Here is a 71,535-nt window from a genome sequence, read left to right on the forward strand (position 1 = left end):
TGAATCAATGTTGATACACTATCATTAACGGAGGTCTGTAGTTTACATTAGGGTTCACTTTTTGGGTTGTGCGATTTTATTAGTTTTGAAAAATACATAATATCATGTGCAGTTTCAAAATAGTTTCACTGCCCTAAAAATCCCCCTTTCTACCTGTTCCTCCCACCTTCCCTCAGTCCCTGGTGATCACTGATCTTACTTCTGCCTTTCCCACAATGTCCAGGAGATCATATAGTGAAAAAATCAAACAATATTATCATTTGCAGGCTGGCTCCTTTCAGTCCTTAAGTTTCCTTCATGTGTTTTCCTGACTTGACTATTTTCTTTCTTTTTTTTTTTTTTTTGAGAGAGAATCTTAATATTTATTTCTTAGTTTTCGGCGGACACAACATCTTTGTTTGTATGTGGTGCTGAGGATCGAACCCGGGCCGCACGCATGCCAGGCGAGCGCGCTACCGCTTGAGCCACATCCCCAGCCCAACTTGACTCTTTTCTTTCTTCCCTCTTTTTCTTTTCTTTTCTTTTCTTTCTTTCTTTCCTTCCCTCCCTCCTTCCCTCCCTCCCTCCTTCCTTCCTTCCTTTCTTTCTTTCTTTCTTCTTTTGCACTGGGGTTGAACCCAGTTTAACCACTGAGCCACATCCCCAGTCCCTTTTTTAAATATAGATTTTATTTAGAGTCAGGGTCTCACTGAGTTGCTAAGTGCCTCACTGAGTTGCTAAGTGCCTCACTAAGTTGCTGAGGCTGGCTTTGAACTCAGATCCTCCTGTCTCAGCCTCCCAAGCTTCTGGAATTACAGGCGTGCACCATCAAACCTGGCTCTCCCTGCCACCCTTTTATTTTAAATATTTTTTTAAATGTGGAGCTGAGGATCAAACCCAGTGCCTCACACACGATAGGCAAGTGCTCTACCACTGAGCTACAACCCTAGCCCTCCCTTTTGTTTTAGTTGTAAAATATACTTAACCTAAAATTTACCATTTTAACTTTTTTTTAAAATAATCACTTTGTTATCTTTTGTTTTTACAATGCTGGGAATCAAACTCAGGGCTTCACACATACCAGGCAAGCACTCTAGCCCTGAGCCACATCCCAACACCCCCTCCTTTTCCTTTTTTGAGACAGTGTTATGTTGTTCAGACTGTCCTCAGACTCCTGGGCTTGACTGATCCTTGAACCACAGCCGCCTGCTAGCTGTAACTACAGGTGCACACCACCATGCTCAGTCTTAACTTTTTTTTTTTTTTTAAATTTTGTAGCTTTAGATGGACAGCATGCCTTTTTTTTATTTGTTTATTTTTATGTGATGCTGAGGATTGAACCCCAGTGCCCCACATGTGCAAGGCAAGTATCCTGCCACTGAGCTACAGCCCCAGCCCAGTCTTGACCATTTTTAAGGGTAGAGTTCAGTGGTATTAAACACATGGTACCATTCAAAAATCTTTTCCTTTGGTAAAAGCTTAAAGTCTATTCTCATTAAATAATAACTTCCATCTCCCTTTTCCCCAACTCCTGGCAACCATCATCTACTTTCTCTTTAATGACTCCTCTGAGTTCCTGTGAGTTAGAGCCACAGTTTGCTCAACCCTGGTCTTATGGACATTCAGCTTGCTTTCACATTTTAGTTACTGTGAATTGTGCTGTTAGTGAACATGGGTATGCAAACATCTCTTCAAAACTCTGCTTTCAATTATTTGGGGGCTATCCCCAGAAGTGGAATTGTTGAGTCATATGGTGATTCTATTTTTAAATTTTTGAGGAACCTCTATTGTACTTTCCACAGTGGCTGCACCACGTTACATTTCCACCAACCCTGCACAGGGTTCCCATTTCTTTCTCTCCTTACTAACAACGGTTATTTCTCTCTCTCTCTCTCTCTCTCTCTCTCTCTCTCTCTCTCTCTCTCTCCCCCCCCCCCCCCCCGTATGTTTATGTAATATTCAGTCTCATGGGTCTGTGGTGGTACCTCATGTATTTCCCTCATGACTGGTGAGGTTGAACATCTTTTCCTGTGTTTATGTCTTCTTTGGAGAAATGTCTACTCAAATCCTTTGTCCTTTTTGTGTGTGTATGTGTGTGTGGGGGGTGCCAGGGATTGAACTCAGGGGCACTCAACCACTGAGCCACCTCCCCAGCCCTATTTTTGTATTCTATTTAGAGACAGGGTCTCACTGAGTTGCTTAGCACCTCACTTTTGCTGAGGCTGGCTTTGAACTCATGATGCTCCTGCCTCAGTATCCAAGCTGCTGGGATTACAGGCGTGCATCCCCAAGCCTGGCTCTTTGTCCATTTTTGAGTTAGGTTATTTGTTGTTGAGTTTTAGAAGTTCTCCAGAAAAATCTGGATATTCTGGATGTGAACTCTTTTTTAATATACGACTTGTAATTGTTTGTTGTTTTCTTTTCTTTTCTTTTTTGTCGTTGGAGACCAAACACAGGGCCTCATGCTAGGCTGTGCTCTATACCACTGAGCCACATCCCCAGGCCAACACATTTCTTGAAGTCCAATGTGTTTATTTTTTTCTTTTTTGACTATACCTTTGGTGTCATACCTCAAAATAAAAAATAAAAAGGGCTGGAGATGTAGTCAATGGTAGAGTGCTTCAGGACTTAATCCTAGTACTACAAAAATAATGATAAATAAATAAATAAATTATTAGGAGTCCTTTATCTAGTAGCAGCCTGTCTCTCCCACCCCATCTCCACTGAGAGAAGAAGGGTGCTTTCTCTGGGCCCTAAAGCACACCTCAACCCCGTGTGAATCTGGCTGTCATCCAGGTAACCACCTGGCCAAGTGCAGATCAGAACATGATCATGGGCTTAGGGCATCTAGAGGGCCAGTACTTCAGAAAGCAAAGTTCTACCTTGACTAGAGCAGCACTGGATAGAACCAGCTCGAAATCCCCCAAAGAGCCCTGGCCATGTGGGAATCCTCTTCCCATCCCACCTTCACCCCCCGCAGGCCATCCCACAGACAAAATCTGATTCTGAATCCCTCCCATGTATTTCCAGTGGAGGCGTCACAGAAGCAAAGAGAGCTCACCACCCCCTAAAATTCCTCTTTGCTTGTCAGAGTTCTGAAAGGAGCCCATTAAAGCTTTGTTAATGGGAGGTATCACAGGAGTGAGCTTCCTTCAGGCTTCTGACGGAGGCTGCTCCGGCTTGGTGGAGATCTGGGTGGCTGTTGTTACAGTGAGAATCAAGTTTCATTCCTCAGCAGCCCTTTCAGCAACAGGAAAACCCCACTTGTTCAGACAAGTTGTATCAAATGGCAAGATGATCTAGCAAGCTCTGTCCTCCTCCGTTTACTTGGGATGCAACACACACTGAGGACTAACAGTCAGACCAGGCTCAGTGGTGCACGCCTATATCCCAGGGGCTCCGGAGGCTGAGGCAGGAGGATAGCGAGTTCAAAACCAGCTTCAGCAAAAGTGAGGTGCTAAGCAATGTGGAGAGCCACAGTTTAGTCAGAATGACACCTGGCATTTTTGCCAGAGGGAATGGTTGAAAGGTGACCGGGCTCCAGGATGAGGGCGGATCCTGCTGCCTCGGGCACCCACTACTTTGGAGTTCCATTGAGTTCTCGCGGGGTTCTGAGAGAATTGGCATGCCGATCGCAGTGGAGGCAGTGTGTTCCCGGGAAGTGTGTGTAGAGTGCCAGTGAGAGTTCGGGAATAAAAAGTTGCTGTTTGAACCTACAAGGCGGTGTGGCGGCTCGGTTATTTTGTGCCCGGCCAGACTGCGGCAAAGCAATTCAGTGAGACCCTGTCTCTAAATAAAATACAAAATAGGGCTGGGGATTGTTAGAGTCTGTAAACAAGTCAAGATGGCACCTGGCATTTTGCAGAGGGAGTGGTTTGTGAAGTAACGCCAGCGAGCCATTAAGTGTGGAGATTCCTTATTGGTTGACTGCTGTATCTAGTTTATGTTAATTAAGATAAGCTGTGTGGAATGTATATATACCCCTCCGGTCCTACAATAAACGGCTCCCACTCCTGCTGGCTCCCACTCCTGCTGTATCAATCTACACAAGTTGTTCGTCACCCCCCCACCCCACCCCTGTTATTTTGTTGCAGCCAGACTGCGGCAGGGGATGTGGCTCAGTGGTCGAGTGCCCCTGGGTTCAATCCCTGGTGCTAATAAACAAACAAACAAAGAACTAAAGCCAGGCTGCAAATCACCTGTGTGGAAGAGGGCCCAGACCTGTAAGATTTAATATCTGTGAGTCTTTGAAAATGCCCTTCACTTGCCATCACAGGATGCCTGCACCTGGCAAATAGTTTCCCACTCAACACAATAGTTCTTGTTGAGATTTTATTTATTGTGAGATATGACATACACAGAATAATAAGTGAGATGTGTGTGTGTAGTTTAAAGTATCGCTATAAATTGAACACCCATATACTCGCCACCAGGTCTAGAACAGCATGCAACTCCCCAGAACCCCCTGTATTCCCCTTTCATATCCCATTCCCTCTGAGGAGGCCACTCTCCTAACTTAGGGAAATCACTTTCTTGCTTTTTTCTTTGCTGTTATGCTGTATGTACCCCACCAAACCAGCACCTGCTTCTGAACTTCATGTAAATGGAACCCGTTGGGTACCTACTCCTTGTGACTTATTTTTTTTCTCTTTTTATTTATTTATTTTAAATATTTATTCTTAAGTCTTAGGTGGACATAATATTTTTATTTTACATTTATGTGTGCTGAGGATCGAACCCAGTGCCTTGTGCATGCTAGGTGAGCGCTCTACCACTGAGCCACAACCCCAGCCCCTTTTTCTCTTTTTAGACAAGGTGTTGAGGAGGCTTCTTGAGTGCCTCGTGATGTTTTCCAGGCTTATGGATTCAGGAGTATGCTGTCTTCACAAAAATGACCGGCCTTGAGCCATACAGGCCAGCTTTCAGCCTCTTAGCTCAGCCATTTGGGGCAAGACCTTTCTTTTCATTATACCACTGGACATGAGCACTTCAAGAATAAGAAGCGTGGCCTGGGGCTGGGGCTCAATGGTGGAGCGCTTGCCTAGCTGGCCAGTGAGGCACTGGGTTCAATCCTCAGCACCACATAAAAGTAACAAATAAAATAAAGGCATTCTGTCCATCTACAACTAAAAAAATTTTAAAAATAAAAATAAAAAAGAATAAGAAGTGCGCTTCATTTGTTATTCTGTCCTTAGAAGCTCACAGGCTGGAGGTGTGTGGAATCCCAAGCATATGAAGAAGTTGTGGTAGGATGAAGTGAGGCTCACAGCAAGCACTCAATACATGGTAGCTAGTCTTATCACTGTCACCAGTGCTGTTTATTTGAAGATGTGCCTACCCCTCATAGGGCTGCCAATGTTCCCCACCTCCTGGTATTTGTGTGTGTGTGTGTAAGCAGGGGATTGAATTCAGGGGCACTCAATCACTGAGCCCCTACCCCAGCCCTATTTTGTATTTCATTTAGAGACAGGGTCTCACCGAGTTGCTTAGCGCCTCACTTTTGCTGAGGCTGCCTTTGAACTTGTGATCCTCCTGTCTCAGTCTCCCGAGCTGCTGGGATTACAGGTGTGCACCACCGTTTCAGCTCAGCTTGGTTTTTGAGCTGAGTCCATGTTCCTCATGGAGGCAAGCCAAGTACCGAGCAAGGTAATGACATAGGCCTCACCACCTCTGCCCCAGCTGGACCCTCTGAAGGGCAGCCTTTGCTTCAGAGCTCCCCGTTGGGCTGGCAACAACTTTGACACGTCTTTATTGGGGTCTGCCCCTTCCAGGGGGTTGCTCTCCGATAAGCCTTTCCCATTTCCACTTCATGACAGCCCCTGCTTGTCAGAGAACCTATTCTGCAACCAAAGACAACACAGCTCTTCAGAGGAAACCCAAGCTTTCTAGTCAGCCCAGATATGGGAACAAATACAGACTCCACTCCTTGCTGGCTCTGTGACCCTGAGCAAGTTACTTAACTTCTCTGAACCTTGCTTTTCTCACGTGTAAATAAACTGGATAACAAATAATGTGGGGGTTGAATTGGGATATTTATAGAATATGTAATAGAATGCCCAGCAGGAAGTAAGTGCTAGGACAGGATGGCCATTGTCTATCCATAAACTGCACACCTACTCTCCCCTTCACATTTTACATAAGGTTTTATTGGAAATTAGTTCAATATATTGTCTGTTATATTGATAGTAGACTTTTTTTTTTGGTACCATGGATTGAACCCAGGGTCATTTAACCACTGAGCCACATCCCAAGCCTTTTTTTGTACTTTTTGCATTTTATTTAGAGGCAGGGTCTCACTGAGTTGCTCAGGGCCTCGCTAAATTGCTGAGGCTGGCTTTGGACTTGCAATCCTCCTGCCTCAGCCTCCCAAGCTGCTGGTATTATAGGCATGTGCCACTGCCCCCAGCTATAGTAGACTTTTAACATTTATGAGGCTTATTCCCATTACCTTCCTGAAATTCCCAATACTACCACAGCATATATTCACCCATGAAATAAAGTACAACTCAAAATTATATGACTCTGGGGCTGGGGTTGTAGCTCAATGGTGGAGCGCTTGCCTAGCATGTGGGAGGTACGGGTTCGATCCTCAGCATCACATAAAAATAAATGAATAAAATTAAGGTATTGTGTTCATCTACAACTAAAAAAATTTTTTTTAATTATATGATTCCTTAAACCCTTAACAGTTTAATAAATAAGAAACACAAACTTTATAAAGCTGTTAAAATAAGTATGGCTGAGCCAGGTGCCATGGAACACATCTGTAATCCCAGTGATTTGGGAGGCTGAGGCAGGAGGATTGCAAGTTTGAGGCCAGTCTCAGCCACTTAGTGAGACACTGTCTTGAAATAAAAGATAAAAAGAGCTGGAGATGTGGCTCAGAGTGTCTCTGGGCTCAATCCTAGTACAAAGAAAATAAAAGAAAGTATGGCTGGACTAAAGCCAAAGCAATTTCATGGTTGTTTCTCTTGTTTGCATTGTACTCAATCACATTAGAAGGCTGAGCCATGCTGAGTATCACCCTTTTAATAAACCTGGACGTTTGCAAGTTAAGAGGTCCGAACCTGTTCCTCCCACTATCTGCCCTACCTTGATAGCTAATTTCAAGCCAGAAAATGGAAAGCCACCTGAGGTTGCTCCCTCTCTCTCATTCCCCACCTCCAAGCCAACACTGTTTCAGAAAGATCCTTGTAGCCTTAATGTAGAGGCTGTCTGCAGGGTTGGGTGGGGAGAAGATAAGAGGTAGAGCCATTTGCTACCCTGTGGATCAAAAGAAAAGGACAGGGTTGGAGGACACAATAGGAAAAATAATTAAGCTTCTCTTGTTAGAAATATTGAATTAGTGGTGCCTCTGAGCTATCCGAGAGAGAGATTTTTCACAGGCAATGAAAATGTCTCAAAAAAAAAAAAAAAAAAAAAAAGCGGGGGGGGGGGGGTCGGTGTGGAATGTAGCTGAGTTGGTAGAGTGCTTGCCTTGCATGCATAAGGCCCTGGGTTCAATCCCCAGCAACATACACACACACACAAGTAATGACTGTCAACATATAATGCTGCTATCCATTGTTAATAAAACTCTTAGTCCATTCTATTGCTATAACAGATTTTTGGAGACTAGGTAATTAATAAATAAAAGAGGTTTATTCTGGCTCACAGTTCTAGATGCTGGGAAGCCCAAGAGTGTGCAATCGGCATCTGTTCAGTTTCTGCTGAGGGCCGCATACTGCTTCACCCCATGTGGGAAATTGAAAGGTCGAGGTCAAGTGTAAAAACTCATTCTCAACAGAAAGACCTTAATCCATTCATGGATGCTATCTCCATGAACCAAACACCTCCCCCTGGTCCCCATCTTCCAACACTGTCACATAGAGGAATTAAGATTCCAAGATATGAACGTTTGGAGACACACTCAAAATAGTAAAATCATTTACTCCAAGCTGGGTGTGGTGGTGCATGCCTGTAATCCAAGGAGCTCTGGGGGCTGAGGCATGAGGCTCAGGAGCTCGAAGCTAGCCTCAGCAAAGGCGAGGCCCTAAGCAACTCAGTGAGACCCTGTCTCTAAATAAAATACAAAACAGGGCTGAGGATGTGGTTTAGTGGTTGAGTGTCCCTGAGTTCAATCCCTGGTACCCAAAATTAAAAAAAAAAAAAAAAGGACATATACTCCAATCTCTATTTTCAGAGCATTTTACACTTTTTAATGTCATCGCATGTGGTTCTATGCAGTATTTTCTGGTTAAAAGTGTGGGCCCTGACCACAGACTGGGTTCAGATCTCACAGCTGCCACTTTTTAACTGTGTCATCTTAGGGAAGTTATCTAAACTTGCATTGCTTTAAGTTCCCCAGGTGTAAAATGAGTAGAATAAACAGCCCCAGCTCAGGTTGATGATTAAATAAATCAACAGCTATAAAGCCCTTACAACAGGGATCCCCTCAATCAGGATGGCTATTATTCTTACTACTGCAGCGAGCCACGCTGTCCTCCCACTTCTGAGACTTCCCGGTGGAGGCGGCATGTCTACACGGTCTTCTGTAGAGCCCCCTTCTTGTCACTGTCTTATGGATGGTTTTTACCTGTCTTATGGATGAGCTGGAATGCGAACTCAACTGGGGCCTCTGGAGACATCGCAGAAGGAGTGAACATCACAAATGGCAGTCTTGGGTGACAAAAGCCTTTAAGGAATGTCTGGGGGAGGGGGACTGCTCACATGGAGACCTGCCCCATATGGAGGAAAAAACCTGTTTGATTCATGGCAAATGAGTTTGGCTTAAGCTGGGTACAGGGGCATATGCCTGTAAACCCAGTGACTCTGGAGGCAGAGAGGATCCCAAGTTTGAGGCCAGCCTCAGCAACCATAAGATCCCATCTCAAAATAAAGAGGGGGTGCTGTGGATGTAGTTCATCGGTCGAGTCCCCCTGTCTTCAATCCCCACTATCAAACAAATGAACAAAGAAACCCACACAAACAAATGAGTTTGACATGATTTGTTCCATTTTGGCCAATCTAGGTTTCCCAGCAACTCTCAAAACCACTTCCACTGCTGACCCAACAGTGTGGCTCTGGTGGTGTTTCAGCCAAACCACGCAGCAAGACACCAAGGTGAGGCCACCCGGGCTTTCACTAACCCCCTGTAAGTAACCTTTCCAAGAAAGTCTCATCATTGTCTTGCTTTTGCAGCTGAGACTGAGGTACAGAGAATCTGAATAAGTTGTTCAAGGTCATACACTAGTAAACAGAGCCAAACCCAGAGAGCCTGCTCCAACCTCATGTATTTAGGGCTCTTGCCAAGTTCCTCCTACCAAAAACAGGGGCCAGCCACTCGTGGGCACTAATTCCAGATGTTCCAGAGCCCTGACCAGGGGCAGGAGGAGGGACACGCCTGTCCAGATAATTAAGACACGTGCTTGAGAGACAGGCAGCCCTGCCTTCACCCCCAGCCTGGGAGCCCTCTTAAGGGCTGCCCTTCAGCTTGGCTTTGAGCGCCACTTCTCCGCTGGAGACACCTGTGGCTGTCCTCTCCCTTCTGCCTTTCTCCAGGACTGGGAAACAGCGGGACCACGCCCACTGGGGGCTCCTCTCCCCCCTCCTGTTCCCCACCTACCATCCACAGGCCACTACATCTGCCTCTTCCCAGAAAGAATGCATGCCCCACGTTCAAGGCTACAGCGAGCAGCAGGACTGTACTGAAGGTTCCAGAACAGAGCCGGTGTGTGTGTGTGTGTGGGGGGGGGGGGTGCAGAAAACTACAATTCAGTTTGATGCTTTCCTGCTGCTTGTCAGCCTGCCACCCATTTGCTTGGCACCCTCGTCCCTTGCCAGGGTGGGAGGAGGTGACTCAGAGGTCTGCCTTCTCTCTTCTCCGTTGTTCCTTGCTCTCCCCAACTCCCCACCCCAGACACACATGGCCTCTTCTTGGAGCCCCCCATCCCCCAGACCAGGACAGGAGGCTTGCTCACGAATGGCTGGCACAGGCCTATGCCGCTCTCCCTTTGAGGGGGCTCCTCAATAAGCCCCCAAGCCAGAGCTCTTTAGAGACTGGGAGGAATGGGAACAGCCAGTGAGGCCAAGCTGTTGCCTTGCTGGGGAGGGAAATGTCAGCTGCCTTTGCCTGCCCTGGCCTTTCCTCTACTTGCTCTTCTCTGAAGGTCACTGGTTTCAAAGGTCTCAGCAAATCTGTTTTCCCTCCATCGCTGGGTTTCCAGCTCCTCCTAACAGGGAGAGGGGTTTGTCCCTGAAGATTGCCAAAGGCAGTGGCGAGAAACTCACCCAGCAATTACCTTGAAGAGCCTTCCCTGGTGAATAGGCTCTTTCTCTTCCAAGTTGGAAAATTCTCACCTTGTGCCAGTTAGTCCAGAGGGCACTTGGAACTCTGCCAGCTGAAACACTAAGCCCTTAAAGGGAAAGTGAGCAAGGAACAAAAGCAGCCTTCCAGGGGTTTGTGGCAGCAGCCTGGTGGCTTTAACACACACACACACACACACACACACACACACACACACGGTAACAAAGAGCTGTTACCCTGGTAGAACACACTGGAACATAATGTTAAATCCATTTTCAGAACAGCCATCCCTGATTAAATATACGACTTTTCTCCCAAGGGAATGTGGATTTTATTGCCAAGTTCTACAACCTACCTACCCTCTCACTCTAAAGAGGAAGTGCCCATGCTGAAAAAGACTTACGAAATCAGAAACTTCCTGAAGTGTGTACATACATGGATCATTTGACCAGCAGAAGGTTCATCATTTATGATACTAACAGAATGGCCCAGAATGGCTGTATGTATCTTTTTTTTTTTTTATTAGCTACACCTGACATTACAATGATCTTGGCAATTCATACATTTGAATCAATTGGGGTATAATTTCTCATTTTTCTGATTGTACAGATTGCAGAATCACACTGGTCATACAGTCACCTATATACGGCTGTATGCATCTTACCAAGTACATTGGCCTTGGAGGCACTGTATGATTTTTTTTTTCCTTTTTAAATTTTATTTTTGAGACAGGGTCTGGCAAAGTTGCTGAGGCTGGCTTCAAATTTATGATCCTCTGGGCTGGGGATGTGGCTCAAGCGGTAGCGCGCTCGCCTGGCATGCGTGCGGCCCGGGTTCGATCCTCAGCACCACATACAAACAAAGATGTTGTGTCCGCCAAAAAAACTAAAAAATAAATATTAAAAAAAATTCTCTCTCTCTCTCTTTAAAGAAAAAAAAATTTATGATCATCCTGCATCAGTCTACTGAGTTGTTGGGACTACAACTGTGTGCTACTGTGCCCCTGTGAACATGTGGGAAACAATAGGGCCACACCCTCTGGGCTCCCCTCCCTTGTGTTCAGCCAGGCTCCCTCCTATTCCCCACTCATCATCAATAGCCCTGATGTTGACGCACTAGATACTGATGCTGATTTTTACTACCAACAAACTCTGTGTGTGTGTGTGTCTGAGTGTATGTGTGTGTGTGTGAGTGTGTGTGTGTGTGTTGGGGTTGATCCCAGGGCCTCACACATGGTAAGAATTTGTTGTGACGTTTCCATTCACCCCTGGCATGTGATCTCTCCTGATCATGAGAATTTGTACAACCCCAGTCTCTGCTGACAAATTCTCATGGTCAGGAGAGATCACATGCCAGGAGTGAATGGAAATGTCACAGCAAAATACTGCACCCCCTTCACTGCCCCCACAAGTGACCACATTTTTTTTAAGGAACAAAAAAAACTTGATTTCCCCATCCTGACTTTTAGTAGATCCAAGCCCCAAAGCATCTGTGTTTTCCCTAGACTCTGTTCAGTTGTGCCTCAGTACACCCTAACACAACTTCCTTTTGGTTTGGGCTTTCTTGCCTTTAGATTCACATTTATATTTTAAAATATTTTTTCTCAGAGGTTTCCATTTCCTAGTCTATATAAAAACAGGGCTTGACTTGACTTGAGCAAATTAAAACAGGTTCCGCTCCTAGGAGTGGTATTAAATGGGCTCCCTGATAGATGCCAGTGCCACTTTATTTTTGGTGTCTCTTAAAAGGACCTTTTAATAGCTCTGAGTAGGGGCAGTAATCCTTGGAAACAAGATAAATGGGGAGAAGTCTGCTTCCCTACCCCTAACTCTCTGTGATTCCCTTTATAATTGAGGCAACTAAATTGGAGAGTGAATGCTGTGGATCCTATAATTTTACTTGGAATTTCCTACTGTGGACACTGACTTTTTTTTTTTTTTTTTAACGTTGAACACGTACAAAGTCAAACCTCCTCCCAACCCGGTCTCAAAGTACACTTGAAAGACTTTTTCCTGTGGCAGTCATTCTCAATTTCTCCAGGTTTATGAAGAAGAGTGGAACCATGCCTTTCTCAATTTCTAAATCCACACTATATTTAGTTAAATGCAAGGAGCTGTGGATGTAACCCAGTGGTAGAAGGTATGCTTAGCATGTACGGGGCACAGAGTTCAATCCCCAGCACACACACACAAATTATTTAGTAATATTTAGGCTTAGCTATAAGTGGTATAAAATTTATATTAAAAATTGCTCAAGACAAAAATTTATTTCTGTCCCATGTACAAAGAGGAAAGTGGTACAAAGTGGAAAGGTAAGTCTACCCCTCAAAATCCTCAGGAACTTGGATTCTTCTAGCAAATTCCCACAATACCTGATAGGGTCCTTATGTTCATGATCCCAAAGGGTTGCATCTATATGTTACCTAGAAAAGAGGTTGAAAGAGTTAAAAGTTTTCCAGTATTGCTGGAGAATACTCTGTTAAATATCTAATTGGCCAGAACCTAGTCACATGGCCATACAACAGCAAGGGAGGCTGGGAAATGTAGTTTTCTTCTGAATAGTAGTATGCCCAGTTAAAAAATCTTTCTCCTCCCTCCCATCCTTCCTTTCTTCCTTCTTCTTCTCCTCCCTCCCTCCCTCCCTCCCTTCCTTCCTTCCTTCTTTCCTTCTTTGTGGTACTGGGGATCAAGCCCAGTTCCTTGTACATGCTAGGCCAAGTACTCTATCCCTAAGCAACACTCCCAGTCCCACCCACCCTTTTTTGAGACAGGGTCTCACTATTTCCCAGGCTGGTTTCAAAACTTCTGGGCTCAAGCAATCCTGCCTCAGCCTCCCATGTAGCAGTTACTGCAGGTATGTGCCACTGTACCCACTTGGATGCAATTTTTAAGAGTTTTGCTTATATCTATCCGATTTGCAAAGTTGGACCAGAAGTCAGGTAGGTCTCCTGAGAAGCTTAAAACATTCCCATGAGCACGTTCCTTACCAATGTGGAAGAATAAGTGAGGAGAGCCTGAAAAGCCACATAGGACCATGCTTTTTCCTCTGACCTTGCTCCTGATAAGAAGAGTTCTGAGGTGAGGGAAGTAGGAAAGAGTATGGGATGGGCCACTGTAGGAGGCAGCTTTAAAAGAGCTCCTGGAAATGCCCACCTCCTGCTCCAGCCCTGTGTAATCTCCATTGTGGACTGGACGTATTGACTTATCCTTAAAGAATAGAATAGGTGATGGGTTTGGTGGCGCACACCTGTAATCCCAGCAGCTTGGGAGGCTGAGACAGGAGGATCATGAGTTCAAAGCCAGCCTCAGCAAAAGTGAGTCACTAAGCAACTCAGTGAGACCCTGTCTCTAAATAAAATACAAAATAGGGCTGGGGATGTGGCTCAGTGGTTGAATGCCCCTGAGTTCAATCCCCATACCAAAAACAAACAGACAAAAAAAAAAAAAAGCCACAAATAGGTTACTGATGAGACATAACTTCTGAGGTTTGGTTAGACAGTGACTTCTGTCTTTCTTTACTCTACTTTCTCCCTCTGACTCACATTCCTTGCTCAGAGGAAGCCAGCTGCCTTGTTGTGAGCTGCCCTGTGGAAAGGTTTGCATGACAAGGGGTTAAGGGAGGCCTTCAGTTCAACAGCTCTGTAAGGAAATGAATCTTCCCAATAACCTTGTGGATGAGGGTGGAAGCAGATTCTATCCCAGTTGAGTCTGAGACAACTGTGATTCTGGCCAACATCTTGATTGCAGCTCTGTGTGAGAGAGGATAGAAGACCCAGGTTAGCCACACCTGACCCCATAGAAGCTGTCAAATAAAAATGTTCTGGGAAGGGCTAGAGCTGTGGCTCAGTGGTGGAGCATTTGCCTAGCATGTGTGAGGCATTGGGTTTGAGCCTCAGCACCACCTAAAAGAGTAAAATAAATTAAATAAAGGTATTGTGTACATCTACAATTGATATACTTTATTAAAATATATCACATATATATTTTAATGTTAAGCCACTCTGTTACTGGATAATTTAACACATAGCAATAGATAACTAACATACCCATCAAATAGGAAGTTCTCAAGTTTCTTTTGACTTTGTTTCTTATCAGGTTCATCTTGAATCAAAAGAACAAAAATTGTGAGCATTTTTGCCATTAGGTAGCAAACACTCCCCAAGTGGGTCACAGGGAATAAATTCCCAATATTTATTGTCCAAGATCCCAGCATTCACCTTCCTTGGTGAAAGATTAAACAGACCGTAGAGATCCATCCTATCCAATCTTCCTGAACAAAAGCCAAGGAGAGAAACCAAAACATAACCAGATGAATGGGATGGGTAATTAGATTATATAACTGCCTTCTCTCAAAGACATAAGTGAATAAAAAAACAAACACAGGAGACCAGGCACAGAGGTGTAAGCCTGTAGTCCCAGCTACTGGGGAGGCTGAGGCAGTAGATTGATGAGTTCAAGGTCATCCTGGGTAACACAGGCAACATAGACAGCAAGACCCTGTCTCAAAAACCAAAACCAAACAAATAAGCCAAACAGCAAATAATATATAAACATAGAGGGGAAAACCCTGTAACTGAAATGGAGGAAATTAACACAAAGTACAAAAGATAGGTGAGGAACTTTCCTTTGAAGATTCGCACTAGGGAATTATAAATACTTTGCCTCCTTTCAGGGAAATTAAAGTTATTGTGGAGTCTATGAAATAAAAAATTAAAAAGGAGATAAAAAGACAAGAGTAATATGGTGAAATAGCAGCTGGCATAATTAGGGAAGATGAATTAAGGAGAAAGATAATTGTAGAACGGTGAAAATGAAGTAGTGATGTTGAGAGTAGTCATGAGAAAAGGCACTTAGAATAAAGGGTAAAGGACAAAAAAAGTGGGGAAACAGATCCTTAAAATATTCAAATATACAATGGAAAATGTTGTCAAACTGAAGATCTGAACCTGTGGAAGAGAAAGCTCACACGGTGTCAGGCAAAATTAAAAACTAGCAACATCACCAGGTGCAGCAGTGCACACCTGTAATTCCAAATACTCAGGAGGCTGAAGCAGGAGGATGGCAGATTTGAGGCCAGCCTCAGCAACTAGCAAGATTCTGTCTCAAACTAAAAAATAATAATAATAATAAAAATGGGGCTGGGGTGTAGCTCAGTGGCAAAATGCCACTGGGTTCAATCCCCAGGATCAAAACAACAACAACATAAATAGAAACATGAATGTAAATATCTGAAATTACCAATTTGCATGATTAAACAAAGATGTTAACAGCATCTGGGTATTAAGAGAAACTGTTTCCAAGACTGAAGAAGAAAAGGCAAGTTGGTTTTAAATTTGTCTGCAACATTAGATGCCAAGGAGAAGGGGAAGTTATTGCTCAAGTTCTCTACCTGATCAAGCTATTGATCCCCTGTACAGGTCGCAGAAAGACATCATCAAATATGCAGATCCCAGTCGTGGGCAAGTTTTAGTGCATTAAAATAATCAAGTTGAAACAACTCTATTAGTCAGAATTCATTTGGAGAAGCAGAGACGCGCATGCAGGTGTGTTACTGGGGACTGGACTTCTGCAGTGTGGGGCTGCTGGTCAGGCAGTCTTCCTGAGGCTGTAGTGGTCAACGGCCTGTGTGGAGGTAGCTGGGGCCAGCAGAGGGGAAAGCAGAGTGGGTGGGAAATGGAGACCAGGAAAATCCAAGCATGAAGTGGAGGCCACAAGGGCAATGCACGGGATGGAATCACCCAGGTTTTGGGCACAACTTTGCATCACTAAATGCATTCATCTGGCTCAGGAATCCTTGCCTCATGGAATGACTCCAATTTTTTTTTTATTGGTGCATTATAATAATACTGGATAGTAGGATTGATTATTGCCATAATTGTGCAAGCACATAATCCGATCAATCTCATTCCCCAGTCTCTTCCCTTTCCCTCTGCACCTCCTTCCCCTGACCTGTTTGCTCTCTTCTGAGCTCCCTCCTATTATTATTCTTATTTATTTATTTTGGTACTGGGGATTGAACCCAGGGCCACTTTACCACGGAGACACATCCCCAGCCCTTTTAATGTTTTTATTTTATTCTATTTTTAATTTAATTTAATTCTTTTTGTGGTGCTGAGGATTGAAACCAGGTCCTTATGCATGTGAGGCAAGCACTCTACCAACTGAGCTATATCCCCAGCCCTGCCAGCCCTTTTTATTTACCTATTTTATTTTGAGAAAGAATCTCACTAAGATGCTTAGAGCCTCACTAACTTGCTGAGGCTGGCTTTGAACTTTCAATCCACCTGCTTCAGCCTCCCAAGCCACTGGGATCATAGGCATGTGCCACTGCACCCTGCTATTATGAATTAGTGTATTATAATTATGCACATAAGTGGAATCTATTGTGGTATTTTTTTTTTCAACATTTACGTTTTAGTTGTAGGTGGACACAATACCTTTATTTTATTTTTATGGGGTGCTAAGGATCGAACTCAGTGCCTCAAGCAAGCTAGGCGAGCCCTCTACTTATGTATGAGCCCCAGTCCCTCCTTGTGGTATATTAGAACATGGACTTAGCATCATTTTGTAGATTTGTTCCCTAATACTTCCTCCTCCTTCCTTCTCCATCCCCCTCCTCTACTCTGCTGGTCTCCCTTCTATCTTCACATCTTTTTCCACAAAGGGTCTGGGCCATTAGAAATCTAAATCAGATTTCATAGTCTTCCATTGACCTTCATCCGAGGACATTGGGGCTCTAAGGGGTGGACCAGAGGGTCTCCTGCATTCTTCCTCCTGGCTGCCGTTGTAGACCAGCAACCCAATTTCCCCTGAGAGCCAGGCCAGTCAGAATCCTCACCTCAGCCAGTACTTTGCCAGTTGATTCAGTGCCCAAAGAGGCCAGATGGTGTCTTCAAGTTCCAGTTCAGTGGCGGTCTGCCTTGCTGGCAGACCAGAGGGTGTAAGTGTCCAACCAACAGCACCACCTCTACAGGAGACTGCTACTAACACCTTTCTATCACCAGAGGGCGTAAGTGTCCAACCAACAGCGCCACCTCCATATGCTGGGAGGCCCCCAACCCCCGCAGTTGATAGTTGGGATCCTGAGACAAGATCTCAAATATTAACATGCCCTGTATTTGAGGCAGGAGGGCAGCGATTTTACCAAGTTTTAAATTTCAAAACAGTGAAGCAGCTAAAAGAGGCTGTAACAACCTATGGTCCTCAAGCACCCTTCACTGTAAGCATGGTCGAATCCATTAACAACTTGAACATGACGCCAGCAGATTGGGCTAATATGTGTAAAGCTGTGCTAAATGGAGGACAATACCTGTTATGGAAGGTTGCCAATGAGGAATTTTGCAAGGAGACGGCTAGGCGAAATGCAGCAGCTGGTTATCCTCAGAGAAATCTAGATATGTTGTTAGGAAAGGGACCTTATGAGGATCAGCAGCAACAAATTGCATATGATCCTGGTGTATATGCACAAATTGCTGCAGATGCAATTAAGGCATGGAAGACTTTACAAGGACATGGAGGTTTACAAGGTCAATTATCTAAGGTAATACAAGGAGCTAATGAACCTTATGCTGAATTTGTAGATAGGCTTATTCAAACAGCTACCAGAGTTTTTGGGAATACAGAACAAGCAATGCCATTACTAAAACACCTGGCTTATGAGCAAGTGAATCGTTGGTGCAGAGATATCATTAGACCATGGAAACATGAAGATTTAAACACATATATTAAATTATGTAGAGACATTAATGAACAAGAGCAAGTCGTGGCAGCTGCAGTAAAATAGGCTTTAGATGCCAGAGACATTAATGAACAAGGGCAAATTGTGGCAGCTGCAGTAAAACAGGCTTTAGATGCCAGGCCAAGAACATGCTACAATTGTGAACAAACAGGACATTTTAAAAGGAATTGCCCCATTGGAGGAGGGTTTAACAAAACTAGGTATCAAAGGAGTAGAATACCAGGTATTTGCCCACGATGCCGTAGAGGGAGACATTGGGCTAATGAATGCCGTTCTCAAACCACCATAGAGGGTACTCCATTATCAAAAAACGAACAAGGACCAGGTGTTTATCCACGATATCATGGAGAAAGGCATCGGGCTCCATTGCCAAAAAATGGACAGGGGGGCCCAATGCTCCAGGGCCCAAAACCACAAATATACGGAGCACTGGAGGAACCCAGCAACCCCATCAGGGTAGTGCCCAGGACACATTGTCCATCAGATCCCTCATCAGACAAACCAGAGGGAGCGCAGGGTTGGACATCTGCGCCTCCGCCAGAGCAGTACTAACTCCAGAGATGGGAGTTCAAATCATTCCCACAGGGGTGAAAGGACCTCTTCCCAAAGGAACAGTAGGCTTATTATTGGGACGCAGCTCTTCTACTCTAAAAGGACTTATGATAAGTCCTGGGGTAATTGATCCCGATTATGAAGGTGAAATAAAAATTATAGCCAGTTCTCCAAAGGGTATATCAGTAATTTCACCAGGAGATAGAATAGCACAGTTACTAATAATACCCAGCCTACATGATAAATTTTCCAGTCGTACTGTAGAAAGAGGTTCCAAGGGATTAGGCTCCACAGGTGTAGATTGGGCTATGCTTTCTTTAAATTTAGATTCTCGCCCCATGCTAAAACTAAATATTCAAGGATATGAATTTAATGGGCTACTGGATACAGGTGCAGACCTTAGCATCATCTCTCGTCAAGAATGGCCAAAACATTGGCCATTACAACAAGCCACTCAAACGCTTCGAGGCCTAGGAGTGGCGACTAATCCCCATAGAAGTGCAATGGTATTAGATTGGAAGGATCCTGAAGGATGTGAAGGAACTATACAGCCATATGTATTGGATCATCTTCCCGTAAATTTATGGGGACGAGATGTCCTAGATCAATTAGGTTTGACATTAACAAATAACATCAACCAAAATGCACCCACTATTATGACTAGACAAGGTTTTAGGAAAGGAAAAAGATTAGAAAAACAAGAACAAGGTATAGCAGCACCAATACAAATAGATCAAGGAACAGAAAGACATGGGTTGGATTTTCAGAAAGGGCCACTGAGACAATAAAAATTACTTGGAAATCAGAAAGACCAGTATGGGTTCCTCAGTGGCCCCTGACTAAAGAAAAGATACAAGCAGCCCATGACCTGGTCAAACAACAATTAGCAGAAGGACATATACAACCTTCTGTATCTCCCCATAATACTCCCATTTTTGTCATCAAAAAGAAATCTGGTAAATGGAGATTATTGCAAGATTTAAGAGCCATTAATAATGAGATGGTTATTATGGGACCTGCTCAATCAGGGATTCCTCAGTTGTCTGCTTTGCCAAAAACCTGGTATGTTTTAGTTATAGATATTAAAGATTGTTTTTTTTCAATTCCAATTCACCCTGAGGATAGTCCACGTTTTGCATTTACTATCCCTGCACTGAATCATGAAGGTCCTGATCAGAGATATGAATGGAAAGTACTCCCTCAAGGGATGGCTAACAGCCCAACTATGTGTCAAATTTATGTTAACAAAGTAATCCAGCCACTTAGAAATCAAAATCCTGAACTACAAATATTTCACTATATGGATGATGTATTATTAGCACACAAAGATAAAAACACATTGCTAGAATGTTATGCCACACTTACAAACTTATTAAAAATTATAATCTAGAGATAGCAATAGATAAAGTACAATTAAATTTTCCAATTAATTATTTAGGAGTTCTATTATCCTCAACCATGGTCCGTCCACCAAAAATTCAAATACGAGTAGATCAACTCAAATCACTTAATGACTTTCAAAAGTTATTAGGAGACATAAATTGGATAAGGCCTTATTTAGGTATACCAACAGGAGAGTTGGGACCTTTATTTGATATCCTAAAAGGTCCATCAGATCCAAATTCACCCCGAATGTTAACGCCTGAAGCAGTGCCTTCTGTAATGTTACATAATTTTTTCTTTAGCCATTATTGCCAGAATTCCTATCTTCATCCCAGTGCTGGTGAAGTCAAAGATAAAACCAATCTACAGCTTCTACAATAGCCATCACTGAACTGCTTGCAGAACTTGCCTGGACACATTGTGAGCTCACCTGTATGCATTGTGAACTATCTGTTGGTACAGCGAATTGTGGTAGTGCTGGAGTATTTTTGCTGATGATGTCACCGGTGGTACAATTTTTCAAAGGAGCCCTCAATTGGCTTAATGTCATGGCATTTTGCATCCTCCTCTACTAGTGATGGTCTAAAATTTGGGGGCCAACAGAGGTGAGGCAAAGAACCTCACCCCCCCACTGGTACAAAGGCCTATCCACAAGTATAGCTGTATGCTGGACCGGTAGTCAGTGACGGGTATGATCCAATTGCAGTGGTACCAACCTAAAACAGGAGGCTGACGCCTAGAGGTCAGTTCATCCGATGACGGGTAAGGACCATATGTTGAATTGGACTGCCTAACAGGCACCGTCCCTAAGCCACATGCTTGTTGTTTAAACAGAGAGGGGGAGATGTTGAGAACCACAGCCAAAGGGGCCCCAGCAAACTTCCAGCTGCCAGCAAACTTCCAGCTGCTGGCTGATGATTGGCTCACAGCAGCCCCAGCAACATCTAGCTGATTGGCTCCTCGGCCCCAGCAACATCTAGCTGATTGGCTCCTCTGCGGTGATGCTCATTGGGCTGTTTCCCTGCCCTTTCAGACCACGGAGCTGCTCATTGGGGGACTTTTTTGGCTCCGCCCACGTGACCCAGCCAATCGGCCTCAAGAGCAGGAGGACTGTGGGAGGTGGGGAGAAGCTTGGGTGGGAGAGAGAGGCTTGTGGAAAGCCGGTGGTGGCAGTTGAGGCTCTGAGGGTTTTTCCTGAGAGGCTATTTTGTTTGGCGTGTGTGGTTCTAAAAATAAAGTTAGTTTCTTTTGACAAGTGGCTCCTGATTGTGCCCAGCCAGACTGCGGCACTGCCTCCTGGTGAAAACATTCTCCCCCTTGTAACCAAGACCTCTAGACCAGCTGAAGTTGAAGAGCAAAGATTTCCTGCTGGATAGGGTTACTAGTGAGAGGGGTCACTCTCATTTTTATCACTGGATTCCTGGACTCATGCATGCTGGGTATGGGAGCAACGTGATTGCTGATTTAGAACCTACATCACTTTGGGGAAGAGGATGCCCCAGCCTTGCAAGCTCTCACCACCTAGCTAGCACGGTAACTGAAATTTTCAAAAAGCTATTTAACCATCTGTCAAGGCAGTTGCTTCAGGACGATGGGGAACAAGGTGAAATCGGCGCGTTCCATGTGAATAAGCCGGCTGCTGTGTTTCATTTGCTGTGAATGCCTTGACCGTGGAGAAGGTATTCTGCAAATCCACAGATGGTAGAAACATGGTGGACAGGGGAGGCAAGTCTATGCCCAGAGCAAGCATCAATTCCAATAAGAAGCAAGTGTTGCCTCTTTCATAATGAAAGTGGTCCAAGGTAATCAACCTAACACCAGGGAGCTGGCCCATCTCAGGCAGTGGTGGCATATGAGAGGCTAAGTGTTGTCTCATCAGCTGACAGATGAGGTACCCAGCAGTGGCTGTAGCCAGGTCAGCCTTGGGGAGTGGAAGTCCATGCTACTGAGCCTGTGCATAACCTCCATCTGTGTTGCCATGGCCACTTTGCTCCTGAACCAAAGGACTGGCTGGAGAAGGAGGCTGACAGATGTCCTCAGACTGGGTCATCCCCCTTGCCTGATTATGACAATCTTCCTTTACCCTCTGGTGAGCATTCACGTGGGACATGAGTATCTCCATACTCTGCCATTCAGAGAAATCTAGCTTTGTATCAGTCTTCAGATTGCATGTCTTAATTTTCAATTGAGTTTTTCCCAAGACCCAGACTACCCAGCCAAACCAGCATTTGGTTCACACCTATCCTTTTTATTTATTTTTGCAAAAACTGTGGATGGAACCCTCAGGAGCATGCACATACTCAGCACGCATCCTACCACTGAGATGCACTCCCAGCCCAATGCCCTAACTTTTTGTGGTACTGGGACTGAATCCAGGGCCTCACACGTTAGGCAAGTCCTCTATCTCTGAGCCATATCCCCAGGTCCCAATGCACTAACTTCTTCTTCTTTTTTTTTTTTTTTTTTTAAGTTTCTTTCTTTTTGTTTAATAATGTTATTATATTTTTATACCTTTATTTAATTAATTTGTTTTTAATGTGGTGCTGAGGATCGAACCCAGTGCCTCACACATGCTAGGCAAACGCTCTACCACAGCAACAATCCCAGCCCCCAGTGCACTGACTTTTAACAAAAGAGACCCTGAGAGGTTAGGAATTCAATGTGTTTTAATTCAATTTTAAATTTTACTTATTTATTAATAAGTAAATTGGTGATTTACCAGAAGAACTTATAAGACTCAAAAGCAGATTATGTTCATAGCTAGATTTTTCTTTCTTTTCTTCCTTCCTCAACAGTGAAGGATACACAGCAAAAGCAGCAGGAAAATAGATTTGCCTTGGTAAAGTCCAGGGGGACCCAGCACAGGCTTCTAATGTTCTTCCTCTCCAGGGCACACAGGACTGCTTGCTCACTAACAGTGAAGTTCAGAGTAAAGTCTCTGACCAAGGAATCCTGCTGGAGGCTCAGCCTGCATCCATGAGTATATAACCTGCCACATTCTGCAGGAACAGACTTTGGGTTTGGTTTTCCAAACCATCCTCCAATTATAAGACAGTCTCGGAAGTATCAGGTCCCTTGTGCAGACTTTGAGCTGCAAATTAAAAATTAAAAGTCTTGCCAGGCGCAGCTGTGCACGCCTGTAATCCCAGCAGCTCAGGAGACTGAGGCAGGAGGATTGCAAGTTCAAACCCAGCTTCAGCAACTCAGTAAGGCCCTAAGCAACTCAGTGAGACCCTGTCTCTAAATAAAATACAAAAAAAAAAGGGGGGGGGGGCTGAGGATGTGGCTCAGTGGTTAAGTGCCCCTGGGTTCTATCACTGGTACCAAAAAGAAAAAAAATTAAATTAAAAGCCCTGAGTTTATTATTTTAATTTCAGAGAAATGTGGCAATCCTTTGGCTAAACAATCACACTTTTACAAATTTACTGTAAGCAAACAGCAAGAAGGTACATAGAGCTATAACCATCAGGATGAATAATCACCAGAGCACCATTTAAAATAGTGACAAACTAGAAATCACTTGTGGGAAACAACCAGGAATTTGGTAAATACACCATAGTTGACCACAAAATGGAATGCTCAGAGGCCATTAAAAATGTCACAGAAGAATTTATTGACATTAAAATGTGTTTAGAACATATTGATCTCTGAACACAGGAGATGGTAAAATAACAATATAGCCATGATTCCATTTTTGTAAAAAATATAAATGTCTATATATGTAACCAAAAAATACCTGTGAGGCTAGATACTGAATTGGTAGCAGTGCTTACCCCTGGAAAGGGAGGGTATGAGTCTTTCTTTTGTTCTTTGCTTAACTATATTTCCCACCTTTTTTTAAAAAACAAATCATATCCTTTGATTTTGCAATCAGAAAAAGTCAATCTATGACAATCCTTCATTTTGATAAAAACAAATCCATTAAAAAAATGTTTTTTAAGAAGCAGAAATGATTCCCAAGCTGCCCGAGGCCGTGACAGCTGGTAGGGGCCTTCACAATCCCAGCCTGAGTTAGATTCAGGGAGAAGCACAGCTTCCTCCAGTTTCGGGTCCTCGGTTTGCTCCTGCGCCTCCAGGCCACGCCAGCTCCTCTCAGCTCGGTACTTCCTATTCCTGCTGTGTCACCAGCCTCATCATCTTCAGAGCCATGGCCCCTTGGTCAGAAGGAACCTAGAACCAAGGAGGATCCAAGTTAGTGCTCCTAGTGCCATTCCTGGGCTGAGGTTGGGGACAATATCCTGAACCCTTGCTCCCAGGAGGGAGCCAGCCCTGAGACAACACCAGTGGGGACAACTGCACCTCAGTGCACCCTTAAAGAGAGAGTCCCTTTGGGAAACGACCCCTGTGCTGGGTTAAAGTTCTTCTGAGCTCCCCCTGTGTTGAGTGACAGGGGCCTGGAGAAGTCAGTGTAGGAAAGTTCTATTGCATTTGGGGCTGATCTGTTTCTTTTTTTTCCCCCTTTTTCCCCCCTAGTGCTGGGGATGGAGCCCAGGACCTGACACATGCTCAGAAGAGCTCTTGTACTGAGCTACATCCCAAGGCTTTATTGATTTCTTTTCGTTTCTTTCCTTTTTTGTGGTGCTGGGCATTGAATCCAGGGCCTTGTTGCACCCGAGGCAAGCACTCTACCAACTGAGCTGTATCCCCAGGAACCCCTTATAGATTTCTTTACAGGGGCTATGCTCAGGGTGCTGGGATCAGCCTGTTCAAGGAAAGAGGATGCTAAATATTTTAAAGAACTCTCTTTTAAAGGATCCCAGGCTGGGAAGTGCATGGAGGAGAGGCTGAGGGAAGGCTAACAGGAGAGCCTTGAACAAATACAGACAAACAAGACCCTTGGTGTGGGTGGCATCCGGCCTTTTTCTGTTGTTTCTTTTGTTTTCCTTTAGCTTTTTAGAATAAAATGTAATCTCCACTCAGGAGGTAAGGCAGCAGGATCAAAAGTTCAAGTCAGCCTGGGCAATTTAGTGAGGCTCTATTCCAAAATAAAAAGGGCTAGTGGTGTAGCTCAGTGGTAGAGCATCCCTGGGTTCAATTCTCAATCCTGCAAAAAAAATAAAAAATAAAAAAAACCTCTTTCCCATACACCACCTAAAAAGGTAGGGTCACAGGCCTCAGTTTTTCCTCTACAAAGAGAGAGGTAGAGCAGGTAGGTATTCTTCTGGGTCTGAAATCCTTGGTTCCATGATTCTTTCTGGTACATTTCTGTCCTGGAATTCCCCTGTCAATCAAGAGTCTCCAGGAGGCAAGGCATTTAATCAAATAAAGGGGAAGTGATAGGCAGTGACAACAACATTCTGTAAGAGTTATTTTAAGCCTGTCCCCAACTGGTCTGTTGTTCTAAATGTGACAAACCAAGAGGAAATGGGTCTGCACTCTAGCACTGAAGCAAGAGGTTAGCGCACGGAACTAGTGCTTTGCTCTAAGACTTCCTGCTAGCTTTAACCCAGTCAGTATGAAGGCGCCCAGATACACTTAGCCATAGATAATGCCCCTTCACCACAGGCACAGGGCCTTGCTTGCCCTTTCAGGGGGAGGGCTACATTCTTCCCTTTAAAGGAAGCTGTCATCTCCTCCCTCATTCCTCATTCATGTTCTCCCACTTTCCACCTGGCTTTTGGGGCCTGCCCTTCCACTGAAGCGCTCACCATGATGCTAAAGCCACCCTGGGATCCAGGCATTGCATTTCAGTTCTTGGTCTGTGTCTTCAGTAGCATTGACACGAATGGCCCCACCTGCTTTGGAAATGCCACCTGCCCTAGGTCTCCCTACTTCTCTTGCAGTGCCTGCCTCAACCTCACTGTGGCTCTTCTTCTGCTTTATAACTCTTTAGTCAGTCCTGCTGTGTCCTCTTCTGTTTCTGACTCTCAAACCTCCATCTCCAGGTACTTGTCTTGCCTGCAGACCTTACCTATTCAGTTTATATATGAAGCACTTGTGGACTGTGCACTTGGCTGTTAAATGAAACTCAGCAGGTGCAAACTGCCTCCCTGCCCCAAGCCAGGACGCTGGAGCAGAAGCCAGGAGGCCACCCCTGATTTCTTTTCCATCCCAAATGATTACTAAGTCCTGCCAATGCTCCCGTCTTCTGCATGAGCAAATTCTTCTATTTTTCTCCCTTATAGATTGTCTGCTTCAGTCTTTTTCCATGCCCTTGGCTGCAAAGATTATTTCATAGACAAATCTGGCAATTGCACTCCTTTGCTTGTCCCCTCCGTGGCCCCTTACCCTCTGAGCTCCTCAGGGTGGGGTGGAAAGTCCCCCTTCCCAGCTCACCTCTCCTCAGCTCATCTCCAGAGGCCTTGCTGCCTGCAGGCCCTGCTTGAGCATGTGCACACTGCTCTCCTTGCTTCTCCTCTTTACCTAATTCACTCCTGCTCATCATGGAGGGGCCAGGCTTCTACACCCCCAAGCCTGGGCTGGGGACCCTTCCTTGGTCCAATCCCTTCTCCGCACGGCTTACTCCATGCTATTAAGAGTCTACTTGTGCTGAGTGCAGTGGCACACGTCTGTAATCCCGATGGCTTGGGAGGCTGAGGGAGGAGGATTGCGAGTTCAAAGACAGCCTCAGCAAAAACATGCCACTAAATAACTCAGTGAAATGCTCTCTCTAAATAAACAGGTCTGGGGATGTGGCTCAGTGGTCGAGTGCCTCTGAGTTCAATCCCCAGTATCAAAAAAAAAAAAAAAGAAGAAGAAGAGTCTATTTGCACTGGGCATGTTGGTGCATGTCTGATATCTTAGTGACTCAGGAGGCTGAGGCAGGATTGCAATTTAGAGGTGACTTGGCAAAATGAAAAATGAAAAATTTTTAAAAAAGGGGTGTATCTCAGGGTAGAGCAACCATGGGTTTATTGTCCAGTATCACACACATGCACACAAATCTACTGTTCTGACTGTACCCTAGACTACAAACTCCTTGAGGGTAGGGACTATGAACCATTCATCTCTGTGCTGCCAGTACTTATTATATAGCACAGAGTTTAGCACTTAGCAGACAACCAGATGTTTGCTCTAAGAAGTCTCTGGGGCCCCTCTGCCTCCTGCCAAAGTTTCTTAAACTCTTTTTCAGGTATGTGGGTGGGACAGGGATTTGGGGGCAGGACTAAGGCCTCCATAACCTCCCTCAACTCAAGAAAAGTCACTCAATCAACAAATAACCTAAGGGAAAACAGTAAGTTCATTTTGTAAGTGCTGCAGTGTGACAGGCTCGTGGCTCATCGCTGCACCCAAAGACTCCTCTTAACAAATCCTGGGGCCACCACTGCTTGAGATGCTCCTGGCCTCCATTCTGTGACGCAGCTTGACAGAGAAGTAGGCTTTCACTTTCATTCCCTGAAAATGGCCAAGGAAGGCAATTCTTCCCTTCTTCCCAGAACAGGACAAATTGTTAAGGGAAATATATCTAATTAACTAATTTAAACCAAGAATAAAGGACAGAGAGCCCAAAGTAACTCTCTCTGGAGGACTTACTCTTTAAAATGAGTTTATATTTATTCAAACCTAACAGGAATGAAACACTAATCCGGGATGAGTATACCTTATCTGAAATACTTGGAAACAGAATTGATTTGGATTTCAGATTTTGGAATATGTGCATGTACAGAATGAGAAATCTCAGAGATGAGACCCAAGTCTAAACATTGCTTATACACATAGCCAAAGCTAATTTTATTTTATTTTTTTGGTACCAGGGATTGAACTCAGGAGCACTGAGCCACATCCCCAGCCCTATTTTGTATTTTATTTAGAGACAGGGTCTCACTGAGTTGCTTAGTGCCTCAATGTTGCTGAGGCTGGCTTTGAACTCCTCCCTCAGCCTCCTGAGCTGCTGGGATTACACACATGCACTACCATGCTCTGCCCAAAGCTAATTTTATGCAACGTTTTCAGGGCACCTATATTTCAACTGTGTCTAATCACACCAAGTATAAATTTTTCCATTTGCTATGTCATGTTGGAACCCAGCTCAGCATGATTTTAATTTGGAACAAAAGTTGGCTCTCACCATGTGACCAGCTCTTAGAATCCAGTAGAAAGCGAGGTTCTTGTAGGACTTGACAAAAGCAGATGTTTCGGAGGATTCAGGGTCACTGTACAGGGGCTTCCATTTCAGCTCATTGAATTTGGGCAGTTCTGGCCACTGCAGCTTCCGCACCCAGGCCTCCTGTCCTGGTAGAGGGACAAAGAGAAGAGCCTGGTATTAACACCTGGGAAGAATGTGTGGCGGGGGGAAGGAGGGAGACTAGGTCTTATAACTTGGTGGTTCCCAAATTATAATGTGCAGCATAAAATTCGCTGGGATCTTGTTTAAATGCAAATGCTGATTCAGTGGTTCTGCGTGTGGCCTTAGCACCTGCATTTCTAGCAGGTTCCCAGAGATACTCAGGCTAACAGTGATAACCTAACAGCTATGAAGCTATTTTTGCCTCTGATTCTCCCACTGCCCTCTGCTCCTTAGAAAGAAACCAGGGACCCCAGGAGGCTGACGGGGCTGTCAGGAGGACTGAGAAGGAGCAGGAATGAGAGGGGATGAGGATCACCTGGGCAGCTCACGGCAGAAAGCAGCAGCAGTCTAAACTGTCCTTGGTAACCTCGCCTACAAGTCCAAAGGCCACTCAATCCTGCCAGCATCAAGCAGACTCACGCCTGCCACATCTCGGGCCTCGCTGTGCCTGCCAGTTCTGAGACCCAGTCTCTGAGCCTCCGCCTGGCCTTGCTGAAACCAGGAGTGAGCACAGGCTGGCCGGCAAGGCAACAGGGCAGTGCTCAGGACCCCACAGGCCATTTCCCCTGGGCACAGAGAGGTGTTAGGGGGCAGGCATTGTCCTGTCCTTTAATCATAGTCAAGGGCCTCAAAACCCGAAGGGGTCAGACTTCTCTGAGGGGTCACAGCTGCATGCAGCTTCTCTTTCTTGAAGAGCCAAGGTCAGGGGTAGATGGACACAGCAGGAAATGGCCTTCCTCTTGGCACCAATGTCACCAACCCCAAGACTCATGTGTCCATGACCTGTTCCCTTCTAGCTCAATCCATAAAACAGCCTCGATGTGTCCCTGAGGAATGGTTCCTACCTATGGTGTCCACAATGAGATCGAGCTGTCCATTATATATAGTCACGTTGACCCCGGCTTCCAGCAACTCGTCCACAATGCTGATGACCGGCTTCATGAAGTCCCCCTCCATGTTTAGGAAGACACTAGAAGACTGGGCTAAATAAGGGAAAGAAGAAAGAGGTAGAAGCTCGGAATCTGCCAGAACAAGAGGTCTCTTTCAGCCCAAGCATCTAGGAGTCACCACCAAGGACCTCCTAGCAAAGGCTGAAGGACAGGTGCTCCACAGACAGGGGCCCACCGGATCTGCAGGCTGTGCCTGAGCTGACTGAGTAGATGAGAAACACGGGCAGCACACGTGATCTGATCACTGGGAGCTTGTGATGACAGCCGATGCCATCTTTAATAGGAAATAGAAACCTGAAGGTGGCTTTGTGTAAGGAAACAGGGAGGCAAAGGCCCAGAAAACACTCTCTAAGCTCGTCCACCTAGGGAATAAATTGTGTTTGGGGCCAATGTTATTCTTTCTTTTGTGCTGAGTAACACCAGGGCCACCTTCCAAGTCCTGAACGAGGTTGGTTACTTTACAATGAGCCAAACCAGAACTAAACCAGTTCACAGCTGGCCCACAGGAAAATAAAAGGGACAACAGACCCCGGGACAGAGAGGAACCAGGCAACCCAGCATTCCTGCTGGGTTATTGCCATCAGCAGCAGCATCACATTGGATGACTACAATAACAGCAGAGGCCACCATTTATCTGCCAGTCATGGTGCTAAGTGAGCATTTTATTGTTTTTTTATCACTACCTTGAGAGATAAGGGGCCTTTACTTGGACAAAATTTTTAAAAAACGAGGCTCAGAGAGGCTGAGAAAATGCCCAGGGTCAAACAGCTTGTCAGTAGCCAGCTAAGACTTGAACTCAGGCCTGGTTGACACTAAGATGTAAGTTTCACTACAGACTGCAACTCAAGACTCTGGGGTATTGTCCAAGAACAATTTGTCCTTTCTTGATCACACACAGGCAGATATGGAGCCAAAGAGAGGTTTTTGGTTTTGGTTTTATTTCCTCTTTCTATCAGCAATCATCTGCAAAAATATAGTCACCTTGCCCATTCACTGGGGCCAGAAAAAAAAAAATCATCATGAAGATAAAATGAAGGTGGTGAGCAAAAAAGATGTGCTCATGAGCATGCCCTACACTTGGCCTCCTGTGATTCCCCACGTCGTTCTGTGGCATGACAGCTCTCTGCAGTGGTATCCTCCCCTTGTAGCTTCACACATATTCTATCCTTGCATTTAATCCGGGAAAATGAGACAACTAGGTCTAGAATGAGCCTTCTAGTGCATGCATGTTGGGATAAGATAGTCCATGATCCTGGACTATCTCAGCTTTTTGGCAGATGCCAAGGAGACACCCTAGAAAGGAGCCTCCTGACCCCACAGTCTTGGGGGGATCTCACATGCAAACCAAACAAACCCCCTCTCAAGGTGCATGGAGTGTTTTTCCTCCAGAAACTCGGGAGTGCTGCTTGCTCAAGGCTTCCCTATTGGACTAAGCGGGGAAATTATTGAGGCTTTCCTCCTGGCTCTGGTCTCTTGAGACACCAATATTTCCATACTATGACCTTCAGACCAGAATGTGGTACACGGCTAAGCACATCCAGCATTGGGATGCTGGGGAGGCTGGCAAGAGAGCTGGTCAAGATCTGACCAAGCACATGAGCGTATCTGCATCCTTCAGAGGACCTCTGGCTGGACATCTCATCTGTGACCAGCTGCAGCCTTGGGCATGGCTTTTTTATCATATATATGTAAAATCCATATGCATAAAATTATATCTACCTATCTATCTATACACACACACACACATGTATAAAATTATGGAAAATCTCAAACCATTACCAAGGTAAAGAGAAGAATATAATTCCCATATACCCATACTAGGTTTCCACAATCATTGACTCATAACTGATCACCTGTCATTTCCCTCTCCACCCTTTTCCCTGCCATCCCCTTGCTTTCAACCAAACTTGACATGTCATCGACTGTCTCTCCACCTGCTTCCTCATCTGCAAAATGTGGACAGGTAGTATTGTTTTACCTGTAACATACCATCGCCACCGAAACCCACTGTGCAAATTAAGACCTCTGAAGTTGCACTTTCTTCCCTCAAACTCTACAAATCAGGTCACATAAGTACCTCCCCAGGAGATATCCTCAGGGATAATTTTGAGCTTCTTTCTGATGGGGCCATTCATGAGCTGACTTAAGGCATCTCCTTGTAGGTGTCTCACGTGGCGTTGAAAAAGACGGACTGAAACCAAACAGGGAGGCAGCGAGTCAAAGGCCTGGAAACATGACCACAAGGACATCTTTCCCAAGCTGCTGGGGAAGCTGGGCAGGAAGAGGGAGGTTTTGGGCTGGATTCACCCCGGGGTGAAGGAAGAAAGCTGGGAACAGAATGACAGAGGAGAGACTATTCGTGTTGATGACTGCATCCCGTGCACCGTGGGCCACTGAGATGATCCAGAACAGGCCGAGAAAATCTGAGAAGAGGAATCTAGCAAGATTCCTACAGCCGTTCAGGCCTCTTATGAGGGAGGATTCTAGGCATCCTGCCTCCGAAGTGAACCTGGGTCAGAAAGACCACTAAATTCAGCTCTTCAGGGATCTGACACGGTAATTGGGCGGACACAAGCTGGTTCCCAGGGGGCTGGGAGTGTGGAGTGTAGCAGAGTGCTTGCCTAGCATACACCAGGCCCTGGATAGGATTGCTAGCATAGCCTAAAAAAAAAAAAAGATAAAGAAGAGAAAAGAAGCAGAAGGCAGATCAGTGGCTGCCTGGGGCCGGGTGTGGGAAAGAGAAGTGACGGCAGACAGACATGTGGGCTCTCTTTGGGGTGACAGAAATGTTCTAAAACTGGATCGTGGTGATGGCTGCACAACTCTGTGAATAACTAAAACCCGTTATCCACTTAAAAATGGGTGAATTCTGTGGTATGTAAAGTATACCTTAATAAAGCTTTTTAAAAGATGGGTTCCTTCTGGGATGAAGACTGATGCAGGAGCTAAGGGCGCTAAGGTTCACTCACCTAAATGACTCTGGGTGAACTCTAGGCTTGACTCCATGGTAGACGTGGGATCGCTTTTAGTTAAGATGTTATAGAAGTTCACCCCATCTGCGTTCTGAAATACACAAGTACATGTGGCTGTTTTTCTTTCTTTCCCTATTATAAGGTGCAAAAAAGAAAGGCACATGGCCTCCAAGGATGGCTTTAGCTTTGGAAATTTACTAGCACCAGAGAGAGATACAGCTCTAAAGGTGCAAAAAGCAGCTGTGTCAGCCCACACTTCAGGGGCTGACGCCAAGCTCATCAGAACCCATCTTAGACACCACAGGAGACAGCCCAGGGCCCATGTCAGAGCTGTGGAGGGTCCTCAGCTGGTGCATTCTTCCCTTCTGGTACATTGGAGTCAGAATGTTGCTTGGCAAGGATCCAAATAAGAGTAGCTAAAAATCCGCATGGTGGAGCATACCTATAATCCCAGCAACTCAGGAGGCTGAGGTGGGAGGATCACAAGTTCAAAGTCAGCCTCAGCAACTTAGCAAGGCCCTAAGCAACTTAGTGAGACCCTGTCTCAAAATAAAAGATAAAAAGTGGTGGGGATGTAGCTCAGTGGTTAAGCACCCCTGGGTTTAATCCCTGGTACCATGGTACCAAAAAAAAAAAAAAGAAGACACTTACAGTCTTCTTATGGAATACAGACAGTCAAAGACAAAAAAGTTTGGCAGGCATAGGTGACTTTCTGACCCTTTAAGTGGTCACTACACCACGGCTCAGATCCATCAGATTTATCATTTTGCATGTAATTATTTCAAGCTTTGCGGGGAGACCCAGAAGAGACACCAAAACAATCCTGACAATACCAGTCCTGGGCCCCTGTACCCACGGGAAAAAGCCAAGCCATGATGGTCCTTGAGCATGTCCTCTTTACCTTTTCAATGATGGTTTCTGCTTTCCCCCACAGCTGGGTGGCCTCCGTGTAGAACCCTTTATTTACAGCATCCAGGACTTGCTCTGCGACATTGGACACCTCTGCCAGACCTTTGTCTTCCAGAAGAGACTGGAATGCAAACAAAGAACAAAAAGGTATCCTTTACTTGGGGACATAAATCTGGTGTTTCAGTGGCCAGGGATGGGCAGGAGAAACAGTGGGAGGAAGGAGACAGGGGAGCTCACATGTGAACGGGTATTGTCACAAGTCCCCCATCAGTCCTGGGGATCATGCATGCTAGGCCGGTGCGCTATCACTGAGCTACATTCCCAGAACAAGTCACATTTTTTTCATGATGTGAGAAATTCAGTAGAAAGTTAACTGAATTGAGAAGGTGGGTAGGTGGGTGTTCCCTATGATCTTTCAACTTTGAGGTGTATTTCCAATTTCTTATGCTACAAAGGGAGCTTAAAATTATGCCTCTTACATCTGGAAAAAAATGGAATAAGTGTGCTGATTTTCTTTGAATTTCTCCCCAAGGCTGCCGGTTGCTTAGAGTCTCTAATTTAATTTGGACTAATTGTCCCTAAGGAACGCTATCAACCATCTGTGCAAACTCAACTCGCTTCCTCTTTCTGGGGACAGGAGGAGGTCAGAGTGGAGAGGGCTGCGGGGCTGTTCCCCACGGAGGGTGTGAAGGTGAGAACCCACTTACTCACCATGCTGTACAGGTAAGGTCCCCAGGAGAGCACCGAATCTAAAGAAATGACATAGGTACAAATTAAGTGGGGTGTGGCTGTCTTCCCAAAGAAATGCCTCATTGGCTTTCCTCCAAAGACAGGTGCTATGTCCAGTGGCTTCTGCTGTGAAGGCTGCTGAGCTCCCCAGCACCCACACAGGAGGTGGGAGGAGGCCTTGGTGGCTGAGAGGTGAGGTGAAGCTGTGGGGGCCTTCTGATGACGCTGAGGGCTCATGGCACGTTCATCTGACCTGATACTGGCCCAGCAAGGGAGTCACACCCAGCAGAGTATCCTCACAGGCAGGCCGAGCGTGAGTGGTGCAGGCTGGGATCTGCAGTCGTCTAGGATTTGACAGCCTAAAATAATCTCCTGCCCTCGTATCTCCGCTCCTCGTGTTTGCTCCTCTGGTGGGGAGACTCTAGCTAATAACTCAATTGTCTGTGGCTCTCCACACGATTTTCAGTTCTATTCCACAGCCACACTCAGGAGGGACCAAGGATATGAGGGCACCAAACAGCCCAAGGAGACAAACAGGAGTAAGATAAACGCTTAAACAATGAGCATAGTAAGCTGGCTTAGGCGAGTTCACGGCTACCTGGTCACGAAGTGAGACAAGTGCCCTGGAGAGGTGCCAAGTAAGAATCAAGGACGTCAACATATAAAGCATATTTGAAAATGTCACTGCTTTGCTTAGAAGCCTTCAATGCCTCCCTAAAATCAAGTTCCCAAAGTCTGTGTCAAATAACCTCATGTTAGAGTGCATGTGAGACAAGCACTCTACCAAAGGAGCTATGGCCCCAGCCCTCTGCGGGATTTTAATATAGGTGCCCGGAAAAGAATAGTTTCTTGGCAGGGCGTGGTGATGCATGCCTGTAATCCCAGTAGTTCAGGAGGCTGAGGCAGGAGGATCACAAGTTCAAAGCCAACCTCAGGAACTTAGTGAGGCCCTAAGCAACTCAGCGAGACCATGACTCTAAATAAAATATGAAAAAAGGTCTGCGGGGGAGGCTCTGTGGTTAAGTACCTGTAGATTCAACCCTGGTACCCTCCTCCTCAAAAAAGAATAATTTTTCATTGAAAACTTTGGGCTATGCAAAATGGATCCTATCTCTTTACTGTAGGACTTCTCAGAGCCTTTAATATGCCTGTAGACTCCAGGGAGGTGGAGCCAGTGTTTAGCACTTTCAAAACTTATGTGACCACAGAGGTCTCTGTATAGCATTTCCTGGGACAGGTATTCTTTATTGTTCACCCTGAAAAATGAAGGCATCTCAGGGTATACCAGGTCCTCTGTGACCTAGCTAACATTCACCTCCCCAGTTTAAACCTGGGCCTTAGTTTCTTGAAATACCAAATCATGGGCTGGGAATGTGGCTCAAGCGGTAATGCACTCGCCTGGCATGCGTAGGGCGCTGGGTTCGATCCTCAGCACCACATAAAATAAAGATGTTGTATCCACCGAAAACTGAAAAATAAATATTAAAAAATACTCTCTCTAAAAAAAAAGAAAAGAAATACCGAATCATTTATAATCCTCTAGTGCATCTCATTTTCTGCTTGATCTAGATCAGGGGTTGGCAAACTCTATAAAGCGAAAGATAGTGAATAACCTGACCTTACAGGCTAGCTGATCACTGTCGCAATTACTCAACTCTTGTCTGTGCAGACTCCAACCAGCCACACAACAGGTAAATGAACAGTGTGGCTGTGTTCCAATTAAAAAAATTACTGATGTAGGCGTCAGGGTCACAGTTTACCAACCTCTGATGTAGACCTGCACTGCCCAGAGGAACTTCCTGTAAAGCCAGAAATGCTCTGGAACTGTGTGGTCCACAATGATGGCCAACAGCCATGTGTGTGTGGTTTTTTTTTTTTTTTTTTTTTTTGTGGTACTAGGGATTGTACCCAAGGGCATTCCACCACTGAAGTACATCCCTAGCCCCCCAACACCCCTGCCTTTTAAAAATATTTTGTTAGTTGTCAATAGACTTTTATTTATTTATTTATATGCAGCGCTTAGGACTGAACCCAGTGCCTCACACATGCTAGGTCAGCACTCTTCCACTCAGCCACAACCCCATTCCCCCCAGCCCTTTTTATTTTTTATTTTGAGACAAGGTCTAAGTTACTGAGGCTGGCCTTGAACCTGTGATCTACCCTCCTGCCTTAGACCCATTGTGAGTTGCTGGGTTTACAGGCGTGAGCCACTGCAACTGGCTGATGCGTGTGTCTTTCAACAGGGATTTCTGGGAAGAAGCCAGTGAGTGTGTGTGTAAGTATAAGGCCAGTGAGTCTGGAGAATACTTGCTGAACCCAGACATTCTCATATTGGGAGAATGAGGAGCAGACAATCTTCCGAGTTTAGACTCTTGCAGTTTTTTCCCTCCGGTGGCTGCTTTACTTGCCCTGGATGGCGGCCCTACTTGGCGCTTATCTTAACCTAGAGAACTCCTTGTAATTGTCCTACCCACAACCCAGTGCCTAAATGACACCCTGGGACTGAGATGAATTGCTTCTAATTTCAGGACAAGTTGGATCTGGTCTCTTGGGTATGAAATAATGAACCCCACCCTAGGGAGACTGACTGGGGTGACTACACAGGGGCAAGGGGATCTGTATACCCAAAGTCACTGGAGCTGCGACTAGTTAGAACCACTGTCCTGCAGGTTCCTATGTAGAAAAAGACTGTCTAGTGAATCTTTTCTGGTTCTCTTATTAACACTCTGCAGTGCTGGAAATGACGTCTGCAAACACAGGCCACTCAGGAAGCTTAAAGAAAACCAAGCAGCCAGGCTCCTAAGTCAGACGGAGGTGCAGTCAGAGAACAGTGCTACATCTGCTCCTGGGTGTGTGGCAGAAGACTCAGCTCCATTCTGGGGAAGTGACGTTGAAGGACATTCACTGTGAGGCAAGAGGGAGTTTGAAGACTGTGATCTACCTGAGTGTGATATCAAATAGCTGGGATTCTTTTGATAATGTTCCCTTCTAGCTAGTAAAGAAAAAGTTGTTCATGGAAATTAACAGTACTTCTATCTCAAAAAAGGAATGCTTTGGGGATGGAGGAGTGATACTTAAAGTACCCGTGGATGGGCAGATTAAGATCTGGACAAGCAATTGACCAAATTATATTATCATGCCGTGTGCATGTGTGGATATCTAACAATGAATTCCACTACCATGTACAATCCTAATGTACCAATAAAAAGTATGGGAAAAAAGATCCAGACTGGCAAATTCATAAAGGGAAATGGGTCACGGCAAGGAAAGAAGGTAGATTCTGAACAGAATGAACAGCCCTTAGAAAGCCAAGAGGCTACGCTTTCTGGTCTGGCGAGGTAATGTAGCATCATGGCTAAGTGCACGGATACCAGCCCCTGCTGCCTGGGTTTGAATCCCGGCTCTAACACTTAAACTGTATAGCTCTAAGAAAGTTACTTAACCTCTCTGAGTCTCTCTTTCATCACATACAAAATTAGGATAATAGCAGCATTCATCCTGTGCAGCTTTTGTAATGATTAAATGAAATTAGCACATGCAAAATTTAGTGCCTGGTGAAACTGTGATTAGACCCCATGAGGAAGTGTGAGGACCAGCACTGGAATTCTGAGTCACAAATTACTCTTATCTGTGCTCCCAACAAGGATTGCTCAATTATGGAACTGTAGCCCTCTGATGCATCCGACCTGATCAGCACCTTGTCATTGACATGACCTACAGAGCAGTGACTGACAGGAAGCCTGCTGGTCCTGCTGCCTTTGACCAAGGCTCCGGCAGTTTTGTGAAGTCCTACGAGGTCCTTCCACCAAGAAAAAGCCAATAGCAGCCTTCCTTTTCAACTTAACTTGATTCATGCAATTTCAGTCCTATCCTGGAGATGCCAGGCTGAAGGGCAAGAAATAACCACTCCAGGGAGCACAGAACATCCCCAATCCACCAAGGACGTGGCTCTTTAATAAGCCAAATTCTCTATTTAGGGGAAAAATACTATCTTTGGTCAATTGTTATTTTAAAAACATTGAGCCATAGTCACACATGATAAAGCATAAATATACATTAAGAGTTTTGGTCACATAACTACCACCCCCATCGACACAGGACTCTGACAGCCGAGGAAGTTCTTGTGTCTGTTCCCAACCCGTCCCATCTCTCTTCCAGAGACAACCCCTCTTCTGATTCCTAATTCTAAAGTTTGGTTTGTGAAAAGTCACCATTTGTTAATTTAGAATAGTAGTTTCCAATCAGCAATGATTTTGTCCCCCATGGGACATTTGCTGACATTTGGAGATTTGAGGGTGGGGTTACTGGGGATTGAACCCAGGGGGACTTAACCTCTGAGCCACATCCCCTGCCCTTTTTATGTTTTATTTAGAGACAGGATCTTTCTAAGTTGCTTAGCGCCTTGCTAAGATGCTGAGGCTGGCCTTGAACTTGTGATCCTCCTACCTCAGCCTCCCAAGCTGCTGGGATTACAGGCATGCACCACCATGCCTGGCTGGAGATATTTTGGGATTGTCATGCTGAGGTGGTGCTAATGGCATCTAATGAGCAGAGGCCAGGCCTGCTGCTAATAAATATCCTACAATACACAGGACGGCCCCTCTCAACAAAAAAAATCACGCGACCCCAAATTGTCAACAGCACTGAGGTTGAGAAACCCTACGGCAGTTGACCCCACTAAGATGATTACTTCAGACAGCAGAAGCCACACCCCAGACATCTGTGAAATAAACAACTCCTGTAGGTGCTCCAAGAAGGATGCTCGGTTATGAAACCATGCGCCTGAGTGGCAAGACCTGACCATCACCTTCTCTTGCCATCAACAGGATCGAGAGATGGAAACTTCACCCTGAGTGCTCACGCCAACATCAGGGTGGTGGAGGGGACAAGCTGACAATACAAATTCGTCCTCTTGCTGAGTCACACAGACCTGCCTCTGGATCCTCACTAACCACTCATTCTGAGTGCCAGAGGATATATTCCATCACCTCCCAGTCTTTCGGAATATCTCCAATTGCAAAATTCAATTCCTTTGTTGTGAGAATCTGAGAACTCAGTCCAGGGGTAGGTGCTCTGTCAATGCATCCTCACCCCACATTTCTTGGATGCTCCCGAGGCAAAATCTTTCTGTGCTGACTTCTCCATGGACCCCCAGAAATTCTGCTGCCTTGTGCTTTGATCTGGACCACACAGCCCAAAGTCTGGGCAGGGAAAGTAAAGATAGGCCTACAAATTCTGTACTTACCAACAGGGGAGATCCAGGAATCACCCAACGCAACCCCAGAAAAGTTGCACTTGATGGTCCCTTGCTGAATGGCCTGAAAGAGAAGCCAAGAAACACCCTCATGAGGGATCAGGAGCCTCAGCCCTTTCTCAAGGAGGCAGGCCTATCCACCACCTTTTCTGAGCTCGGAGAACTTCTGCCCATCCTTTCCTACATTCTCTGGCCATTGAAAGACCCAGGCACCCACCAAAGAGCAGAGGAGCTCTCCTGCGGCCATTGGCAAAACGAGGAGGAAGCGCCTGGCTTCTCTCTCCTTTGTCACAGGGTGCTGGCAGGATGTGTGTGAGGTCTGTCCCTAGTTGTCTCTGGCAGGAACATGGTCACACACCACCCATGAAGTCTGTGATCCTCCCAAGGTGCCTGGGGGCTCCTTGATTAATGCCAAGTAGCAGTCACTGTAGAGTCCTCGAGGATGCAGGGGATGCCTTAGGACAAGAAACTTGAACCCCTGATTCGTTTATTCATTTAAATATGAATCTGTCCACTAACAGGAAATTGGAAATAACCTAAACATTTATCAATAAGATGAGCTACACAAATTCTGGTTATTTCCATGATGTATGAAAAATCTTTAAAAAAAAATGGTAAGGCTTTGTATGTACTGATATGAAAATATCTCCAATATATGTTGTTGATGTTTTTAAAAAGGAGAAATACAGGACTGAGGTTGTAGCTCAGTGGTAGAGCCCTTGCCTAGCATGTGTGAGGCACTGGGTTAGATCCTCAGCACTGCATAAAAATAAATAAAATAAAGGTCCATCAACAACTAAAAAAATATTTGAGAGAGAGAGAGAGAATTATGTGTATTATACAAAAATGGGAAAAATATAAATTCATGTAAATTAGTTTACACAGCCATGCAGCACCTCTGGAACAATCCAGACGCAGCTTAATAAGTGCTTAATAAGTGCATTAGGGAAGGGGGACAAAGGCAAGACTGAGAGCTTAAATAGCATTCTTTTTTTTAAAGAGAGAGAGAGAGAGAGAATTTTTTAATATTTACTTTTTAGTTTTCGGCGGATACAATATCCCCGTTTGTATGTGGTGCTGAGGATCGAACCCGGGCCGCACGCATGCCAGGTGAGCGCGCTACCACTTGAGCCACATCCCCAGCCCAAATAGCATTCTTTTTATATTTCTTAAAATTTTTAATTATGTGAATATAAGTTACTCAAAGATTTAGGCAGGCGTGGTGGTGCACAGCTACATGTAATCTCAACGACTCAGGAGGCTAAGACAAGAGGATCTGGAGTTCAAGGCCAGCCTCAACAATTTACTGAGACCCTGTCTCAAAATAAATAAAAATGGCTGGGGAGTTACCTCAGAGAAAAAGCAGCCCTGGGCTCAATTCCCAGGACCAAAAAAAAAAAAAAAGTAAAAAAAAAAAAAAAAGGCTATTAAGAGATCTAAAACAAGAAAACAGGACTGGGAATATAGCTCAGTAGGACAGCAGTTGCTAGGAATGCATGAGGTTCTGAGTTCAATCCCCAGCACCACCACCTAAATAAATAAATAAACAAAAACAAGAACATGGGGCTTAGTGGTTAGAGCGCTTGCCTAGCACATCTGAGGCACTGGGTTCAATCCCCAGCACCACATAAAAAAGTTAATAAATAAATAAACAAAATAAAGGTGTGTGTGTATGTGTGTGTGTGTATATATATATGTATATATAATACATAATATATATTATACATAATATATATTATACATTATATATTATACATTATATATTATACATAATATATATTATACATTTTATATATATTATACATAATATATGTATTATACATTATATATATATATATATATATATATATATATATATTATATATAATATATATAACACAATGAATAGCCTGACTTTGAACATCCGTATTAACGAGAAGGAATTATGCATTTGTTTGACTTTTCCAGAAGAAACTCATTTGAGTAATCTAAATAGTCCCAGGTAATAAGGGAAGTCTGCCTTGTAAAAGAGGGAACAGAATGATAGCACTTTGAAACTTCTAATGAAATCAATAGGCTAGATGAGAATTGCAACCTGATGTTGAAAAGTGGATGAGGGGCTGGACACCCAAAGAGAGCAAAACCAACTCTACTCCCATAACCTTCTGTTGCAGGGGTGGCTAAAAGGGTTCAATAGAAAGATCCAACTAGACTGAGATATTATGATATGCTTTCTGATTTGATGCAAAACAAATGCACATCACCTATGACAGAGGTCACTGATATTTTTAATAAAGGGTCAAATATTAAATGTTTTTGGCTTTGTGGACCAACCAGCCTAAATTAGTCAGTTCTGCCACTGTGTTGCTGATGCAGACATAGTAACATGTAAACAACTAAGTATTCTAATAGAGCTCTATTTATAGACACTGAAATTTGAGTTTCATGCAACTTTTCATGTGTCATGAAATACTATTCTTCTTTTGATTCCTGACCACCTAAAAATGGAAAAGTCATTCTTAGCTCATGAGTCCTACAAAAACAGGTTGGGGGCCAATGTGACTCATGGGTCATAGCTTACTGAAATCTGACTTTTATTATTTTCTATTTAAAATGATTACCCTGAGGGCTGGAGTTGTGGCTCAGTGGTAGAGCACTTGCCCAGCATATGTGAGGCACTGGGTTCGATTCTTAGCACCCATATAAATAAGTGAATAAAATAAAGCTCCATCGGGGGCTGGGGTTGTGGCTCAGTGGTAGAGCGCTCGTCTAGCATGCACGAGGTACTGGGTTCCATCCTCAGCACCACATAAATGTAAGATAAAGATATTGTGTCCACCTAAAACTAAAAAATAAATGTTTAAAAAAATTTTAAAAAATAAAAAAATAAAGGTCCATCAACATCTAAAAAAAATTAAAACAAAAAAATGTTTACCCTGAATGCATCAAGCCTTTAGATAGAACTTCCAGTTTTGTAAGAACTACAGTGAATAGAGAAATAGGTTAAATAATTCCACAAAGAAATTGCCAGACAAAGCCAAGAAACATGACGTTCTGTAAGACAAACGCTCTAGTCTCTTCAGCACATCATGGTCATGAAAATAGGGACTGTGCTAGAGGAAAACAGTCCTGGGGACATCACAGCCAGATGTAACTCATGCGTATGGACTGAATATCGGCTTGGGCAAAGCAGCTATAAAGGACATGCTGGGACAAACTAATGAAGTCTGAATATCTGAGATGAAAACTGGTTGAAACAGAAAGGTAAGGACAGAAGACTGAGGACCATGTTTTGGTTAAAATTTTTTTCATCTATACAGAAAAATATTTAGAAAGTGATATGCTAAGGTGTTTCCTATCTGGTAGGAAAGTTAAGAAAAGTGAAGCTTGCTTTTTTTTGGTACCAGGGATTGAACCCAGGGATGCTTAGCCACTGAGCCACATCACTAGCCCTTTCTATGTTTTATTTTGAGACAGGGTCTTATGAAGTTGCTGAGGACCTCACTAAGTTGCTGAGGCTGGTCTTGAACTTGCAATCCTCCTACCTCAGAGGATTTGCAGTCATGAAGCCACTGGGATTATGGGCTTTCATTTTTACGTTGTACTTGCTGCATATTCAACCTCCCTTCCTCCCTTCTCTGTGTCTGTTTCTCAGTGGTGCTGGGAATGAAACTCAGGGCCCTTGCACATAATAAGCATTTGTTTCTATCACTGTCTACACCTCAGTCTCGTATCTTTTTATTTTCTTTCTTTCTTTCTTTCTTTTTTTTTAGTTGTAGATGGACACAATATATTTATTTATTTATTTTTATGTGATGCTGAGGATCGAACCCAGGGCCTCACACATGAGAGGCAAGCACTCTACCATTGAGCCCCAGCCCCAGCCCCTCTTCTGATTTTCTGTGACGCCCATATATTGCTTCTACAGGATTATTTTTTAAAATAATTAATACATCTTTTTAGAAACACTCATACAAGCTCACCGTTACACAATTTAAACACAGAAGTCAGGAGAAAATGGGACTCTCTTACTTTGCCCTAATTGTGCCCCACACCAGCTAACTGTAGTTAACGTTTTCTTCCTGACCCATCTTTGCCTTCACAAGCATATAAATATACAGCATTCATAATAAACCATATGTAATAGATGTGTCTCTTCATTTACCAACAAGGTATCCAAAATTGTCCTACAGCTTGCCTGCCACATAGCAAAGGGTGACTTCCCAGCCTCAGCCTGCACAGCTCTCTCCACTGTTCATGACTGCAAAGTGTCCCATCACTTAATGTGAGCCATCCTCCTCTGACAGCCATCAAGCTGTTTGCAGTTAGTGAACATCATGAACAATGACATAATAAATATCCTCTGATAGACACATATGTGTAAGTATTTCTGTAGGACAGATTTTGGGGAGTGAAGTTATTGGGTAAATGGGCACATACATTTCCAAACTTGATACATGCTGCTAAATTGCTCTTTTTAAATGACTTACCCCCATAAAATAAATAAATAAGTAAAAAGACTTAACAATGTCCATTCCCACCCAAAGCACACGAGGGTATTTATTTCTCTAACTTCTTACCCAAACTGGATGCTGCCATCTTTTAAATAATTGCAAATTTCAAGGGCGTGGCTTACTATTAATAGTTGAAGATTTTTCATGTTTGCAGGTGCTTATCCATACCCTTTGCCCAAGATTTTACTAGGATATTCTCTCTCTCTCTCTTATTTTTTTTTTTTTTTAAGAAATGGTAGGGTTTTTTCCTCTCAAATTCCTGAAAGCTGCTTGTGAATCTTTCCACTTGTTCACTACAAAGGTTGAATTTTTCTTTTTAATATTTTTTTTAGTTGTTGACAGACCTTTATTTTTATTTATTTATATGCGGTGCTGAGGATTGAACCCAGTGCTTCACATATGCCAGGCAAGTGTTCTACCATTGAGCCCCAGCCCCAGCCCCTAGGATATTCTCTTTTAAAAATGGATTTATCAGGCTGGGGTTGGGGCTCAGTGGTACAGTGCTTGCCTAGCAAGTGTGAGGCACAGGGTTCGATCCCCAGCACCACATAAAAAAAACTAAATAAACAAAATAAAGGTATTGTGTCCATCTACAACTGAAAATATTTTTAAAAATAAATACATAGAAAAATAAAATGGATTTATTGATATATTGATATGACTATCTTTTTTCTATTATATATTTGTACAAGTGTATATTTGTCTATATGTACATATTTGTGTGCTTGTGTATGTACGCATGTGCATATGTACACATATACATAAATACAAACACAAACACATACATATACCTATGTATGTATAATTGCCTATGAGGCCCTAAAAAGTTTTACATGTAGCCTAACAATGAAACTTTTCCTATGTGGCTTCTGGATATCTCATTTTTTTTTTTTTTTTTTTTGCTTTTGTTGGTACTGAGGATTGAATTCAAGGGTACTTTACCATTGAGCTACACCCCCAGCCCTTTTCATTCTTTGAGACAGGGTCCTGCCAAGTTGCTGAGGGCTGGCCTCTCATTTATAATCCTCCTGTCTCAGCCTCCAGTGTCCAGTGTCTAAAGCGATTTACAGGTATGCTCCACTGCACCCAGATGGATATTTTATATCATGAAGGAAAGCCTATCCTATCCAAGATTATAAAACTTTCTATTATTTCTTATAGTTTTATGTTTCCAGCTGTTTTGCGTTTTAACATTTTCATATTTAGATTTTAATCTATCTAGAATTAATATTAAAATTTATACAAAGCAAGAATCCAACTTTATATCTCCATACCATTTATCAAATATTCTGTCTGTTCCCAATGATGTGAAATGCCATCTTTATGGATGGTTCCCATACATGTATGGTCCATGTAAAAACGCATACTTCACACACACATACACACACACAGATAATATAATCTGTTTCTGATTCTTTATCATGTTGCATTCTATCTATTGGTCACTATGTCAGCTCCACAGTTTTATTCAATATGTAGACAAACAACCTTCACTGTTCTTAAAGCTTTTCAAATATTATTCCAGACTTCACTTCACTCTGCATATATAAAATCCTACTCAAAGTACATTAATATCCTATTAAAAAACATAATTAGTGTTCTTTCCAAAATCATAACAACAACAACAAAAAATCCTCCCTGTTACCTTGTAAAGTTCTAGACCAATGCCAGCAGCCATTTTTCCTCCATAGGATTCTGAGAAAATGTAGAATGGAACCATCTAACAAGAAAAGGAATATACAAAGAATGAAATAGCCTGACTGCTTCTAATTCACACAAATTAATTTAAAATTTTTATTGCTTGTAATGTCCAGGCAAAACAAATCTGCTTTTGTATTTCTCTCCACATCTGATTGTTTTGTCTGATTAGCACATTGACTCCAGGGTCATTCTTTCACTCTAGAGCCCTTTAGAAATGACAGAAACGGAAGCCCACAACCCACCTTAGGAGCAAAAAAGGGTTTATCTGAAATCAGTGGGGCACTGAACTCTTGGGAAAGCATACTTTTATTCTGATGGATGTCCTGATGCGACTGCTAGCCCTTTACTTAGCTGCTCCTAGGTCTTTACATACCTGGAATTCTTTGTGGCAACTGAAGAAGGTCTTCAGGAGGACCATCATGTCAGAAGCCACCGTGGCGAGGTCCTTTGCATACGCGTTGCTTTTGTTCACATAACTGAAGCCAGTGCCCACAGGATTATCCACAAAGAGGAGACTGGCAGCCTGGAGCTGTAGGCCACAGAGAGAACGAGATGGTGCAATCAGTGGATATTTCTATCATCTCACAGGAGCTCAGCAAATCCCACGTTATGACATTGGTGTGGCTGGTGGTGATGTCTTGCTGCTAAAAGGGATTTTCAGAAAAGGGACAGGAACATAGACTGCAGCATAGAAAGTGAGGCCAAAAGGAAAGACAGACACATAAATGGTGATCAAAGACTCTGAGCAGTCGCTTTCCACACACGTGAGTGCATGGAATCAATGTAACACGTTGGTGCAGGTAGCCCCAGGTGGTGCCCGACTGAGCAAGAAGCAGGATAGAAGAAGCAGGTCACCCAGGGTGGGCCCGGCAGAACTGGAGAGAGAGGAGGATGCGAGAGAGAGGAGGATGCGGTTCCCGTGGAATAAGGGGGACTGGGAAAGGAAGGGGTGGTAAGAATGAGGGGAAGGGGAAGACTGAGAACCAGAGGCCTCAAAAATGGAGGAACGAGGCTCTCGGAGTCACAGTCAAGACACCAGGTGGACTGGAAGGGAGGACTTGCAAGCATGGTCAGAGGGTGGGACCCTGGAATCTAAGATCACAGAGATGGCCGGCATGTTGGTAAGGACAGAGCCCCAGGTGTCCACTAAACTGGTTTCTACAGGCAGATAGAGAAAAGTAACCAACTTGGAGAAGATAAGAGGAAGCCTATAGCTAATGTCCAAAGCCTCGGGCAACACAGACAGTGGGGACTGCCAACTCTGCGACCTCCCGGAGAGGCTGCAGGACAGGTGCAACTGGGGGCTGCCATCCTCGTACCCAGGTGGTTTTTCGTGGTTTGAGATGACTGTCGAGGGGCCCGATTTCCTCAAAGTTTCCAAATCCGGTGCTGGAACCGCCTGGACCACCCTGTGGAAGAGACAGAAATCAACGAAGTAAACCTAAAGAAAATTGAGTCAAGGGGCTGGGGTTGTGGCTCAGAGGTAGAGCGCTCGCCTAGCATGCTTGAGGCATGAGTTCGATCCTCAGCACCACATAAAAGTAAAATAAAGATATTGTGTCCACTTAAAACTAAAAAAATAAATATTAAAAAAAAGAAAAGAAAATCGAGTCAAATCTTAGTCATCACAATGGATGAGCCCAATCACTATAAACAACTTATGATTTAGTGATTGCTTGGTCAGTCTGTGCAAGATGCATGTCCCCAGCGACCCATGGGCTCTGGCAACAGGCTCTTGTGGTAACTTCTGAAGTCTTCCTCTTTGAAAGGACAGAGCTGGGCTAAGAGGCCCTCAAGGGAACCTTCCTGCTTCCTGACTCTCTGAGTTTGAACCTTGCCCCTACACCGCAAAAGACTTTTCAAAAACAACTCTAACCCTTCTCACTTCAAAGAAGAGCAGTAGGCCCTGAAGAGGGGATGTGGCTGGCCCTGGGCCATGCAGCAATCAGGGGCTCTGTGGGGACTATCTGGGTCCTGTGATAAACCCCTGTGGATAGACAAGGGCTCAGACTGAGAGGCTGCTTGGTCAAGTCAACTCCCTGGATATAACGGAGCAAGTGTGCAAGGAGCGCTTGATATGTGGGCATCCAGAGGCAGGGCAGAGGCAGGATTCTGCACTGAAGCTTGAGGACACTACACTGTGACGGGCAGAAGTTCTACGGGCTCTGAAAAGCTCAGGGAGTTGAAGAAAAGGGAGGAGGAGAAAAAAATGAAGGGGCAAAAGTGGTGGAGGTTGGGTGGGCTTTCTGTCGGCAACAGGAGATGGTCAAGGGGAGGGAGGGAGCTTTTCTGGAAAAATCTAGTGGGCCAGCTGAGTTGGGGGTCATGACAGCATTATCAGTAAGGCTCAAGGCCTAGAATAAAAGGACCTAGCCTCTCAACTCAGTCGGATGAGTTGGAAAGGGAAAGAAGATGGAAAGGAGATCATTCCAGCCCAACAGAAACCCAGGGAGTTTGTGTAGGGAAATCTACAGAAAAGAGAAGGGGGGGGGGGCAGGGCTGAGGGCTGGCTGGACAACGGCAAGAGACCCCAACAAGGAAAGGCTCCTCACACTAGTGCCATGACTGTCACCAACCTTGCTAAGATAAACTGGAAGGCCACGACTCCCCTCAATCATAGGCACTTTGTATCTTAAGATTTCCCAACACAGCAGTAAAAAGATCACAGTCCAGTTGGAGATGTTCATCTCGTGTGCTGACAGAAGCCACAACAAGAGGAAGGCTGCGACTGGAATGTCCCACCACGGGGAACAGAGGAGTGAGCCATGCCTGCAGGGTGGGCTATGCTGTCAGTTAGAATCAAACTATGAAAACGGTGTGGCAACACTGAAAAATGCTTACAAGGCAATATGAAACCAACTTTTAGTTAGGATGGGACATGATCAAAGTGAAAGGGAGGGACACTGGCCATTCATAGGATGTGGTCTTTAGGGACCAAATGAGAAGCTGGAGAAGCCGGCTGGAGGACACTGCTGTTCTATCTGAACACACACAAGATTGCAAAATCTTCAGGATGGGGCACTACCGTGGCCCAGGGCTACCTAGCGACTCTGAAATATGGTAAGTGTGTCAGTGGATCAAACGAAGTGCGTACATGACTTGAAAGTATCCCTAAAATAGCTTGCTACTCCACTCCTGATGTGACCTCGATTCTCAAAGATCCTCTGGAGAAATCAGTGCGTGAGTCCTTGGTAGATTGCTACGAGAGAACGCCTTTCATCTGAATTAATTGTTTCTTCTTCAATCATATATATGAATTTTTTTCCTTTTCCCTTGAGCCTCGAGGGAAACGGAGAAGAGCAATCTTTGTGTCTTCAGTAGCTAACCTTTAAATAGAATCTCAGCCTGAAAGGTTAAACTAACTAACCAAAGGTTACAAATGGCACAGCCAGAGGCTGGAGGCTGGGCAGAGATTGTGGGGCAGAGTCCCCCTTCCCTGCAGGCTCCTAAGCTGTCTGAGAGGGGCGACTCCACCACTCAACTTTGGGGATGGTGACTTCAGATCCAAGCTGCTGGATTTCCTGATATTTTGAAAGAGGAAGGAAACGTCCTGATTTTAAAATCTTGGCAAACTGGTTCAAGTTGACCCAGTAGTCAACCAAAAGTTTCTGGAATCGGGTGTTTTTCGAATTGTTTTCCAGAGAGCCTAGAAAGTACCTGAGGGTGGCCAGGGACAAAGAGGAGGCCGTACACACAGGACTCGGCACCCCCTCCCACCCCAGCCTCAGCACTTCAGCTTTATCTGCTCTGGCTCCTGTGTGGAAGCTTTCATCTGTGGGTAAAAGAGTTCTGCTGATTAACAAAAAGTTTGAAAACCATCCAAATCTCCCCGCTTAGAAAACTAAGGCTCAGAGAAGGGTAGGGTCTTGCCATGGTTGAAAGCGGCAGGAGGGCACTGAAAACTGAGGTCTCTGGCTGAACCGGCTGGGCTTGTCCCTGACCTGGCTCTCCCAGGTAACCATACTGCACCCTCCCCTCCAGCTGCCCCATCGGGGCTGACACACGTAGCTTTCTCTTCTGAGCATTTTCCTATCAGCAGCCTTGGGCTGAGCCTCACCTGCAGCCCCTAGAGGAGGTATGTGTGCTGATCCTACGAGAGAAAGGACATTCTCTGAAAAGTGTCCATCTTCCCTTCATCTCAGCTGAAAATCTGCAGAAAAATTTGGCAGACAAAGCCTGGGCACCGGGAAGCATTTTTTGGAGGAAGTCCCATTTGCATCCCATGGAGATAAGTACCAGGGTGCCCTATTTATTGGCCAACTGGGCCATGCCCACGTTTTCCAGAGGCTGAAGCAAGACTGTTCTTCAACCCCTCCCTTGAGATTAGTCTTCCAGGCGTGGCTATCTCTAGACAGATATTACAGGAACGCAGGAAGTACCAGTAGTTCCTTGCCTTCAATCCTACACTCAGAGCTCAAGGGTAAAATGCAAACACATTTAGGAAGAAGGGTAGGGCCTAACATTCACACTAAGATATAAAAGACTAGTAGCAGTTCTTTGAAAAGATGAGCTTTTCTGGGGATGAGGTATTAGGGTCCAGGAGAGGATCCTGGGGAGGGGGAGAGGAAGGAAAAGAAAAGGTGAGGGAGGTATGATGTATCTTGGTCTTTGCTTCAGAACCTTTCAAAACCCTTTCTATCAGTATAAAACCAAAGACATCATTAGTCAAGGTTCCTGCAACTGTCTGGCCTCAATAATAAAAAGACCCTGGCAGCTAGGTGAGATGGTGCACATCTTAATGCCAGTTATATCGGAGGCTGAGGCAGGAGAATTGCAAGTTTAAGACCAGCCTGAACAATTTAGCAAGACCCTGTCTCAAAATAAAATAAAAGGGCTGGGTGTGGTAGCTCACACCTGTAATTCTTGGGAGGTAGGAGGATCCCGAGTTCAAAGCCAGCCTCAGCAAAAAGCAAGGTGCTAAGCAACTCAGTGAGACCCTGTCTCTAAGTAAAATACAAAATAGGGCTGGGGATGTGGCTCAGTGGTTGAGTGTCCCTGAGTTCAATCCCTGTACCCAAAAATAAACAAATAAATTAATTAATTAAATAAAATAAAAGGGCTGGAGATGTAGCTTAGTGGTAGAATATCCCTGGGTTTAATCCCCAGTACCACAAAAATAAACCAAAAAACCCTCAAAAAAGGCTAGATTCCCTTTGCCCTCCAATTTCACCTCCTTGGCTATACCTTCCTCAATTTGCCTCAGGATGCCAAAGCCCCAATCCTGGCTGCTGGACCAAACCAGACTTAAACTGTTGAGCTGTGAGCCCTTAGGAATAAGCAAAGAGGCCAGGTACAGTAGTACACGTCTGTAATCCTAGCAACTCAGGAGAATGAGGCAGGAGGATCACAAATTCAAAGTCAGCCTCAGCAACTTAGCAATACCCTGTCTCAAAAAAAAAAAAAAAAAAAAAAAAAAGTTAGGGGCCTGGGGATGCAGCTCAGTGGTAAAGTGTCCCTGGGTTCAATCCACAGAACCCAAATAAATAAATAAATAAGCTGAGAGAGGGAGGCCTGGTCTCAAGGTGAGGCCAGGGAAGGAAGTTAGTTTACCTGAAGCCACATGACCAGGGGCAGCTCTGAGAAGTTCTTGCAGGGGTTGGTAGTGTAATAAAGCCACCAGAACATGTGAGCATCCTTTCTGACGGTTACATAATCCCATGCTTCCTTGCCCTCTTCTTTGGGCCAGTCAATGACAGCTCCTGCAAAAGAGTCTCAAGGTCATTTTCCTGAAGATTGTCAGGTAATGTTCAGGTGAATTCCAGACCTGGTAGAGATAGCCATGCCAGGCTACAAATGTCTCACAAACGGTTGGGATTACAGGCATGCACCACCATGCCCAGCTAATGTTTGAATTTTTAACAAGCATGAAGCCCTTTTGATAAAAACAAGAGAGAGGGCTGGGGATGTGGCTCAAGCAGTAGCGTGCTCGCCTGGCATACGTGCAGCCCGGATTCGATCCTCAGCACCACATACAAACAAAGATGTTGTGTCTGCCGAAAACTAAAAAATAAATATTAAAAAAAATAAAAAATAAAAAAAATAAAAACAAGAGAGATAGTTACATTTTATTGAAAAAAAACAAACCTCAAAATGCAGGATGCTTTTTTTTATATCCCCATTTAATACATGATTAAAGAGGCATCACAAATTAATGGGGCTAAGACTATTCAGTATAAAGAAGTTTAGGTCTTTTCAACACTATAAATCAAAATAAATTCCAAGTAACCGAGTGTTAAATTTTAAAATTAAAAATTAAAGTGTTTAAAATTTAAAAATAAAACAAAAATATACACAGGCAGTCCTCTCTATCCACAGATCTTATATCCTTGGATTCAACTAGTTTTAAATAAAAAAATATTTGGAGCCAGGAAGGCACATGCCTGTAATCCCAGCAGCTTGGGAGGCTGACACAGGAGGATTGCAAGTTCAAAGCCAGCCTTAGCAAAAGCGGGGCACTAAGCAACTCAGGGAGACACTGTCTCTAAATAAAAATACAAAATAGAGCTGGAGGCGTGGCTCAGTAGTGGAGTGCCCCTGAGTTCAATACCTGGTCCCCCTCACCAATTGGGGAAAAAAACAACAAAAAAGTATAACAACTATTCACATAGCATTTAAATTGTGTATTAGTATTATAAGTAATCTAGATATTATTTCAAAGATATGGGAGGATGTGTATAGGTTATATGCAAATACTATACTATTTTATATAAAGTACTTGAGCACTTATGCATTTGGGCACCCAAGATGGATCCTGGATCCAACTGGATACGGAGGGATGACTACAATTGAATATTTTTCTGACCTCTAGATGAGAAAAGGATTTAAGCAAACCCCAGAGATTATAAGGAAAAACATTAAGAGGTGAAGGCAGAAACTTGTCAAATTTCTACACAACAAAATTTCTGTACATCAAAAATTAAATTGGGGGGCTGGGATGTGGCTCAAGCGGTAGCGCGCTCGCCTGGCATGTGTGCGGCCCGGGTTCGATCCTCAGCACCACATACAAACAAAAGATGTTGTGTCCGCTGATAACTAAAAAAATAATAATAAAATAAAATATTAAAATTCTCTCTCTCTCTGTCTCTCCCTCTCTCACTAAAAAAAAAAAAAATTAAATTGGCCAGGCACGGTGGTACATGCCTATAATCCCAGTGGCTAGGGAAGGTGAGACAGGAGAATCATAAGTTCAAAGCCAGCTTCAGCATTGGTGAGGCACTTAGCATCTCAGTGAGACCCTGTCCCAAATAAAGTACAAAATTGGGCTAGAGATGTGGCTCAGTGGTTGAGTGCCCCTGAATTCAATCCCCAGTACCCACCACCAAAAAAAAAAAAAAAAAAAAATTTAATTAAGTTGAAGAGCTGGGTGTGGTGGGGCACACCTTTAATCCCAGCAGTTTAGGAGGCTGAGGCAGGAGGATCACAAGTTTAAAGCCAGCCTCAGCAATTTAGCAAGGTCCTAAACAATTTAGGGAAACCCTGTCTCAAAATAAAAAATAAAAAAGACTTGAAATGTGTCTCCTCCGTCAAGTGCCCTGGGTTAAATCCCCCTTACCTGCCCCCTCCCCCAAAAGTGTTGGGGATATAGCTCATAGCTCAGTGGTGAAGCAATCCTGGGTTCAATTCCCAGTACCAAAAAATAAAATTAAATATAAAGTCAAACAGGAAAGAAAGATCTGTAACAAATATACAAAAGAATAATTTTCCTTAATTATGTAGATCAATTTTTTTTTCAGAGGTCATGGCGGTAAGGATCAGACCAAGGCCTCAGCATGTGCTCTACCAATAAGCTATAGCCTAATTAATTTTTTTTTAATTTGGATATATATATTTTATATATTTCTTATTTGCTGAATGAAGAGTAAAAAAATATATTTTTTTTATTTCTTTAAATCCTCTCATTCCAATTTTCCTTAGTTAACTTTTCTCTAGCATCTGCAAAATATGTATTGGAAAGGGGTAGGATAAATTACATTTTCTGTCACCTTTTGTTGAAGTAATAACTTCCAAATTACGGTATCTTTTTTTTTCTCAAAGCCACTGAGTAGGTTAAAAAGAAAAAAAAGATGATGAGAAGAATTCCCTGTGACCAAGTTTTTGCCTTCTTTTTCTTAAATTTCAGGCATCATTAGCAATTAAAACAAAAGCTTGTCCCAACTAAGGAAGAGATAGGCATAGATGAGGAGATGATGTTGTCTTGCAAATTAAAAGAATGAAGAAAGCATGGTGTGGTGCATGCCTGTAATTCCAGAGCTTGGAGACTGAGGCAGGAGCATCCTGAGTTTAAAGCCAGCCTCAGTAATTTAGTGAGCCCTAAGCAACTCGAGGAGATCCTGTCTCTAAATAAAACGTAAAAAAGAGCCAGAGATGTGACTCAGTGGTTAAGCACCCCTGGATTTAATCCCCAGTACCAAAAAAAAAAAAAAAAAGAAAAAAAAGAAAGAAAGAAAATGAAGAAACTGGGCTTGGTGGCACAAGCCTGAAATCCCAGTGACTCTGGAGATTGTGTGAGACTGTCTCAAAATAAAAAATAAAAAGGGTTGGGGCAGTAGCTCAGTAGTAGAGAGCCCCTGGGTTCCATTCCCTATAAGGATGAGGGGGAAGGAAGAGGGGGGAGGGGGGGAGAGAGAAGAAAATCAGAAAATGCCCAAGAAATAAAAGAGAATGGCTAGAATATTACAGATGTGGCTAAAAGGCTCTATATACAAGTAACAGGAGATTATAGTCTCCTTGAAAATGACTGATAAAACCTGAGTCCCTTGAAAATGACAGAGGTTTTAGTTTCTTGAAAATGACAGAATTTCAAGTCCCTCCAAATCTAACCCCTGGCACTTCACCCTTCCCTGACAACGACCATTGTAAAATCTGGGGGAACATATTTTGCATTTCTGTGACCCAAGCTGAAGGGCCCGATAATTACCATTTTACAAAAGAGAAAACAAGAACTGTTAAGCAACTTGCCTGAGATTACAAGACAAGTTTGTGGCTAGTTCATATTCTCCGTTGTAGACTCAGACGGGGAGATATTTTGCTGAATAAAGTGAAAATCAATTTGCAAGTCATCGTATTTAAACACAAATTTGTTTTTGCCTGTTCCCATCAAGCAGACGAAAGGGCCGGTTTCTGGTAGGGCTTTCAGGGGTCTTTCTGACAGCCTACTGCAGGCTTATAAGACCTTATAACCTCATTTGGCAGCCCACCACACCAAAAAAAGGGAAGTAGACTTTTTAGATCGTGGAAATCTCACAGATCGGCAGTTTTCCCCCAAATCACACATTGGTGCACAATTGCGTATACCTAGGCATAAGGGAGAAAGGAAGCACTAGATCATCCAGAGCCAGAAAAGGGTAGAAAAACACTCTGAACTGGAAAAAAAAAAAAAAGGCGAGGTTCAAAAGCAATATAAATTACGTAAAGAACGACCAGGGAAAATAATTTTGTTTTAAAAAACACAAACCCATTAGCAAAGTTTCACCCCTAGAGAGAGACAGGGGGATGGGTGCGCACCCGCTGCTGGTGAGCTTTTTGCTCGAACCTACCCGAGTTGAGGCCCAACAGCAGCGGCAGCAGCAGCAGTAGCCACCGCGAGACAGGAGAGCTCCGCGGCGCCAGCTCCATGATGAATACAGCGCGGCAGCATCAGCAACAGGCTGGACCTGGAGCCCCACCACGTGACCGCGGTGGGCGAGGCCTGGGTGGGGCCTGGGCGGGGCCAGAGCGGCCGGGAGGCTCGCTGCGTCCAGCGCGCCCTCTGCCGGACAGGCCAATCAGAACCGCTGCCCCGGCGCTGGGCCAGTTCTGCGCGCCTGCTTGCTTAAGTGGTTCTCTGCGGTTTTAGGGAGGAGGCATGTAATGCGTTTATTCGGCTTCGGTTGTGCACATACTGTACGGAAGTAACCAGTGCCCCTCCGGCTCCACCCGTCTCTGCCTTCTTCAACAAAAGGCTGGCATTTTAAAAACTGCCACATCTACCCCCCACCATCAGACTACGCCTGAACCAGCTGGTCATTGGAAATATGGGATTCCATTTTCAAAGATTTTTTAAAAACTATTTTCTTTTAAAATTACATAGATTCTGAACATTTTGTAAAATGTGAAAAAAAAATGGTAGATCATACATAGCCATTGTTGACTTCTGGGGTACTTTTTCATAGTGTTTTACTTCATCTTTTCAAGCACAGTAATAAAATGTTCTGTTTCTTTTCTGTGTTTCTAATTTGTAATCAACATTATTCCGTATTGCTACCTTATCTCCAGGACAGTCATTTAAAACCAGGGATTGGGGGTTTGGAAAGGGGAATGAAGAAAAAGTGGACGCAGAGATTTTGTGTGTGTGTGTATGTGTGTGTGTGTGTGTGTGTGTGAGAGAGAGAGAGAGAGAGAGAGAGAGAGAGAGAGAGAGGGAGAGGTCATTTTTATCTTAGGGGTTTACTGAATAACTCACCTTTCAAAGCTAGGAAACAAATACAGTAAAAGCTACATGAAGGTCAGATGTACTTCAAAAACTTCGTTTGAAAAGTACACACAGCAACTCCCTCCCGCCCCCCCAAAAAAGAAGGAAACCAAAATAAAGTACACTGTGGCCCTGAATCCCTGAATCTTGCTTCCTTCTTCGCTGGGGTCTCTCCCACACCTCATAAATCTACACATCTGTTTTACTCTATAGCCTCTAGAAGGACACACCCCAGAGAAAAGAAGCATGAGCCCAGGTTCTCTCCTGCTTCCGTGTGAGATGGTTCCCAATGGGTGAAACGCCAAGATGCAGGTATCAGAGGATCATCATCTGGGGAAACACTTGGAAGATACGTAAAAGTTATACCTTTAGACCAAGTGTGGTGGCGCACGCCTATAATCCCAGCGGTTTGGAAGGTGGAGGATCGTGAGGTGCTTAGCAATTCAGTGAGATCCTGTCTCTAAATAAAATACAAAATAGGGCTGGGCTGTGGCTCAGTGGTCAAGCGCCCCTGAGTTCAATCCCCAGTACAGAGAGAGAGAGAGAGAAAGAGAGAGAGAGAGAAGAAAAAGTTATACCTTTAGTGAAAAAATAAATAACTTTGCTGAGTATGGTAACTTCTAATTCAGTCACTGGAGAGGCTGAGACAAGAGGATTGCAAACTTGAGGCCAGCCTTGGCAATTTAGCAAGACCAGTCTCAGTTAATAATAATAATAATAATAATAATAATAATAATAATAATGGAAGTAGGTCAATGGGTACAGCACCCCTGGGCTTATCCCCAAAACAGCAAACAAAACAACTATGTAGCAAGCACCATCCTAAACTGTGATCTGTTATCACCAGAGCTTCAAAGGCACATACCATTCCACTACAGTTACTGTGTTAGGTACGATTTCAACTTTTCACGACAAATTAACATTATAATAAACATATATTTTTGCATGTAGGATTATTTCTCTAAAGTAAAATAGAAGTGATACTATTGTACAAAAGGCTACTGTGTTAGTTAGCTTTTTGTCACTGTGGCCAAAATATCCAACAAGAACAAGTTAAGGGGGGCTGCAGAGGATATAGCTCAGTTGGTAGAGCATTTGCTTTGCATACACAGGGCCCTTGGGTTCAACCCCCAGCACCACAAAAGAAAAAAAAAAAAAAGAAACACACACACAACTTAAGGGAGGAAAATTTATTTGGGCTCACAGTCTTAAGAGATTCAGTCTATGATCAGTTCACTCCATCACTCTGGGCCCAAGATGAGGTGGAGAATCATGGCAGAAGCTTGTGGTAGAGGAAGGTTGCTCAGCCCACTGTGTCTGGGAAGAAGCAGTGGGCGTTGAAGGACAGAGAAAGAGAGAAGACAAAGCACCAGGGACAAATATCAACCCCAAGGGTCCCCAGTCACCTACATCCTCCAACCATGCCCCACCTGCCTATACTTACCACCCAGTCTCTTCAATTTATTAATCCATCAAATGGATTTAACCCACTGATTAGGTGACAGCTCTCATAGTCTAATCATTTCACCTCTGAACATTCTTGCATTAACACAGGAGTGTTTGGGGGACACCTTGTAGCCAAACCATAACAGGCTGCAATCATTATTGTGTAACTATATTTTTTTAAGCCATGCAGCAGGCCTATTCAATAGTAATAAAGATTCAGGTAAGATGTACCATCTTTAAAGAAAAGGGGACAGTAAACACCATGTTCCTGGGTGCCCATTCTCTGTTCCCAAAAACCTAGCCAAGTTAAGGGAACACTGAGAACAAGAATGTGGACTGGAATATCCTGATACATGTTATCTCGAAGGACACCGGCTTTCTCCTGCACACTGGGAACCAGGGCAAGCTGATGTTGTTGTGGAAAGCTACTTTCTTATATGGACAGATGCTGCTTGGAATGCTGGTCAGACAAACAACCTAAGCAAGCCAATGCTGATGATGTCACTGCTCTGCAGCCTACATATAAAATCCTTCTCTGAGTGGGGGCAGGTGGGGAACTGAGGGCACCACGGAAATGATTTATGTACTGGTCCAAGAGACCCTGACCAGATAAATCACTTTGAGGGATGGAGGTTTTCTTTTCTGGAGCATTGTCATGAGGGATGGAGGTGCTGCTTGGTGAAGCTCTGTGAGGGACAAAGGAGCTGCTGGTTCAGCCTGTCACCACTGAATTCTTCTTGGAGCAGTCACTAATGTCTTGTAAGCATTTTCCAATAAATTATCTTGAATGCCATCTCCAGGCCCTCTCCTGAACCTTTCAGCAACCTATCCCAGTGCCCTGGCACAATTGAGCTGTGGACATGACAGAAAGCAAGGGAGCTCCCTTCTAAACCATCTTGCAGCCAGGTATAGGGGTACACACCTGTAATCGCAGTGACTCTGGAGGCTGAGGCAGGAGGATGGCAAGTTTGAGGACAACACCAGCAACTTAGTAAGACCTTGTCTCAAATAAAAAATAAAAAGAATTGAGGCTGGGTGCAGTGGTGCATGTCTGTAATCCCAGTGGTTCAGGAGGCTGAGGCAGGAGGATCATGAGTTCAAAGCCAGCTTCAGCAATTTAGCAAGGCCCTAAGCAACTCGGTGAGACCCTGTCTCAAAATAAAATACAAAAAGGGCTTCGGATGTGGCTCAGTGATTAAGCACCCCTGGGTTCCATCACTGATACCAAAAAAAAAAAAAAAAAAGCAAAGAATTGGGGAGGTAGCCCAGTGGTAGAGAGCCCCTAGGTTCTATCCCTAGTACTATAAAATGGAAAAAAAATTTTTTTGTAAAGATTAATAAATAAAAGAAGGGAAGCTGTGTAGAGATAAAAAGCAGCCAAAGAACTAAGGCCAGAGCTGGGATGTAGCTGGGGGCAGAGCACTCAGCTAACATGTTGTAAGGCCCTGGGTTCAATCTCCAGCATGGGGCAGGGGTCGAGGCTGGATGAAAAGACAGAGGAAATTTTTCTGATGAAAGAAAATATTTAAATGTTTGACAGAACATTTTTTTAAAAGGTGATGCTCTTTGAACTTGATTGCATTTTTGTGATGGGAACTTGCTCTCTTGGGGCAGCTCAAAAACATAATAGAAAGGCAGTAAGAGTGAGAAGAAAGACTGGGAACGTGCCTCAAGACTGTCTGCAAAAATCGTTCATTTAGAAAGGTTTGGGAAGCTGATAGAGATTGGTTGGGGCTTTGTTATTGGCCCATCCAGCAAATTCTCCCCTGCGTCTTCCCTTTGTGCTTCTCTGTCCCTGTACACCTGCACGAGCTGTCCTGTCTGTATGGAATACCCTCCAACCCTTCCTTCCCCCGCACCTGCCTAGCTTCTGTAGCACCTTCAGCTGTCAGTTAATGTCTCTTCTCAGGGAAACTTTCCCCATCACTAGGTTAAGACTAGGACCCTTTTAATGGATCTTCACAGCATTCTGTACCTTTCTTTCATGATGCTCATCATAATTGCTTCTAAATAATTGTGCATGTGGTTATTAAATTTTATCGTCCTTGCTGAGTTGTTGAGGATCAAGTTGTCATTGATGTTTGACCAATTAGACTCTGACCTCAAGGTTGCATTTGAGTGTATCTTGGGAGATCCCAGCAGGCTTACTGCAAAATGCTTTGCCATGATACTAGGAAACCAAGCAGTTATTTTGCCTTTTTCCAAGTTTGGGATAAATTGTTCTTTTGGGGGTTGGGGTTGTGGCTCAGTGGTAGAGCGTTCGCCTCACATGTGTGAAACCCTGGGTTTGATCCTCAGCATCACATAAAAATAAATGAATTAAATAAAGGTATAATTCCCATCTACAACAACAACAAAAAAATTTTTTTAAAAATTTTGTTCTTTTCTATTGTGCAGAACCTGAGAGCCTACAAGACATGGGGAAGTTGTTGGAGAACAGGACTTGGGTAGGTCTAGACCACAATGCAGGATCCTGAGCAAAACTGGTTGTCATGCTACAACTTTAGGATTTACCAAAGGTGATATTATCCAGGGAGAGTGTTAGGCAGGCAATGATGGGGCCAGATTTTTATGTCAGGCAATTTTGTTGTGCCAGTAGGAGGAAGGTGATTCTCTTGTTCTTCAGGGCTAATTGCCACAGGAACTATCAAAACTCAAATAGTGTGTGTGTGTGTGTGTGTGTGTGTGTGTGTGGTTTTGTGGCTCAGCAGTAGAGCACTTGCCTAGCACAGGCGAGGCTCTGGGTTTCATCCTCAGCACCACATGAAAATAAATAAGTAAAATAAATGTATTGTGTCCAACTACAACTAAAAAATAAATATTAAAAAATCTCAAATAGCAATGAATCCCAATATTATATAAAATTATAATGCAACAATAAAAATATGGGAAAAACCCTCAAATAGACTAACAGTTGTGATGTGAAATCACATAACAAAGTCCCGAAGTCAAGGCAGAGGCAAATTGTAAATGTGTTTAAAGAAGTTCAGTGATGATAAGAAAATATGAGAGATAAAATGTATTAGAGATCATTCTTAGGAGCCAGGAAATCTTGGAGAGACCAGAATCATTTTTTGCTCCCCTCTTCCTCAGCAGTTTCCAGAAGAGTAATTTTGTGAGCTTTCAAAATTATATTCATTTTAGGGACTGGGCTCAGTGGTAGAGTACATGCCTAGAATTTCATGCAGCCCTATGTTTGATTCCCAGAAGCCACCCTAATTCATCTCTCTCTCTCTCTCTCTCTCTCTCTCTCTCTCCACACACATACTTTTAAGTTGTTCTTTAAGTGACAGTTTGAACTGTTCATAAAAGGGTGTGTCATGAATAACCCCAGAAGATTTGTGATGATGAGCTACTGTATCGACATTGTTTGGAGCCCTATTTTCAACTGTGGTTTCTAAACTTAAATTCCTACAGAAATAATAACTGGAGGTTGCTAGGGGGGTTGCTATGGGTCCTCACCTAGCCTAACTGAGTCTGGGACACCTGGCACAGCAGACCTCTCCTGTTATTTACAAACAACTCAGCAGAGTGGGTATGTGCCTAGGAGTGCTCTGTGGGTCACGCCCCCTTCCTTAGGACAGACCTTAAGGTAGAAGCTGGTTTCTCAAAAATGGAGTCACATCAGTTTCTCAGAACTTGTACAAGGAATGTCCACCACCAGTCAGCAGTAAGAGGGTTCTCCTTCCCTTCAGGTGTCAACAGAATCCAAGCAGGGAACCTAGACTTCTCTCCCCACCCAGCACTAATGAGGCAGTTTCTTTCGTCCCTGTCAGAGCAGTGTCAGAGGAAGCCAGCAAACAGAATAAACAAGACTCAAAGTCTCAGAATGTACAATATATATGCATTTCCTTCTGGTTCTTTTCTCTCATCATATTCTAGACAGTTTTTGTGTTAGCTTTTCATTGCTGTGACCAAAATACCTGACAAGAACAACTTAGAGGAAGAAAAGTTTATTTTGGCTCACAGTTTCAGAGGTCTCAGTCCATAGTTGGCTGACTCCATTGCTTTGGGCCTGAAATGAGGCAGAACATCATGGTGGAAAGGCTGGTGGGGAAAAGCTGCTCAGCTCTAGGCGCCTGGAGGCTGAGAGCAAGAGAGGAAGGGGCTAGGAATAGGTTTAGTCTGAGGCCACGCCCCTAGTAACCTACTTCCTCCAGGGATGTCCTACCTACTTACAATTACTACCCAGTAGACCATTCAAATATTACATCCATCAAATGAATTTATGCACTCAAGAGGATACGGCTCTCATAATCCAATCTTTTCACCTCTGATCATCCCTGCATTGCCTAACACATGAGAATTTTGGGGGACATTAAAGATCCAAACTATAACACCTTCTTACATCAATATATCTGTAATAACCTCATTGGAAATCAGATTGGGAAAAAAAGATGGTATATCTGTACAGTGGAATTCTATACACGTGTCATATAGCTGTACTAAGGTATTCAATCTAGTCCCTATTGATGGGCATTGTTATGGTTTGGGTCTTAAATGTTCCCCAAAGACCCATGTGCTAAACGCTTGGTCACCCATCTGTGGTGTTCCTGGGGGGTGGGGTAGAACCTTTAGGTGGTGGTTGAAGCCAGATTTACAGATAGGTAGTTAGTGTAGTTAGGTAAATCGGTCTAATATTGAGTAAGATAAAGAAAATGGAGACCATTATAGAGAATGGAGTCCAGGAAACCAGAGCAGCATTTGGGGAAATTGAAATGTTACTGTCCCCAAGGCCCAGAGCCCATCCTAAGGAAATGTTAATAAAGCAGCTCCCAGCAAACAGGGAGATGCTAATCAAAAGCTGCCCAGATTACTCCTTCAGCCCACCGATCCCCCACCTTTTGGGCCTTCCCACCTGCATTCTATCACTGCAAGATATTGGGAAACAAAGGACAGGAGTGTGGGAAAGCTGAAAGAAGACATTAGCTATAAAAAAGGGAAGACCTCCTCCTTCCACGGATTCTGCCTTTTGGGTTCCCTTCTTCCTCGGGGAGAACTCTTTTCTGTCACAGTGGGACCTACTGGAGGCTACCCCTTGATGGAGATGTTGCAACCAGTCCCCTCCCCTGTCCTCTCTCTTTGCTTCCTGGTTGCAGTGAGGTGGGAAGCTCTGCTCCACCATCCACTCCCTGCCATGATGTTTTGCCTCACCAGACTCCAAAATGATGGAGCCAACTCATGCAATCAAAGGATCCTTCTGCCTCCCAGGTAGCTTCGACTACAGGCATGTGCCATCATGCCCAGCCGCATAGATAGTTTTAAGGAACTCAAGTTCCATTTCTCAAAAGTTCCACTTTCTCAGTGGGCTCTTTCCTAAAGCTGATTCCTGGGAAAGTGTCTGTGCTCCGTTTGCTGTTCTCCCCAAAGAAATGCATCCTGTAATCTCACTGGCACTCACTTCCCTTATTCTTTGTTTCTATCAAGTATTAAATTTAGATGAACTTTAAGGGAATATGTACTGAATCTACTGTAAATAATGCACATAACAGCAATCATTAATATACATAAAATCCAGTAAGATGTTGGACATCTTCATTTTATTGGGAGTAGCTCTTCTTTCTTAGATGTTGATAAGCTCTTCTGGTTCTGTCAAATTCCTATTTATAAATATAACTGATTTTTTTCTATGAGATTAAATTGTTAATCTACATATAAGAGTTCACAAACATCTCTCTGTTCATCTGTCATGAATATATATACAGGTCTTTGATCATAGCCAGTGGGATGAGCTTAAATGCTACAATCCCCACTTTAATATAATTGTCATTTTTTACTCCAAAAACTTTATCTAATTTTAGATGTGTAAAACAGGCACCTCTGAGTGTAAGAGTGAGTGGTATAATAATCACTTAAATCTCAGTAGAACCTTCCAGATATTGAGAAAGTAAATGGCTGGGTAAATATTCCTTTTGAAACTTGAGTCCCATTTTATATTTATTTATTTATTTATTTATTAGTTTTCGGTGGACACAACATCTTTATTTTATTTTTATGTGGTGCTGAGGATCGAACCCAGCGCCCGGCGCATGTCAGGTGAGCGTGCTATCGCTTGTGCCACATTCCGAGCCCCAGTCCCTTTGTTTTTAACATTATGGAGCATGAACCTGAGCTGCTGGAGAACTGATATAATTTTTTCTTTTTGGTACTGGAGATTGAACCCAGGGGCGCTGAGCTGCGTTCCTAACCCCCCCCCCCTTTTTTTTTTTTCATTTTGAGCTGCTGGGATTACAGGCGTAAATCACAGGTGAAAATTTATTTTTAAAAATCTTCTGAATATCCAGGCTCGGTTGGGCACGACTATAATCCCAGCAGCTCGGAAGGCTGAGGCAGGAGGATCATGAGTTCAAAACAAGCCTCAGCAAAAGTGAGGCCCTAAGCAACTCAGTGAGACCCTGTCTCTAAATAAAATACAAAGCAGGGTTGGGGATGTGGCTCAGAGGTTGAGAGCCCCTGAGTTTGGTCCCTGGTACCACCGCCCCCCCCCCCCAAAAGATAATAGTTTACAATCCATACCTTCCTCATGAAAATTAAACAAAAATTATATGTGAGACACGTGGAAATTCTAGTTCAAGAAATAAATGATATAAAATTTCTGACTTACTTACTAGAAGTAAATGCCAGGATTTACTCTATTTTATAATATGGATGGTGGTAGATATCAAATGGCTACGGTAATTATAGTCCCTTGGAGCGCAGTGGTGCATGCTTGTAATCCCAGCTACTTGGGAGGCTGAGGCAGGAGGATCATGAGTTCAAAGCCAGCCTCTGCAATTTAGCTTAAGCCCTAAGCAGCTCAGCCAGACCCTGTCTTTAATAAAATATTAAAAAGGACTGGGGATGACTCTCAGTGGTTAAGTACCCCTGGATTCAATCCCTAATATAAAAGATATTTCATTGGATGCATAGAGAAGAGTGATTAATGGTTTATTTTAAAATATCAATATTGACAATACATTAGGAATTACATATTTTTCAACTCCATGAAGAATTGCTCAGAGGAAGTGTTTTAAAAAAAAAAACACGAAACTTCTTTTACATATATGAGCGAATATCTTAGAAATTTCTCACCAGCCACTTGCCTAAATTCGGACCCTACACAATGCTGGGCAGGAAAGGAATAGAGACATTTCATGCACTTATCCCTAACCCTTGTCATGAACAAATCCGAATAGAATCAAACACCTTCCGGGTTCTCACGAAACCTGTAATAGCCATGTGCCACCCACAGGTGGCACACGCTAGCGACCCCGGGTAGTGCGGGGGGGCGGGCCGTCCGAGCACGCCTCTCGGTAGCCCTGTGATCTCTCTGGGCTTCCGTTGAGCACGAGCAAGATGGCAGCCTCCGAGACGGTTAGGCTACGGCTTCAATTTGATTACCCTCCTCCAGCTACCCCGCATTGCACGGTCTTCTGGCTTCTGGTCGATCTAAACAGATGCCGAGTCGTCACGGATCTCATCAGTCTCATCCGCCAGCGATTCGGCTTCAGTTCTGGGGCCCTTCTAGGTCTCTACCTGGAGGGGGGGCTCTTGCCCCCGGTCGAGAGCGCGCGCTTGGTGAGGGACAACGATTGCCTCAGGTGCGCGCGGCGCCAGGAGACGGCGGCGGGGCGGGCGGCTGGCCGGGGACGCGCCTGCGCACCCGGGGTCGCCTCCGGCCGGGTTTGGGTGAGACTGGGAAAAAAAAAAAATGCAAATGCATGAAGCCTGGAGATCTAGACTGGTCTAGCCAAGGCTGGGGCTGGGGAATCTGCATCCTAACTAGTGTCGTTCTCCGGGAGCTTCTGATTTTCAGGTGAACCAAACTTGGAGCAGCTCTCCTGCTCCTGAATAGGGCAGGTGCTTCTTCCAGCCTTGATTTAGGGAACCCGCACCCAGCCAGGCACTGTGTTCCGTGCACATGGTGGCAAATGTCTGGGAGCCTGGCCTTCCTTGGCATACTCTCAGGGTCATCTGCCCGGAGACCAGACGGAGAAAAAAAACAGTCCTGTTTTCTTCCTAACGCTTTGGTTGTCCCACTTTAGTTCCTGTGCAGTATCCGCTGAGACTTCTGGGCGACATTCTGTGTCTCACTAGGCGTTTGGGGTTCACCCAAATAGGTGTTTGGATCCTTCTCTTTGTGCATCAGGACACACAAGAATAATTTGAAATATGCTTTTGGAAATTTTAGAAAATAGTAGGTGAGTATCCAGGGGCAGTTATAGTATGAATTGCCAATACCTCGTGGTCTCAGTCAGATAGTGAGATGTGATCATTCCAGTTCAGATTCTCATTTTGGACTGATTTGTCACCACCACCTCATTAAGCCTAAGCTACAGTGAATTTCGGAATTGTGAGCCAGGCTACATCCTGTTGCTTGCCTTTTGTTGTTGAAAATTGTTTTCCCCGAAGCATGTCAGATTCACAAGATTTCTTCATAACATCAGAGAATTTAATTTGGAATAATGATTATATCTTTGAGTGTCTCTTAAGTCAGGAATGCTATGACTTATTAACAATATTCAGCTGTTTCAAATGACAATTTGAAATAGCCCAAATTTCAAATAATGTTCTTTTCTCTTTTTATTGACTGTAATAGGCCTCCATTTGCTCTGAAATTTAGGGACCAATTAAATATTACAGATTAAGGACTGTATCCCCTCCTATTAAGTTTACTTTCCCAACTGTCCCCTGCCTAATGAATTAATAACTTACTGATTGCTAGCTAAGTACAGTTATACTTCACTTAATGAATCATCTAGGAATTACACTGTTTATAATGAAGCTCACAATGTCAAAAACAATGGTGAAAGTTGTTATAAGTAATAATTAGAGCACAATGGCAGGCAGATTCCTTCTAAATGCCTCAAATGCCCAAATGCATATGATGAGAAATCCTCTACAGGGGCTGATAACAACGTATGTCAGTGGTAGAGCACTTGCCTAGTATGTGCAAAGTCCTGGGTCAAATAACCAGCACTTGGGGGGAGGGGGGAACAGGGGGACGGACTTCTGTAGCTGGCTTCAATGATAAATAGGGACAATCCTGTAGGAGGAAACTAAATTTGGGAATGTTTTGTTTCATGCTCCCCGAATCATTGTCTTCCCCTGACAAATTCACTTTTTTTTCAGAGCTACAAAGGAAACATATTCTCTGTTGTCAGTTACCTAATATTGTTGAAGTACACCCAAATACGTAGCTTTGTGCTTCTGAATACTATCTTCTTGTGTGGTGCAGTCAGATTGAATAGTTTGATCAACTTATACTGCTAAGTACAGAAGATGATTGAGAAAAGAGAGATCAAGCCAGGTGCAATGGCACATTCCCATAATCCCAGCAACTTGGGAGGCTGAGGTAGGAGGACTGAGAAATTGAGCCAGTCTGGTATTTAGCAGTATCCTGTTTTAAATTTTATAAAAATTAAGAAGTCTGGGGCTATAGCTGTGGTTAGAACACTTGGGTTCCATCCCCAGTACTGCACCTGCCCCCACAAAAAGGAGAGAGATCCTGGAACAAAAGTGGTCAGGGAATTGAGCAGTACCTTGAAGTTTGGGCACATATTAGATGGCTAAAGTGCAGTTGTAGAGGCAAAAAAAAAAAAAAAATCAGAGGAGACAAGCCTGCTGATCAGAAGAATTCTGTTGGAAGTGCTGGGGAATTGTTAAGTCTGATGAGGAAAGGTAGAGCCAGGTTGTGAGAATCCTGAGAAATAATCTTTGAGGCCCCTGTGTGCCATTGTCTTTTCCTCATAATTCATTCTCTTAAACCCCAGGACTCTGACTGGACATCTGCACCCAGACTGTTGACAGTGAGCTCCTGAGGTTGGTCTTTAGGTCCCATGAGAAGAGGAAGTGCTCCTACTTGCTTGGAGACCCCAGTGTTAGTTTGCCAGGGCTGCTATAACAAAATACTGCAGATGGATGGCTTCAGCGACAATGATTTCTCATGATATTGCAGATTTGGTTTCTTCTGAGGCCTTTCATTAGTTTGTAGAAGGCATCCTTCTCCCTATGTGCTTACATGGGCTTTTCTCTGTGTGCATTCCTGGTATTTTTCTTTGTCCAAATTTCCTCTAAGGAGACCAGTCAGATTGGATCAGGATCCACCCTAACGGCCTCATCTTGACCTAATCACCTCTTTAAAAGTTCTGTCTCTTCATACAGTCACAAGAGGTACTGGGACTTAGGGCTTCTACATATGAACTTTAAGGGGCCACAGTTGAGCTCATAACAGCTCCCGAAGAGGGTTTCACAGAGGTTTGGTTGCAGCAACAGGTTTGGACAGTGACCAGGTAGAAGAGAGCTTTCAGTTGAAGTCATACTGTGAGGAAATAAAGTGTACTCCCTCCTCTCTCACTCTTTCAAATGCCTACAGTATTTGATCAAATGTTAGAAGTGGGTTCTCATTTCATATTCCTGTAGTCAGTACAAAGTCAAACCTCTCTAAAGCATCTATGACTCTGTGACTCACAAACTGTGTGCTTTTGGTCAGGTAACTTTTTACCTGTCTGAAGGTGGCAATGTGGCTGCTGCCACCAGCTGCGAGACAGGAGGAAGGCTGCAGGGAACTGGTGGGATCCAAAGGAGTGAAGCTTTCCTATTTCACCTTCCTTGTTGAATTTCATGTTTGGTTGATGAGACAAGTTCATAAAAAATCCACCAACGTCTCCTTCAGAGGACTAACAGCGTTCATTGTATTAATGAAAATTAGAACTAACATGGATAGCACTTGTTTTGAGCCAGGCATGCTTTAGATATATAATAGTTCATTTGAGTACTATAATTATTATCATTATCCTCATTTTTATAGATGAGAAGGGCTGAGGTAATGGCTTTTTAAAAATTAATTACAGTGGCAGAAAGAGGATTTTTAACCCAGGCAATCATTTTGACCTTGGTAAGATGACAGTATAAGAAAGTAGGTGTCAGGTGGGGCAGATGGGCATGTCTATATTTCTGTATAATAAAATCCTAGAAGCAAAATTACAAATATAAAAGGGAGTATTTGCATTTTGATAATACCACCCATTTTTCCCTGCAAAGAGTTTGAGTAAAAAGTAGAGGATATGTTTTAGAAGTTCCTTGAAATCAAATTTCTGTCATTGCTAATTAATTAACCCAGGTAATTCACTTCAGTTTATAAAAGAATAATTGCATTCACTTTTGTTTGTAGAGGACAGCTCCATTTGTTATCTGTACTTCATATAGAGAAATGAACATTACTAAAGCAAGCATACCCCCTGTAATTTGAGGGCAGTGGCACATGCCTATAATCCCAGCAGCTTGGGAGGCTGAGGCAGGAGAATCCCTAGTTCAAAGCCAGCTTTAGCAATTTAGTGAAGCCCTAAGCAACTCAGCGAGACCCTGTCTCCAAATACTCTATAAAAAAGGGCTGGAAATATAGCTCAGGGGTTAAGCACCTATGGGTTTAATCCCTGGTACTAAAAAAAAAAAAAAAAAAAAAAAGGCAATCAAACAGACTTAAGGAGACCATTTCTTGTTCCCTAGGTGACATTTTGCCTCACTCTGTTCATATTTGTTCCTTGTGGGGAACAGTAGCTAGTGAGGCTGCAGTAATCACAAGTCATACTTTTCAGTCAGATACCTATACACGCAGTGTCTTCAGGAGGAATAAGGGTCAGGTATGTAACTCAGTGGAAGAGCCCTTGTCTAGCATGCACAAAGCCCTGGGTTTTGTTCCCAGGACCACAAACAAAACAAAAAAATGGGTGAGGTGATGCTTTAGAAAGCATGATAGTGTTACCAGCTCCAGGGAAAAGTATGAATGCTGCCTAAACTGGGTGCAGCATTTGCTGTCTTGTATGTAGGGACTTAATAAACTATAATGTCCGAGCAGGAAGTTGAGTAGCTATTTGAAGTTTGGGGAAGAGTTTGGTCCTAATTAGTCATCTCACAATTGAAGCTTGAATCATAGCATTGCTAAAAGTTAAACAAATTAATAAAAAATGTCAAGGAAAAAAATCTGATATTCTGGAACTTATTCAATGTTGGATTCACAGGATGCCACACTAGATTGTGCCAGTTAAAAATGACTTCTTTGCTGTTAAATATTGCGGCCTTTAGAAGGGAATAGAGGGCTGGGGATGTGGCTCAAGCGGTAGCGTGCTCGCTTGGCATGCATGCGGCCTGGGTTCGATCCTCAGCACCACATACAAACAAAGATGTTGTGTCCACCGAAAACTAAAAAATAAATATTAAAAAAAAAAAACTCTCTTTCTCTCCCTCTCTCTCTCACTCTCTCTCTTTAAAAAAAAAAAAAAAAAAAGAAGAAGGGAATAGAGAGAGGATATGTTTTTATAATATAAATCCCTAATCATTCAGAGTTTTATTTCTGTCTTTATTTTCTCCTACTTGGTAGCTATTATTTTATCTTGATTTGTGGATTTCTAAATAGTTGTTTGTTGAAAAATAATTGAGGATTTTTCTCATTTACTACTTTGAGGAGGTAAATCAACAAGATTATTGGGCTTTAAAAAAATTAAGGAATGCGGATTAGGGTTGTGGCTTGGTGGTAGAATGCTTGCCTAGCATGTGTGAGGCCCTGGGTTCGATTCTCGGCACCACATAAAGATAAATAAATAAAGGTATTGTGTCCATCTACAACTAAAAGATATTTCTAAAAAAATAAAGAATGCTTATACATATGCCCTTATACTTATGCCCTAACCCCTAACCCTAACCCTAACCAATTATACTTTATTTTCAAATATGACTGTATCTTTCCCTGTTCACTCAGGATTAGCTATTGCCAGTTCATTGGGGAAAATTGCTATTCTATAATGAAATAATTTTGGATGCAGTGTGTATTAGTCCAGGTTCTCCAGAAAAACAAAACTGTTGCAGGATTTCTACACAGAGAGACAGGGCACCAGTGTTCCACAGGAAGCAGTGTTTATTTTGTGCCAGCACAGACTCAGCAGATTCACATCCAAAGGCCAAGTTTCGATTGCATTAGGACTTCCTCTCCTCCTTTCCTCCCATTGCATATTATCCCCTTTGTCTCCCCTATATGGAAAAATACATTTTGCGTCGCTATTCTGTACTATAAAATCATAAAGAAGTTACCACAGAGCTGTGCAGCCCCACCTTTCCTTTGTCTGGTGAATGCATATGTACATGGCTATTGAAGGCATCATGTTGTCTGACAGTCAAGCATGTACACACAGATCTGGCCTTGCTTTGCTGCTGTGCCTGTTTGGAGAGGGCTTCGCTTCTTCCACAAAACCAATAGGAAAAACACATGATTTAATATAAGGAATTAACTTACACAGTTGTGGAAGCTGAGAAATCTCAAGATCTGTAGTCAATAAGCTGGGGACCAGAGGGTCAGTCGTGTGATTCTAATCCAAGTCTGACTCTGAAGGCTGGAGAAGTCTGATATCCCAGCTTGAAGGGTCAGACAGAAAGCAAATTCTCTAAGTCCCTTTTGTTCTCTTTTGGCAATTAGTGGATTGGATGAGGCCAACCCACATGCGGAAAAGCAGTTTACATAGTCTTACAATTTATACGTTAATTTCACCCAGAAATGCTCTCATAGACATGCCATGGACAAAAAATAATGCTTAAACAAATGTCTGGGCACCCATACCTCAGGCAAGTTGACACATAAAATTAACCATCACAAACTGTCATGCAATTTTATGGGCATCTGTCACTATTCCAGAGAACATAAATTGTGTAGTATTTCCCTAAGTTTAAACAAAAAATAATAATCAAATCTCATATTACTTCTTATTATTTTTAAGTATATATTTATTTTTAATTGTCAGTTATTGTACATATTTATAAGGAACGATGATATTGTAGTACATGTATACAATGTGTAATTATTTGATGAGGGTCACTGGCATATCTGTTACCTCAGGCATATGTCATTTCTTTGTGTTGGGAACATTCAAAATTCTCTCTACTAGCTATTTGGGAATATTTGTTAATTGTTGTCAACCATAGTTATCCTATGGTGCTGTAGAACACTCTTCCCGGGATCTGATAATCACTATTATATTTTTTTATTTCTTTGAAATCAAATTTTTAGCTTCCAAATGTGAGAGTACATAGTATTTTTCTTTCTGCAGCTGCATTATTTTAATTAACAGAATGTCCTCTAGTTCCATTCATGTTGCTGCAAATGAAAGAATTGCATTCCTTTTATGACTGGTCAATTTTGCACTGCACACACATATCACATCTTCCTAATCCACTTATCTGTTGATGGGCACCTAGGTTGATTCCATATTTTGGCTATTAAAAATAAAATTTCATTTTTTAAAAAGCAACACATTCCAAAACAAAAATGTTTTTTGTTTTTTTTTTTAATTTTTTTAATATTTATTTTTTAGTTTTCGGCAGACACAACATCTTTGTATGTGGTGCTGAGGATTGAACCCGGGCTGCACGCATGCCAGGCAAGCGCGCTACCACTTGAGCCACATCCCCAGCCCACAAAAATGTTTATGTTAGCAATTATT

The 71,535-nt window shown here is 43.7% G+C and overlaps 2 protein-coding genes and 1 long non-coding RNA gene across 4 annotated transcripts in view; 2 read left to right on the forward strand and 1 right to left on the reverse strand.

Annotated features, from left to right (window-relative positions):
• The first annotated feature begins 9,343 nt into the window (after positions 1–9,343).
• Positions 9,344–11,143, forward strand: LOC131423255 (uncharacterized). Its single transcript, XR_009224561.1, has 3 exons — positions 9,344–9,688; positions 10,584–10,763; positions 10,997–11,143. It is a non-coding gene; the product is annotated as an uncharacterized LOC131423255 (long non-coding RNA).
• A 12,382-nt stretch (positions 11,144–23,525) lies between these two features.
• Scpep1 (serine carboxypeptidase 1) lies at positions 23,526–54,857 on the reverse strand. Its single transcript, XM_046420558.2, has 13 exons — positions 54,708–54,857; positions 50,722–50,870; positions 46,491–46,580; positions 45,545–45,700; positions 45,116–45,190; positions 38,969–39,041; positions 33,706–33,743; positions 32,987–33,115; positions 32,083–32,176; positions 31,191–31,304; positions 29,009–29,146; positions 27,945–28,108; positions 23,526–24,106 (listed from the first exon to the last, which is right to left on the reverse strand). The coding sequence occupies exons 1-13, from the start codon at positions 54,784–54,786 to the stop codon at positions 24,044–24,046; spliced, it is 1,362 nt and encodes a 453-aa protein (XP_046276514.1). The 5' UTR covers positions 54,787–54,857; the 3' UTR covers positions 23,526–24,043.
• Positions 54,858–64,364: 9,507 nt separating this feature from the next.
• Coil (coilin) overlaps positions 64,365–71,535 on the forward strand; it is an 18,353-nt gene continuing 11,182 nt past the window's right edge. The window contains exon 1 of one of the 2 annotated variants that reach the window (XM_046420362.1): positions 64,365–64,647. In XM_046420362.1, the coding sequence (XP_046276318.1) occupies positions 64,403–64,647 (245 nt within the window). In that variant the 5' untranslated portion in view covers positions 64,365–64,402. Of the gene's footprint in view, positions 64,648–64,780; positions 65,248–71,535 lie in introns of those variants that run through there. The other variant, XM_058571491.1, reaches the window with a different exon arrangement.

This window comes from Marmota monax, unplaced genomic scaffold (genome assembly GCF_021218885.2).
Source record: "Marmota monax isolate L192 unplaced genomic scaffold, Marmota_monax_Labrador192_F-V1.1 WCK01_AAM20220418_F8-fsc00064, whole genome shotgun sequence".
Lineage (NCBI taxonomy): Eukaryota > Metazoa > Chordata > Mammalia > Rodentia > Sciuridae > Marmota > Marmota monax.

Coding starts and splice junctions, on each gene's coding strand:
- Scpep1 (XM_046420558.2), bottom strand. CDS start 54,786: ATGGAGCTGGCGCCGCGGAGCTCTCCTGTCTCGCGGTGGCTACTGCTG. Junction 50,871..54,707: donor GCTGTTGGGCCTCAACTCGG/GTAGGTTCGAGC, acceptor ACTCTTTTGCAG/GAGCTGTCATTGACTGGCCC. Junction 45,191..45,544: donor GTTGCCACAAAGAATTCCAG/GTATGTAAAGAC, acceptor TTTTCTTGTTAG/ATGGTTCCATTCTACATTTT.